The 60948-nt window shown below is 45.7% G+C and overlaps 1 protein-coding gene and 1 long non-coding RNA gene across 3 annotated transcripts; both read left to right on the top strand.

The window, feature by feature from the left end:
• Positions 1-1492: 1492 nt before the first annotated feature.
• Positions 1493-5707, top strand: LOC135888809 (uncharacterized). Its single transcript, XR_010561900.1, has 2 exons — positions 1493-1581; positions 5393-5707. It is a non-coding gene; the product is annotated as an uncharacterized LOC135888809 (long non-coding RNA).
• Positions 5708-18890: 13183 nt separating this feature from the next.
• Positions 18891-51650, top strand: PDPR (pyruvate dehydrogenase phosphatase regulatory subunit). Of its 2 annotated transcripts, XM_065416593.1 has the most exons (16): positions 18891-18967; positions 23049-23130; positions 23230-23393; positions 24750-24871; positions 25977-26094; positions 26954-27103; positions 32916-33108; positions 35351-35475; positions 39951-40106; positions 40207-40340; positions 40789-40937; positions 42390-42502; positions 42938-43032; positions 44986-45075; positions 46007-46189; positions 51246-51650. In XM_065416593.1, the coding sequence occupies exons 1-16, from the start codon at positions 18907-18909 to the stop codon at positions 51648-51650; spliced, it is 2340 nt and encodes a 779-aa protein (XP_065272665.1). In that variant the 5' UTR covers positions 18891-18906. The 2 variants fall into 2 exon arrangements, with proteins under 2 accessions (XP_065272665.1, XP_065272666.1); XM_065416594.1 differs by lacking the exons at positions 24750-24871; positions 25977-26094.
• The last annotated feature ends 9298 nt before the right edge of the window (positions 51651-60948 follow it).

The following is a 60948-nucleotide window of genomic DNA, read 5'->3' as shown; positions in this document are numbered from 1 at the left end:
CTGACCCAGCCCTGAGCCCCTCATCCCTGGCACCAACCCAGACCCTGTACCCCCAGCCGGAGCCCTCACCCTCTCGAACCCCAATCCTCTGCCCCAGCCCTGAGCCCCCTCCCGCACTCCAAACCCCTTGGCCCCACCCCACCACATGAATTTTGTTATGTGCACCAATATGGAGGTGATGTGTCACGCATCGCTTCCATATTGGTGTACATAACAATATTAATTCCGCATATGGGTGGGAAAAAATAGAGGGAACACTGGTTGGGGGTAAACTGAAGAAAGCGAGAAATGTTCTAAAACTGGTAAGCTCCAGTGTGTGGATCATACACTGTCTAGTCCCAGTGCTATCAGGCTGAGCAATGCTAACTATACAGCAAGGAGCCTCCAGCAGCGTCCATGATAAAACAAGCATCATTATGAAGCAACTGTACAGCCTCTAAGCCGAAGCTGTCTGGATTCTAGTACATGCAGGATGTGCCTCTCCAGTCAAATAAAGGACAAACATATCACTTCATTCTCAAACTTCATGTATTGCCATTTAATTTCAGAAGCCAGTTCAAAAATTTCTCTACAGTCCTTCATGGACTTTGACTTTCTCTATTTCCTTCTCTGCACCCTCCACTCACGTTGGCATCTTCTCTGTCTCATCACATGATCTTGCCACTGTTGGTGCAAGAGCCTTTTCTCTGCAGCTCCTGTCACCTGGAACAGACGTCCTGTTATATGTCAAAACTTGATCTTGTTTTCTTCCTTATTACTGAGCTAAGCCAAATTCAGAAGAGAGAAACTCTGGGTCTCATTATAAGTCTCCTGATCTGTCTAGTTCCTTTCAGTAGCAAGGCTGTTCTTTGAGAACTCTCAAAGTCTGCACAGGCTGTTTTCCTACTTATTCATCCATCAGCATTTAAAGATTGCAAGTTGTCAGTATAGAGGCTTTCAGATACCTTATCGCACATCATATATTCCATTGTCCCAGTCACCACCCTCCTCCTTACCCCTGAGTTCCCAAGAACAGCTTTGCACACATGTTCTGTGACGGGGTTCTCAAACGGGGGGTCAGAACCCCTCAGGGGGTCACGAGGTCGCGAGCTGTCAGCCTCCACCCCAAACCCCGCTTTGCCTTCAGCATTTATAATGGTGTTAAATATATTTTAAAAGTGTTTTTAATTTATAAGGGGGGGTCGCACTCAAGAGGCTTGCTATGTGAAAGGGGTCACCAGTACAAAAGTTTGAGAACCACTGTTCTATGATAAGTGGTAATAATAATCTCTGTTGCTTTTTCCTTCCTTTCAGTGAGCTAGCATCTTAACGTGTTTAGGTGGTGTCTCGAGAAAGCTGACTAACACCCGTTGGGATGTTTCTTCGGTTACTGTCAGATGTCCGGTGGCGGACAGCCAGCCCAAGATGGAGAAGCCCGTCCAGCTCCCGGCACATGACCACATCTGCGGCAGAGCCTCCCCCCATTTCTCTGCCAGCTCAGGCACAGGTGGTAATCTGTGGTGGTGGAATTGTGGGCACATCCGTTGCATACCACCTCTCCAAGCTAGGATGGAAGGATATAGTCTTACTGGAACAGGGCAGGTAAGAGTTTGATTTTCTCTTTATTAAAGCATACTGAATCCAAAACCTCAGAACTATATGGGACTTGTGTACCCACAGTATCTTTCTTTGTGTGATCTTTCCATCATCTTACTTTCTCCCAGCATCACAGCTGCTAATACTGCACATCAATGATGAGACCTAAGTCAAACCATTGGCTTTGCCTTTCTTCACAGGCCCCCAGGGAATTCCATATTGTGAGCTCTACTCTACCCAGTGGAACTTTATAGGCCATTCTTAAAAGCCTAAATGCCTCACGTAGGGCAAGAAAAGTAACAACTTTAGTTTTCAAACTATACTTGAGTCTTCTCTTTCTCTTCCACACTAAACTTTCTCACTGCCATCATGATGATCTTGCTGGCCTCCCAGTTTATTTAAGATCTCTCACTCCAACTTCTGAACAAACTCCAACATAAACAAAGGAGCTGCTCCTTTGTTTGTCTACACGGATAAAAAAACCTGCGGCTGGTTCGGGTCAGCTGGTTCGGGCGGTGGGGCTGAAAAATTGCTGTGTAGGTTTTCAGGCTTTGGGACCCTGTGAGAGTGGAGGGTCCTAGAGCTTGGGTTCCAGCCCAAGCCTGAACGTCTACACAGCAATTTTTAGCCCTGCAGCCTGATCCCTGTGAGCTCAAGTCAGCTGACCTGGGCTAACTGCAGCCATACTGTGGGGCTTTTATCCCTCTGTAGACATATCCTGAGTTTATGATCCTTCATTTACTATATTAAATTCCCAGAGTCGTCTTGCCAAACCTTCAGCAATCTGTACTTAAGGCAGAGTCTAGGGTGGGGTCTAGATGATGAATTATTGAGTTGGGAGAGGACGTTAAATTTATTTGTGTGCGTATGTAAAGGACGCTAGGATGTAGACTCAGGCCTGCCTGCACAAATTTGCACCGTTTAGATAAACCTGTGCAAACCTCTGTGTGGATGCTATAAGCCATTTCTAACTGCATCTAGGATTGTCCACAAAGGGACTTAACTAAACAAGTAGATTTGTGCAAGTGTATGTGTAGACAGACCCCTAATATCCTCAATCCTGTAGCAGGGGGTCGGCAAACTGTTTGACCCGAGGGCCACATTGGGGTTGCAAAACTGTATGGAGGGCCAGGTAGGGAAGGCTGTGCCTCCCCAAACAGCCTGGCCCCCGCCCCCTATCTGACCCCTCCGACTTCCCGCCCCCTGACTGCCCCCCTCAGAACCCTGACCCATCCAACCCCCCCTGCTCCTTGTCCCCTAACCACCCCCTCTCAGGACCCCCCACCCCTAACCGCCCCTGGAACCCCACCCTCTATCCAACCCCCTTGCTCCCAGTCCCCTGACTGCTCTGACACCTATCCACACCCCCGCCCCTTGACAGGCCCCGTGGGACCCCACACCTATCCAACCCCCCCGTTCCCCGTCCCCTATCCACACCCCCACCCCCTGACAGGCCTCCCCGGGACTCCCATGCTTATCAACCCCCTCCCCCGTCTCCTGACCGCCCCCCAGAACCTCCGCCCCATCCAACTGCTCCCTGTTCCCTGACTGCCCCCTTGAACCCCCCGCCCCTTATTCAACCCCCTGGCCCCCTTACCAAGCCGCTCAGAGCAGCATGTCTGGAAGCCACGCCACCCGGCTGGAGCCAAACACGCTGCCGCGCTGCTCGGCTGGAGCACGCAACCCCGCCACCCAGAGCGCGGCCCGCATGGATGCGGGGGAGGGGGGACAGCAGGGGAGGGGCCAGGGTCTAGCGTCCCCGGCCGGGAGCTCAGGGGCCGGGCAGGACGGTCCCTCGGGCCATAGTTTGCCCACTTCTGCTGTAGTAGTTTTGGCCCATAGTTTTATGCATGTGAATAGTCCCACTGAGGTCAGCCTGCTGTCATGAGTAAAGTTACATAAACATCATCATAGAATCATAGAACTGGAAGGGACCTTGAGAGGTCATCTAGTCCAGTCCCCTGCACTCATGGCAGGACTAAGTATTATCTACATACACATTAACTGTTTGTAGACTAAAGCCCTGAGTTCATTCTGTCTGTGTTCCCTGATAAGTGGAGGAACCTAGACTTGCTAAGGTTACTGATGGGCAGAGTTAAGCCCTTGTGACATTTTAAAATAAAATAAACAATTTTGCAGTTTCATTTCAGTTGATTTTGTGTCTGCAAGGCCCAGCTTTTCTATGACTTTCATTAATGTGATAGTTTTGCATCAAAACACATGGAATTCCCCCTCCCCCCCAAGTTTGTGCTTGTGTTTAATGCAAGATTTAATCGTCATACAAATTAAATGTTGATGATCTTTCTCATAACGAGGCCATCTGAATGAAAATAGGTCTATGTGACACTCAAATGATCCTGAAAAATAAAGGAAAGAAATCCAGAAAATTTTGCATGTTCTTCATGAAATTGGACCATGTTCACAAAATCCTCACAATGTAATTTGAAAACCTCAATCTGGATACTTTCCACAGTCCTAGTGATTGTTGTCAGATGCTACCGGTAGGGTGCTCTGCTTTCTCCAGTGCTGATATCACTCGGCTGCGTGCGTGTGTTCCCTCTGTGTGCTGTCCCAGCTCTGCGCAGATAGCTGACACAGCAAACCCGACGAGAACCCCCAATAACCACAGAGTCTAGTAAGATGCAAAGTCACGTCGACTAGGTTTATTGCGACCTTGGACACAATTGCAGTTCCCCGTAGATTACTTAGTCTACCGGGCATACTACTAATAGGTGCCTCTTGGCAATGGACCCGGCTCAGTTAGTGGTGGGACTTTCCACTCCCCCCTTGGCCGGACAAAGATATCCACTCAGGGATGCATTCTTATACACAGATACAAACAAGTTACACATCACTCCTGACGTATTGAGGTGCAACCCCTCTACGCAGCAAGGTACAACCCCTCTACGTAGTAAGGTGCTGCCTCTCACCTTGTACATGTTGGTTCGAACAAAACAACACTATCCATCATATTCCCCTTTTGGCCCTGTCATTGGGATGGGTCAGCCTGTTCCTTGTGTGTGGAATGTACAAGTATGCGAATGTTCTGATATCTGGTGTCCAGTACCTTTTAGGTATGTCTCTTTTTGCAGCATCAGCCCTTTCCTTGCCAGCTTCTGTGAGCAGGGCCTGCCTCTGGCTCACAGCTTAACTTTGCTTTATGTTAGCAAAGTCTTGACCATTACTTTAGTTCAGGCCTTAGGCCTCATACCAGGCCTCTGATACCAAGGTTTATATCTCAGGGCCTCCTCTTACTACAGTGATCACTTTTAATGTGTCACTGTAGCTGAGGCCCTGTCTGTACTACAGCTGTAACAGAATCAGGGGGCTGTTGCATCACAGGTAAAAGGTATAGTATAGACAGGACTTAGCCATAGTCCTATAACCTGGTTAGCATGATTCACTGTTGTGACGTTATGAGTGTAAAATAATATTTCAGTGAAAGGTGACAGGGCCAGAAAGAGTTAATTAACTCAGACTGACCTGACCCATGGGTGAACTGTAGAAACTGGTTAGGAAGATATGTAAATGAATAGAGCTTTAAAATGCAAGTCTGCATTGTTAGAGGTAAAAGGGTAGATGTTTGCTCAGGGCTTGTGATGTAAGCAAACAAGTTTTGTCTATTGCTATAGTTTTAAATTCAAAGATCAAAAAGGAAATATTAACATTTGTGATGGTACTTGAGTGAAATACTATTATTGTCTATATGTCTCTTTGAAGGTTGTGGTAACCTGTATCTAAACTGTTTAATGGATAAATTACCCTGTGCTAATTGCCAGAATGTTTGGAAGGAGAATTAAGCCTATTGTTTTCTCAGGCCGAAAGGCTGCTGGAAATGTATAAGAACCCTGGAACACGATCCTGCTGCATCTCAAATCTGCTTTGGGTTTCAAGAGGGGGAAACCTTAAGCCACAAGGATTGAGATCCCCAGTCACTGACTGGAGTCACCCTGAATATGGATATTGGACTATAACTTATGGACTATTTCTAAAAGGACTTTTGGCAACTACAAGCTCACCTCTGCTATGCATCTGAACCTCAAGAATTGAATTCAAGTCTGTCTGTGTATTGATCTTTTAACCAACACTCTCTCTTTTCTTTTTTAATAAATTTTAGCTTAGTTAATAAGAATTGGCTATAAGCGTGTATTTTGGGTAAGATCTAAGTTATAATTGAACCTGGGTATGTGGCTAATCCTTTGGGATTGGAAGAACCTTTTCTTTTATATGATGAGATAAGATTTTCAGTAATCATCATCATATCTGACAGGTGTGTCTGGACGGAGGCCTAAGGCTGGGTACTTTAGGGGAACTGCGTTGTTTGAACTTCTAAGTAACCAGTGAGGCACTACAGGAGCTGTTTTGTGCTGGCTTGGTAAACCTAAGCATTGGAGTTTGTCTGCCCCATTTTGTTTGCAGTTCACTCTAATTGAGTGACCTCAGCTGGCTCCCACGGGCAGCACCGTCACAACTGTCTAAGATTTTGGTCTGGTTAAAAGGGATTTAGGTCCCATCTACACAACACCTTTTTAATGCATTATAGTCTGGTTTTCTGTCTTGCAGTCAAGACCCCATTTACTCCACAGTAAATCCTAGATTCTGTGGCAAAATCCACTGATTCTGCTTCAGCTTCACTCTCCCCCACATTTCCATGGTGTCTAGATTTCTGTATTGACAACTCAGAATTGAATCATAGACATTTTCCCTGGGAAAGCAGGAGACTTTGGTAGCTGAGTAGGGGCTTCTGGAACAAGAGGAGGCCCATACTGCCATTTAGGATTATGTTGGAGACACCATTGTTACTTATTACAGCAGCACCTAGAAGCTGCAGCAAAGGATCCCTTTAAGACACCAAATTCCCTGCTCAAAGCTTGCCTATAGCTGCTTTCAAGAGAAATTAGCACTAGGCCCCCTTCAGCTTTGGGTCATTGATAAGAAGCTACTGCTAGGGCTTGTTGCACTACCAAGTTTTGTTGACAAAACTTATGTCGACACCCAAAAGTCGACAAAACAAAAATCGCCAAAGGGTGTTTACACTTGTTCCCTCTGTTGACAGATCATGTCCACAATGGGGACACCATCATCGACAGGGTGAGCAATGCACTGTGGGTATGTATCCCACAGTGCAGTGTTGTGGGAAGGAAGAGCTGATCGCTGCGCATCTTGGGATTCTCTCCGAGTTCTCCCACAGCCCCCTCTGCTGCCGAGAGCAGCATCCCGAGTAGCTCTGTGAGCTCTCCGTGCTGAGGAATGGCAAAGCAGCACAGCAGTCTGTCCCCCTCCGCCTGCTGCTGTGTTCCTAGTGCCGGGCAGAACAGGAGCAGTCCAATGATTTGCTCTTTGTTTCCCAAACGGAGCAGCACGCAGATACTTCCCGGAGCTTTGAAAGGGGAGGGCACATACCTGCAGGGTAGCAGAGATCAAAACACTGAGCAGAGCAATCAGCGCAGGCATTGTGGGATACTGGCAGAAGCCAATTCTGTCGACAAAACAATCAACAGTGTCTACACTGGCTCTTTGTTGACAATAAAGGGAGGGGAAAAGACAAAAGTCTCTTGTAGGGGTGGAAGTTTTTTGTTGCCAAAACTGGGCGTTTTTCATGACAAAAGTCCCATTGTAGTGTGTATGCTCTTGCTGTTTTGTCGACAAAAAGCAGTTTTTGGCAACAAAACTTGGTAGTTTAGACAAGGCCCTAGACTCCTTTCAGTCCTTAAATATCCATTCAATCCTTAAATTACTTGAGTCACACAGAGAGGGCCTTGTATTGTTTGTCATTGCATTTCTGATCACAACAGTGGCTGTGAAGCTAATACTTAGTCCTGCCTGGAGATGACTAGATCACCTCTCAAGGTCCCTTCCAGTCCTATGAGTCTAGCGGTATGAAGTCCACGGCACTTACCCATCGTGCTGTGTGCACTGCTGGCCTGAGCTCTGAGCAGGTCCCCTGCCTGCCTTCCTTTGCAGGGAATTAACCTCTTTCCTACTCCCTTTTCAGTGGGGCATGTACACTTCATCATAGGTCCCTGGTGAGCTAGTTGCTATACAAGCCCAGTCCATGTGCATACTGAGAAAAAGCATTGTGTTAGAAAATCAGTTAACTGAGACATTTTAATTAGCATGACATTAAACATAGTTGTGCCTTTCGTGTTAGGGTGACCTGACATCCCTCTATTAGGGGCTTTGTCTTGTATATGCAACTATTCCTCCCCCTAAATAGTGTCCCGCTTTTTTACACTTGCTATCTGGTCACCCTATTTAGTGTACACAAGAATAGCTGTGTTTTAAAAACGTCAGCTGGATATTGTTTACGAAGGTTATAGCATAGACAGGCCTTAACCAGCTTACTGAGGTGTAACTTTCTTATGGCAGATAGATATGCTAGACAATAGTGAGCTCTGCGAAGGTCTGTGCGGCAAAGTGCAAGCTGGCATAATGGCAGGACAAATGGATGAATGGTTCTGGGAATTCTGGCAAAGTGAGAGCAGTGTGCTTAATCTAGTTGTCATTTCTGTACGTGTTCAGAGCATTTCAAAGGGGAGGATTCTTGTGGCACCACAGCAGCCCCTTGCCCAGTAATATAGATGTACAGTAGTTAGTAAGAACATATAAAAGTATTTGTCCACAGCCTTTTGTAATTGCTGCAGAGACTCTGCAAGGATGAAGGGGCAAAGGGGCTACGTCCGGCCCAGGGAGAGTCCAAGGAAGTCACATTTTGGAGAACAAGTCAAAAAGCGAAAGGGGCTAAGTGAGCACAGAGAGGTTTTTAAAAAGTGCCTCAGCTGAACGTTTTTCATATTGTCAGACTGTCTAAAGTGATGTTGTCATGAATTCTCATACATTTCAAAAGGTGAGCTCAGTCCCTTCAGGAATCACACCTGCCTGAGTCCTCTTGCTGATGTTTATGGTTTTATAGCCAGATTTTTGTATTTTAAAGTGTTTTTCTCTCACTTGTTGCTGTGTGAAAGCCCTATACAAACAGGCAGAACTGATTATAGAGGGGAAACAGTGAAACTGATACTACACAGAGTGCTGTTTAATATGCAATGTAAACAAGTAGGAAAAATAGAAATACTTTTTTTCTTTAATTTGTTTAATTACAGTCATTTTAGGCATCACTTTTGACAGTGGGTACGTAAAAAGTGAGGGTTTTTTATCTTCATGGTGCTCCTATAATAGTACTCAAATCATAACATCTTTCATCTTATGAACTTTATGTAAATTTTACACATGGGGAAACCTGAGGCAGAGCTAGCCTAGGCCTTGTTAAGGATCTTCAAATCCTAGCCTAGACATGTTAACCTACACATTTTAAAAGTATAGTGTAGTCCAGGCAGTGTGTCTTGACTATATTAGACTTTTTAAGCGGTTGTTTGCTAACAGCACACCTTAAACCCCAGCCTACATGAGACCTAAGTGACTTTCCCAGGGTCAGACAGTAAGCCAGTGGCAGGGCTGGTATTAGAACCCAGGTCTTCTGATTCACATCATTTTGCTCTATTCACTCCACCATGGTGCCTCATCGTGGTGTTATTTAACTGTTCCCTAGTAGGCTCTGTGTTGACATCTTGTTGGGATGAATGAAGTGAGGGGGCAGAGCATGCTTGGCAGCTGCTGCTGACTGCTGATTGGACACTTTGTTTTGGAAGATGAGTGAACACAGTAGCAGTGCAGCAGTTTGCATGGGATGCTTTTTCTTTTCAAAGGAAGAAAAATATGGACTCAACCCATTTTTTTAAACAATAACTTGGATTCTGAGGAACACAGCAAACATTGCTAAAAAGACCCTGAAATGATGGAATTCAAGCAATTTTCCCCACAGTTAAAATTTTCCACCTGTCCTGCTGATGAGTTTTCCCATAGTATTTTTCCTGGAAACAGAGGGCAGTGTTTTTAGCACTCTAAACTTTTTTGTATTCTCTCTTAATTTGCATGCAAAGTTTCATTGTTCACACATTGACAGGATTAGTTGTTGCAGCCTGTGGGCCATTAAATGCTCCAAAGCATCTGTTGTGTAGCTCAGGTTTTGAGCTTAACATGTGACAGAAATCTGAATTAGCTGTGAAACATATCTTGGTTGTACCTAGAGGAGGTTTAAAGTTTTATTGCCACAATAAACAATAGATGTCTGAATCTCTGTGCATAACCAGTTGCTTCTCTACAGTGATTCTCTATAGGGCGCTGAGGTTATAGAATCATAGAATATTAGGTTTGGAAGAGACCTCAGGAGGTCATCTAATCCAACTCCCTGCTCAAGGCAGGACCAACACCAACTAAATCATCCCAGCCAAGGCTTTGTCAAGCCGGGCCTTAAAAACCTCCAAGGATGGAGATTCCACCACCTCCCTAGGCAACCCATTCCAGTGATTCAGCACCCTCCTAGCGAAATAGTGTTTCCTAATATCCAACCTAGATCTCCCCCACTGCAACTTGAGACCATTGCTCCTTGTTCTGTCATCTGCCACCACTGAGAACAGCCGAGGTCCATCCTCTTTGGAACCCCCCTTCAGGTAGTTGAAGGCTGCTATCAAATCCCCCCTCACTCTTCTCTTCTGCAGACTAAACAAGCCCAGTTCCCTTAGCCTCTCCTCGTAAATCATGTGCCCCAGCCCCCTGATCATTTTTGTTGACCTCCGCTGGACTCTCTCCAATTTGTCCACATTCTTTCTGTGGTGGGGGGCCCAAAACTGGATGCAAATCTCCAGATGTGGCCTCACCAGTGCCAAATAGAGGGGAATAATCACTTCCCTCGATCGGCTGTCAATGCTCCTACTAATGCAGCCCAATATGCCGTTAGCCTTCTTGCAAACAAGGGCACACTGTTGACTCATACCCAGCTTCTCATCCACTATAGTCCCCAGGTCCTTTTCTGCAGAACTGCTGCTTAGCCAGTCGGTCCCCAGCCTGTAGCAGTGCATGGGATTCTTCCGTCCTAAGTGCAGGACTCTGCACTTGTCCTTGTTGAACCTCATCAGATTTCTTTTGGCCCAATCCTTCAATTTGTCTAGGTCACTCAGGACCCTATCCCTACCCTCCAGGTTATTCATGTCTTTCTGATTATGAATTCCTGTCTCAAAACCAAATGTGTGGGATTATAGGACTTGAAATGTCTGCAATAGATGCCCATACCAGATAACTTGGTGTTTTTTAAAGTCATCTTCACTAGCAAGACATTTGTACTGCAGAGGGCAGGAGATAGCTTGAGATTACTGTTCTATCGGAAGGCTGTTGGATTAAAGGTAGATATCCTGAGTAGGGTAGATGTGCCCACTGCTCTGCTCGTTAAACTGCTGGATTTTAGCAGAAGTTTCCAAAAAGTATTCAAAATAGAATGAAAATGTTTTGCTTACTCAGCTGTGCATTTTTTTTAATGAGACCATGCTGGTATCGCTGTGTGAATGGAGACAGAATACACCAGATGGACATGTAGTTTTACAAGATGTGTACATGACACTGGAGCAGACAGTAATTTCCTTGAATATGGTCCCTCTCCTGCTTGGTGTGTTTCACCAGTTGCCTTTATTGGAATCATTAGTCATTTTGAATTAGTTTCTAGGATTGTAATGTCACCTTCTTCTTCGAGTGCGGTCCCTGTAGGTGCTCCACTCCAGGTGATGGTGCGTCGCGGTGCCGTTGAGCGGAGATCTTCGGTAGCAGTGCCTGGTCAGGACGCACACACTCAGCTGCTGTCTCACGGTGTCGTTAGGGTCTGCCTGAGCGTGCGCGTCCCGCACCCACCTCAGTTCCTTCTCAACCATCCTCGGCTGAAGACGGGACTCGGGGCAGTGTTCATCTCTTCCCTGGTTACTCTAGGAAATAAGTAGAGAAAAATAGAAGTAGTTAGCTAGCCATTTCCCGGTTCTCCCTTTCCTTTAGCACAGTTCGTCATTTAAAAAAAAAAATGTCCCCTCAAGTTAGTCTCTTGTTGAGACTTCCTCCGCCGCTTATAATTCCATTATGGTGGGGTTGCCAGGCTTTCAGACATGTGGCTCCTGCAAGGAGTCTATGCCGCGGTCCGGTGGGCACTCACTCTGCGTTAAATGCCTCGGCGACACACACGTCCCTGCGAAGTGTCTCCACTGTACCAACTTAAAAACTAGAGCTCGCCGGGACAGAGACTTGCAGCTAAAAATGCTCCTCATGGAGAAAGCTCTGCAGCCGCCTATGGAGAAGGGCAGTAAACTCTCTCCCTTACGCTCCCCTGCCAAATCAGAACCGACCGGGAGCATGGCTTCACCCTCTCATGTGAAGAGGCAGGAAGCCCTAATGTCTCCTCTCAGAGACACTCAAAAGGGTAAAGGATCTCACACAAGGTCTTTACCCTTGGTGCTGACAGCACCCAGAGCAGGCAACTCTGATCACCCCAGCACCTCACGCGGGGCGCAAAAGCAGGGACCCGACTTCCTGCAGCGGGAAGCTCTCCTCCGCACCAGTCTCACTGACACCGACAATGGACCTGGTGCCGGCAGCGCATTCCACCCTGGTGCCGACAAGAACGTCGGCACCAAGCCTGTCTGCCACCCCCGGAGCAGATTCAGACCCCCTGCGGGGCTCTCACAGATGTCTTGCAGCTCCTACAAAACCGAAACAAAAATCACTCCATGCTGCCGCTCACACTTCATACTCTGCAGCACACCAGCCTAGGGATCAACAACAATTCCTGCATCAGCAGGCTATCTCTCTGGCTCCTGAGCCCGACTCTCTGCTCCTCAACATGGAGCCCTCACTGTTTGAACAGCAGCTCTCGCCACCTGACCTGGCTACTTTCACAGATAGTGAGAACGACACACAGCACCAGGCAGAGTTCTCCCCGCCTGAGTCTCCCCCTCCACTGGAGCCATACACACCCCAAGACATGGCGCATCACAAGAATCAGCCTCACTTTCCCTACTTTGTCCCCCAGTGGCCAGGACCCAACCTTTCCTGCCCGGTGCCCTGGCCTCAGTGGTACCCGTGGTCAGCTCCTGCCACCGCTCCTCCTTGCGCTCCTTCTAACAGACCGCAAGCTCGTCCTACGCCTATATCCTCAGCTCCATCAACATCTAGAGCTCCTGAACCCCTTCCTGAAGAGGTGGGCTATGAACCCTTCCCGGATTTACTGGCTCCTGCCTCACCATCAGCCTCAGAGGACACCCTCATGCCTCCACCTCCACAAAACGTGGATGACTTTAAGCAATTCCAGGAACTTTTCAAGAGAGTGGCACTCAGCCAGGACATCCCTTTGGAAGAAGTCCAGGAGACACAACATAGACTCCTCAAAATCCTCCAACCCTCTGCACTCTCAAAGATCTACCCATAAACGAAGCCCTCTTAGATCCAGCTGATACTCTCTGGCAGACCCCTGCCTCCATCCCACCAACATGCAAGAAAGCTGAACGTAAATACTACGTGCCCGCGAAGGATGTCGATTTTCCCACCCACAACCCAATTCTCTTGTGGTGGATGCAGCGACGCAGAGAACAAACAGCCACACTACCGGCCCACTCTGCAGGACAAGGACCTCAAACGCCTTGACCTCCTGGGCCACAAGGTTTATACCTCTTCTACTCTACAATTTAGAATTGCAAAGTATTGCGCCCTCCTCGCAAGCTATGACTATGACAACTACAACAAGCTCTTTGATTTTACCTCCAATATACCGGAGGACAGGAGAGCGGACTTCAAGTCAGCCTTGTCAAAGGTCAATTGGTGTCTAGGATGGCACTACAAACGTCCATGGACATGGTAGATACAGCAGCCCGCGCCACTGCAGTGGTGATGCGCCAGTCTTCCTGGCTGGCTGCATTCGGTATCCCCAAGAATTTGCAGACCAAAGTGGAAGATCTTCCCTTTGAAAAAGAGAAACTCTTTTCCAAAAAAAACAGATGAAGTCCTTCACACTATGAAAGACTCTAGAACCACTTTGCGCACATTGGGCATATACCCATCCATCCCTAGGAGACAACAATATCAACCTTATCAGAGGCCCCGTGCACAACAATATCACCGACCCCAGTCCAGACCATATGACACTGGGAGAATCCGCAACAGACCTCCTAGGCGCCGGCAAAACAAGGCGCAACCAACTACTTCCCACCCATCGGGTAACAAACAGTAATTTTGAAGTGCTGCTCGGGGGTCTGCGCGGCCACCCCTTGACTCCGCCACTTATTTGCCCATTTGGCTACTGCCTCCAGGCTTTCCACCATGTCTGGCAACAGATCACACAGGATCGTTGGGTCCTGGAAATAGTTCAGTCAGGTTACTCCATCCCTTTCCTATCTTCCCTGCCCACCCTTCCCCCTTCCCCGTCCCTCTTCTGAGATCCTTCTCACGAGCACCTTCTCTGCGTGGAGGTGGCTCATCTTCTCCACCTGGGTGCAGTGGAACATGTACCAACGCAACATCCGGGAAAGGGTTTTACTCCCACTACTTTCTGACCCAAAAGAAAGTCAGGGAGTGAAGACCTATATTAGACCTATGCTGACTGAACAAGTTTGTACGTGTACAAAAATTCAAGATGGTCACATTGGGCACAATAATACCCACGCTGGAACAAGGGGACTGGTTCACAGCCCTCGACCTACAAGACACCTATTTCCATATATCCGTTCATCCAGCACACAGACGCTTCCTGCGATTCACACTCGGACATGCCCACTTTCCATACAGGGTACTTCCATTCGGTCTCTCCACAGCACTACGGGTATTCTCCAAGACCCTAGCTGTAGTTGTAGCCCACCTCCGCAAACACGGGATTATACTTTTCCCCTACTTAGATGACTGCCTTATCAAAGCCAGCTCTTACAACGAGATGTTAAAAGCGACAAACTTTACCATCTCTCTTTTCCACAGCCTAGGCTTGCAAATAAATTTCCAAAAATCCACCCTGATACTTACACAGCAGATAGAGTTCATAGGAGCTCACCTGGATTCGATTAGAACCAGAGCCTCGTTTCCACACAACAGATTCCTCACTATTATGCATCTCATACGCACGATCTCTGTTCGCCCCAGAATACAGGCACGGATCTGCCTACAGCTTCTTGGTCACATGGCAGCTACCACTTTCATGGTCAAATACGCCAGGCTGCACATGAGATGCCTTCAGGGCTGGCTCAATTCCAACGACAAACCCAGCAGACACAGTTTCTGCATAACACTGACTCCGCCACTGAACATATTGGCTTCCCTACATTGGTGGACAAAACCAGAGAACCTATGCATGGGTGTTCCCTTCCATCCACACCCCCCAGTACTCATGCTCACCACGGACACTTCTCTGATAGGTTGGGGAGCGGACCTAAGTGACCACAAGGTACAGGGCCGCTGGTCCCCCTCAGAGACGTGTCTGCACATCAGTCTTCTAGAACTCAGAGCCATCAGGTACGCTTGCCTTCACTTTCTTCCCACCATAAAGAACAAGTCCATCCGAGTTCTGATGGACAATATAGCATATATGTTTTACAACAGGCAGGGAGGAGCACGATCTCATTCCCTATACACAGAAGCCATCTGACTATGGAATTGATGCATACAACATCACATAGAAATCACCGCTTCCTACCTGCCTGGGTGTCACAACGCTATCGCCGACACACTTAGCAGACATTTCTCCGAGGAACACGAATGGGAATTACATCCCACGATACTCCGACAGCTCTTCTCCCACTGGGGCACTCCGTCGATAGACCTGTGTGCCACTCCTCAAAACCCCAAATGCCGTCTATTTTGCTCCAGAGCAAGACTCAGACACACATCTCTAAGGGACGTGTTCCTCATTCCTTGGAACAACTCCCTCATGTACGCTTTTCCACTGATTCCACTGATTCACAGGGTTCTACGCAAGATCACAGAGGACAAGGCCCGGGTCATACTTATTGCCCCAGCTTGGCCCAGACAAAAATGGTATCCTTACTTGCTATGCATGTCCATCCATCCTCCAAGGACTGTCCCCGACAGGCCAGATCTGCTCTCCCAGAACTGCGGTCAGCTTCTCCATTCGCAGCTCCGGAAACTCCATCTGACGGTGTGGTTCCTTCATGGTTTCAATCCCACAAATTAGCCCCAATACATCCTCCTGCACAGTAGAAGGGACTCCACTTGTAAGACTTACCTGCAAAAGTGGAAAAGCTTTTCCATCTGGTGCTTCCACAGACGCCTGACACCCCGAACTGCAACCCTCCCTGATATCTTAGACTATCTTTTCGAACTAAAACAGGACGGGCTTTTGCTCAGTTCTATCAGAGTACACCTCGCGGCCCTTACCACCTTCCATGACACTCTAAATGGCTATTCACTTTTCGCCCACCCCACCATTAAACGCTTCCTCACGGGCCTGCAAAATCTCTACCCTGAGATTCATACACCAGTAGCCTCCTGGAGTCTCAACCTAGTCCTCCGCGCTCTTATGAAACCTCCTTTCGAGCCCCTGGCTACCTCATTCCTGCTCCACATGTCCATGAAAGTGGCTTTCTTGGTTGCCATAACGTCAACGAGAAGGGTTGGTGAAATAAGTGCCCTGATGGCCTACCCTCCCTACACCATTTTCTCTAAAAACAAGGTTAACTCCGACCCCACCCCAAATTCCTCCCCAAGGTGGTGGCTCCCTTCCATCTTAACCAGCCAATACACTTGCCTGTATTCCATCCCAAGCCTCACACGACTCCACAGGAAGCAGCGTTACATACCCTTGACGTCCGACAGGCTCTTGCATTCTATCTTGACAGAACTAAACCATTTCGTAAATCCCCATGGCTATTTGTTTCTACTACTGAGAGATCAAAGGGTGAGGCTATCTCTAAGCAAAGACTCTCCAAGTGGATCTCGGACTGCATCAGATCCTGCTATCAGACCCAGAAGGTTCAACCACCAGAGAATATTAGAACTCATTCTACTAGAGCAATGTCAACATCCATTGCCTTCCTCCACAATGTACCCATTACAGACATATGCAAGGCGGCCATGTGGACATCTGACCACACATTTGCCAAACATCATGCTATCACATGGGATACCACGGCAGACACCATAGTCGGCCATATGGTACTGTCTACCATTATCCCTCACGCATATCCAAAGTCCCACCAACCATAGTGGGTACAGCTTCACATTCACCTGGAGTGGAGCACCCACAGGGACAGCACTTGAAGAAGAGAAAGTTACTCACCTTGTAGTAACTGAGGTTCTTCGAGATGTGTGTCCTTGTGGGTGCTCCACTACCCACCCTCCTCCCCTCTACTTTGGAGTACTAATCAGACAACTCTACGGTAGAGAAGGAACTGAGTGGGGTGCGGGATGCGCGTGCTCAGGCAGACCTTAACGCCGCCACGAGACAGCAGCTGAGCGCGTGCATCCCGACCAGGCACTGCTACCGAAGATCTCCGATCAATGGTGCTGTGACGCACCGACACCTGGAGTGGAGCACCCCCGGGACAGATATCTCAAAGAACCTCAGTTACTGCAAGGTGAATAACTTTCTCATGTGCATAGCTCAGATGAGCAGTTTGAGCTCTGTATAGCATAGTAAACTATACACTGTGCTATGGGCTGCTCTGTCGTCGTGAGGACACCCCTCAAATTCAGTCAGCTCTGTGGTGCTTTCCTTTGCGTCTTTGACTTGGGAATGTGCTTTCGCTGGTTGAAGACTATTTGCTTATGCTGTAGGGAGTGGTGTCAGTTCTGTTTTATAGGTTCTTTGCATGTGTAGGTCATGGTTAAGGCTACGATTTAGTCATGGGTATTTTTAGTAAAAGTGATGGATAGGTCATGGGCAATAAACAAAAATTAACGGCCCGTGACCTGTCCATGACTTATACTAAAAATACCTGCATTTAAATGGGGGGGGGGGGCGCTGTGTGTGTGGGGATGCTGCTGCAGGGGGGGGGGGCGCCTGGGGCCAGCGGCTCCAGCTGCTGAGGGCCACAGATTGCAGCTGCTCTGGCCGACCGGGGACTGCGGCTGCTCCAGCCGGCTGGGGATTGCTGCCCAGGGCTGCTCCAGTAGCTGGCCCACTGCTTGGGCGGCAGTGGGGTCAACCACACTGGCCCCTGCAGAAGTCACAGAGGTCGCGGAAAGTCACGGAATCCATGACTTCCGTGTCCTCCATAACAGACACGGAGCCCTAATCGTGGTAAAAGCACCCTTCAGTGTCCAGCTTTGAATGCAGTCTCACTGTACTATGCCTCATTGGACAGCAGTCTTCCTGCCACCTGTGTTTCTTGCTGGGGTGCAAGTATAGGGTGCATCTTATCAACAAGCAGCTAAAAATACACTCTGGAGCTGGAATGCCCAGTGGGGTTTTGTTTGGAGCAGGGGTTGGAGGCATCTGGACATGGGATCTGCCCAGTCAATGGAGTACTCCAAATGGAGACGGCTTTTAACTAACAGGGTTTATTACTCTAACATCAGCTCAAGTTACCAGGAATTCATGCCTACCTCAGTTCTGGGCTGTTCTTTCTCCCCCTTTCCTCCTTCCCATATCTTACTGTGATTTCACCTTCTTGTAGCTACACACACAAGCAGCAAACTCTGGCCGCCAATAAGAGGGGCTGCAATGCCCAGGGCCGGCTCTAGCTTTTTTGCCGCCCCAAGCAAAAAAAAAAAAAAAAAACGGCCGCTGCAGGGAGCGCGTGGAGGGCGGTCAAGGTGGCTCGCAGGGGGGTGAAGGGCGGGGCCTGCCCGCTCCCTCCGCCCGCTCTCAGCCGGGCGAGAGGGGCTCCCCCCTCCGGCCTTGGGGTGCCTCTCCCGGCTGGGCAGGCAGAGCCCCCGGGGGCTGCAGGAGGTGCTGGCTCAGCCGCTCCTTTAAAGGCGGCTCAGCCGGGCCAGGCTCAGAGTGGCGCGGGAGGCGGAGGCCGGTGCAGGTGGCAGGGAGTGGCGCGTCCTGGGGAGCCCAGCGGCATGGTAAGCGGCGGGGATCGCTAGTTCCTGCCCCCCCGGGCCAGGGTCCGTGCCCCTGCAGGGCTGGGCTGGGCTGGGACTGGCGGAGCGCAGGGAGCCGGCCGGGGGATCTGGAGCTGCGGACTGGGCTGCCAAAGCAAAAAAAAAAAAAAAAAAAAAAAGAACCAGGGCAGGGCGGCCAGAATGTGCTGCCCCAAGATTGGCCGGAATGCCACCCCTTACAATGTGCCACCCCAGGCGCGTGCTTTCTCGTCTGGTGCCTGGAGCTGGCCCTGGCAATGCCTAGTGCATCTGAGAGATTCTTGTCCTGAGGCTGTCCCTGACCCAGAGGCTCTGGCATGATAGTATTTTGTATGAGGCCCCTGCTGTATTTTCTCCTGCAGGCTGGCTGCTGGCTCCACTCGATTCTGTGCTGGCATCGTGAGCACAGTCAGGCACTTGTCCATAGAGCTGAAGATGGCTGACTATTCAAACAAGCTGTATCAGCAGTTAGAACAAGAGACAGGAATCAAAACAGGTAAGAAAAGGAACCTCTGGCTCAGTTCCCTGCAAAGTGGATTCACATGAACTCCACTGCTTTCTGGGACTTGGAATGAGAGTAACACTAGCATGTATAATTGCTGGTTTCTAAGCACTGAATGGGGCTTTAGCCCTCTCAGCTTGGAAACACTCCCATGGCATCCTCACGTTTGGATTGCCTGCTGCAGTCATTTAGAACACAACACTTGTTACAGGTAAGGGCAGAATTGTTGAAAGAAAACTGCCCCCATTATGCTCAAATCAGTAACATAAAAGTTAATCAAGTAAGAGTTAACTAGAATTAACCATGAAGCTTATACAGATGTATTCATTTTTGTATCTCCAGCCTGGGCAGCAATATTAGCATAAAGTACTTGTTTATATTGCATGCACACCTGCATATTAAAGAGGGAGCAGAGGATGAGAGCCCAGTAGCAGCAACTCCACACCTGTTTCCAACCAGCTTTAATAATAGCATGCGAGAAACTCACAGATCCACAGGGTGAGTTTGCCTCAAGCCTTTAAAGAGTCTGTCAGGGAGCATACCCCTCTTAGTGCTAGTCCCTAGGCCTCCACTTTTTGCAAGGGATACCCTGGAGCTCCATTACTTTGAGGCTGGGCCCTGGCTTCAGCACTACTGTTTCTCACCGTGGCTCCTTCAGTAAGTCCAAAAGAACCTGAACTCCTGTTGGAGGGAGACTTTACCCCTTTGGGAGCTATGCAGCCAATAGATGTTTGCAGCAACACAGGGCAGCCTTTTCAGTACAGGACAGCTTTTATTAGTCAACTAGCATACAATATTTTAGGATCCTGAAATTACAATGGAAAAGCAAAGCTTACATGCACGGCTGGACAGCCTGCCTCTTTCACCCAGAATGTCCAAGATTCAATCTCTCTCACTGCACAGGGCAGCAGTATCTTTATAACAGTTTTCTGACACCTCAGTTCTTTGTTTCCAGCCCTAGTCACCCTGTTTGCACATGATCTGCCCCCCTTGGCTCCCAGTCATTAAAAGTTAATGTCCAGTCCATGGTCTTCTATTGTATCTCCAAGGGAAGCCAATGATATGTTGGCAATTCTTGATAATTCATTGATACCAATCCTGACATGCTTATGTGACCTACATACATCTCTTAGCTCCCTGTCCTAGAGAAGATGACAACCCCTTGAGTCATAGTAGATCACAATATAAAAGTGAATGGGGAAACAGTCATACGTTTTTCATAAAAATACAGAAATTTCCCACATTCTCTACAACTACATAAATAGAACATACTTCACTTTTCAAAGTCATGCACTCAAAAGTTAGGATGTGCCAGAATTAAGTTTCCTTCACAACTTTAATTCAGTCCCCTTGTATGTATGTGTTATGAAACAGTATGCCTCATACAATGCACAGAACGGATGGTGTTCTCTTAACAACAGCTGTTCATTGTATGGCACCATGTCTTATTTACTGCATGTTGTTTTGAAGGCAGAACTGTTAATTTCCTTATTGGCTTTCCATGATGCTCGTCACTACAGTACCTGAGTCCTTCACAAACATTAATGAATTTATGTTTACAATACTCCTGTGAGATTAGGGGGGTGTTAGTCCCCTTTTACAGATAGGGTCTAATATATACACTAATTTTGGGTGCCCAATTTGAGACATCTAGGATCAACAGATTGGACATCGGAATTTCAAGTCGGGCATGCAGAAAATAAACACGCATTTAGTGAGCACTATGAAAAGTTTAAGTGACTTGCCTAGTATTGCATAGGAACTCAGTTACAGAAACGGGTAGAATCCAGTTCTTCAGGCAAGCATTCAGCTGCCTGAGCCATGAAATCATCATTTCTCTTCCCACAATCCTCTGACTCCTTCACCACTCCACTATCGTGATTCACCCCCAGAGCAAGTACCGCTTGTGCACTGAATGAGTCAGGGGTCCTATGGGAAATATATTATGTGATCATGTAATGAAAGATTATCTTGATGCATATGTATACACAGGGGGCCAAATTAAGGTTTCAGGGGATCCTTAATTCTAGCATTTCCTGAGTTCTGAGTGCTTGACTTTTAACATAGTTTGTATGTATTTTCCTAGGTTTTAAAATATGCAAACTGGAAAAACAGAAATTCCATCATGTGGCATCATATTGAAACCCACATGGGTCATCAGCAGGGTCAAACCTTTAGATCCACCATATGAGTTAAACCACACAACTAATGAAGTAACTGATAGCAGTAATAGGTTGTCACACTCTGTGGACCAGCACTAGAGGGGATGGGACACTGCCAGTGGGTTTCACAAATAGAGGAATGCTGAGACTTGGGGAGCTGAGGTGCCATTCTGGGATCTGAAGGGGAATGTGATCTAGTGGGTACAGAGCTTTTTGCCTGCTGTCCCCAAACCTGACCCCTTCTGCCAAGCCCCCTCCAACCTTTCCCTGTCCCAGACTCTCTCCCTTCCCCCAATTCCCAGCTCCTTGCCCAACCAATCCCAGTCTCCCCTCCACCCTGCTCCTCATCTGTTCCGTCTGTCCACCCCCAGCCTCTGGTGACACACACCCATGTTCCCCATTACCATTGGGTCTCAGTCCCAGTGTCCTTCCTTGGGCTTCTTGTCCAATCTCTTTGTCACCGCCCCCATCTTCTTGTCCCAGTTTCCTTACCCAGCTAGTCTTAGTTCTTCCCCTTAACTCCATCTCCTCATCAGATCTGGCTCTCTTCCTCCCTCTCCCCCATACCTCTGATTCAAATCCCAATCTCCTTGCCCAGCCAGTCCCAATATCCCCACTGCCTTCTCCCAAGATCATCTGATCTCAGTCGCCCACTTCCCGGCTCCCAGTCTCTGCTCAGCCAGTCCTAGTCTCCTCCCAAACACCAATTCCCAGTCCCAATTTCTTTCTCCCTGTCCTCCAGCTACTTGTCCCAATCTACTCTTCCTGGCATTCCCTTCCCAGATCTTGTTCCCTCTGCATTTGAATTGGGCATCCTCCTCCTCCACACTGCCTGGACTGAACAGAGGCAGGACTGAGAGCACAGCAAAATCAGGCTCCCTGCTCTCAGTTCCAGTGACCAGCCCTGATCCAGTCTGCAGTAGCACAGAGCTGCAGCTTCAGGGAAAGACCTGCTTAGCCCCAGACCAGAGCATGCGCAGGGTGGGCACAATCTTTGGGGATTTAGATGTGAAACTCTAGCAAGTCTCTACTGTGCATGTGTGAACTGTGATTTTTCAAAGGCATAGCTTGGTTAAATTTGGTTGATTTTCACAGGGACGGTAAAAGGTACATCCCTGACACAAAGGCCACCCCCTTGCCAAATTTCAGGTCCCTGCTCCAAAGTTGAGGGAATTTTAGCTTTTTAAAAGAAAAGGTTGCCAAATTTTTTAACATGGGCAATGCAACAAATTTTTTCCTAGCCTCATTCTCAGAATGGCTGAATCATTTAGGCTGAAATTTCAAAATTAGCCAAAAAAAAAAAAAAAAAAAAAAATCAGTTTGAGGCAGACAACTGACATGGAAGATTTCAGCCCACACAGTTAACATTTGGCAGAATTATAAGCAACAGAAAACAGGGTCTTACAGTGGATTGTGTCAGGCAACCTTAATAGTCAGCATTACCAGCCCTGCCTATAATTAAGGTTAATATTTAAAGGGTCATATTCTCCATTAAAGCCAATGGAGTTACCTTGGTGCCAAAAGGTTTACATTCATTTATTACATGTTAAAGTTTTTTCTTCAGCTTATTAAGCAGTTATTAGAGCACATGGGGCAATGGTCTGAATTCCTAGTTCTAGCCTCTTACCCTGCCAGTTTCTCCTTTACTGGGCAGGAGTGTGTGGAATATAATCTATGAGAGTATTTATGAACCTGAGTAACTTTTAGTATAAAGGAGGATTAAAATAATTTTAGTAGTCTAAATTAAACTGTGCCTTCTAAAACAATTGTAGGTTACTAGCTAATCAGTGTATGAATGTGGGAAGCTGGGCTTTCTCGGCTGCTGTGTATTGGAAGCAATGATTCTGCTGGAAATACAAGGGCTTGGAGAACCTGCCCAACTCTGACTTGACTTTGGTTGGTCATTGTTCTAGGTTACGTGAAGACAGGCTCTATCTCACTGGCTCAGACGCAGGATCGACTGATCTCCCTGAAACGCATTGCGTCAAGGCTCAGGTACATATAAGAGAGAAATTGTACCTGATCTTAAATTTTACCTGTGCTTGCCTTTCCTGAGAGGCTAATGACAAGCATCCTCTGTGTGTTCTGTGGCAGTGTAATGGGGATACCTTGTGAAATCATGGCTCCAAAACAAGTGGCACAACTACACCCACTAATCAACATTCATGACCTGGTGGGTGCCATGTATGTGCCAGAGGACGCAGTCGTATCATCTGTCGATGTGAGTCTTGCTCTGGCAAATGCTGCCTCTCGAAATGGTATGAATATTTTTAATCTATAACATGCCAGCTCCCTTGTGTGATGTTTGCCTTGTTGTTATAAAGGAAAATGACCCTGTGATAGGGATGGTATCAGATTTGGAATTCATCTTATTCTGTTTTGATGACCAAAGTCTGCTAATTTCTTTAAAGGAAATATGCTTTAAATCCATTTTTCTCCACCCTAAAGTCAGGTCAGATCTTGTTTGGGTACCGCATCTTTAGAGATATTTCGTATAAGGAATCACACACCACAGGCTGCTGTAGTGATTATTTATATACAACCCTACAAGTCTACACAATGCTTTCTACGTATAGTAAACCCAGATGGGAGCTTAGTCTAAAGGCACAAGTGGATTCATACCAGTCTGGACCGTTTCATTATATATGAGCCCAGAGGAGTGTGCGATCAGAAGCTGGAATACTTAACTAGACAGGTGGATTTTTGGGGATTTGGAGGTGCGCCTGGCATATGCCAGTTGGAAGCTTGTTCAGTGAGATTGGGGTGGTCTGAAAGAAGGGACAAAGTCATGATTTAGCAAAGAAGATGGGAGTGGAACTTGGTCAGATTGGAGGAAGCTTATGAGGTGTACGAGGGTGAAGCTCTGAAGCCAAGGTGGAGGCTGTACGGCAGCAGCATGTCCTTTGTGTGTAGCAAGGCGTGAGGCCAACAGCCAATTGCCTCCAATGCTCTGGAAGTGCTATTCTTATCATTTAGCATCTCCTAGTATTGTACTTATGACTTCATATCATTGTCTTTGATTGAGAAAAATATGTTGATAGTCTCACTAAGTGCCACCCGGTCGGGTGTCTCAGAACTTCATTGGCTGGAACTTCTGTTTGCCAGTTGAATTTCTGAGTCCTGCTTATTTTCAGTGTCATTCACTAACGGGGGCAAAAATGACCGTGTTCCCTTGAAATAGCCATTAGCTTTTGTATCTGTGCCACCATCCAAACTTAAGACTCCAGCATTTATAAATAAAGTTTATAGGGTCTTTACTCTGGCTTAGAGTTCCTCGTTCACACTTCCTTCCTCCTTAAATGCCATCTGTGCTCCCTATTTGTTTACTCCAGTATAAATCCCACACTAAAAAGGCTGTAACTCCAGCTCACTGCATTGCAGGATCTGTCCTGCTTCATTGTACACAAGCCATAAAGGTTTTCTACATAAAACATTTTGTATGCAAGCCCTTCTCCTGTTTTCCCTATGAGAAGATTTCATCTAGAAATAGGAAATGCCTGTGTCTGAAATGGAGGAGAGGCTGTTAATTTGGCTTTGGGATTAGTAGCCTGATTTTTAATCCTAGCAGTAAGGCCTGTGGTATCCTGACTCCTTTCTCTGACCTCTCTATGCAGGTGTCCAGATCCATGAGCGGACAAGCATCAGCCATGTCATGGTCCAAAAGGGTTGCGTGACTGGAGTGGAGACTGACAGAGGACAGATTGAATGCCAGTATTTTGTCAACTGTGCTGGGCAGGTTAGATTTGATGGGAATTTCCCCCTCTGTGTCCTCTTGTAAGGACTCCAGTGTATTCGGTAGCTGTAATAGCAGAGGAGGAGATCATTCAGTACCAGCTAAAAGCGCATGTCACGTTTCTTCAGAATGAACGAACACTTGTCAACCTCAAAAATAGGAAAATATTGGTTACATCCCCAAATAGCTGTGTTTACACCCTCTCTCTCCATACTATCTCTGTCCTAATTAGAGCAGTCCTAATTAGCAGTGCTAAGTTTCTGCCACCCATGTATTTGCTTTTAATAGTATTTTTACTTTATAAAGAAGTGTATATGTTCTGTATTTTCTCTGCAGTTTCATACATTATTATAATGTTAACGTTCACTTTGGCCTGGTCTGCGGCGGTACATCAAAGGCATGCTATTCAGTGCCCCAGAATGGTAGTTCTATCTAAGAGGAGACTAGTGCATGCTGTTTGCTTGGCACTATAATCTAAGTGGCAACCTGCTGAGAGGCATTCTGCAATGTGGCAATACACACCTGCCAAATCTCACTCAATGGGAGGGGCACATCTTTCTGAGGTGAAGGACTTTGCTGTGGCTCTTAATGAGACTATTGAATCTCCATAATTTTTCTGGAAATCTCCCTCATTCTAACGTCACAGCTTGTCAGCCTTGAAGATATATTTGCCAGTTAATGTTTCTCAGCCTGCAACTGGCCATCTTGGTAACATGGAACCCCAGCAGACCAGGAGGCCATTAGAAGAATCATTGTCTATTATGTTTTCTTTGGAAGCCAAACCAGTAGTGATTTCACAGTATAAATTGTTTTGTTCTGTTTTATATCATGATAGCACCTAGAAGCTTCAATCATGGACTAGGCCCCCATTGTGCTAGTTGCTGTTCAAACACAACAAAAAGATGTTCCCTTCCCCAAAGAGTTTATAATCTAAGTAGAGAGGGGAAAAAAGTAAATAATTCCTTCTGTCTAAGGCAATATTACAGCAGCATAGACATTGATTTGCTCTCTGGTGCTGTAGCAAAAACACTCAGATGAAGACAAAATATGCATGGGACTCAGCTTTCTCCCATTCACTTCCACCCTAACTAAGCCTTTCTGGTTTCAGTGGGCCTACGAGCTGGGTCTCTCCAGTGAGGAGCCTGTCAGTATCCCACTGCATGGCTGTGAGCACTTTTACCTCTTGACACGTCCCTTGAAGAAGCCACTAGAGAGCAACACACCAAGTGAGGACTCTTCCACTCTGATTTATTTTGCTGGTGAACTATCTCTGTCCTTGCAAAGGCAAGGCTGGCTGGAGAGGCAGAGCTGATGGGTGCAGACATTTTCCATAGTCCTGAACTCTGCCAGGAATGTGCCTTGCGTTCAGGCTCACTTGTTCTGAGTGTTCTCTTTCAGAGTTGAGGTGGGGAATAGCTGTCTATTTACTCAAACATAAACTCTTGCCACAAAAGATGAGTTCTTTTGGGTTTGCCAGCTCAGATAGCAGAGATTGTGGCTCGGGAATGATTTTGACTCTTGCTTTGAAAGTAGTTGATGCATCCATCAGAGATACAACCATGCACCACATGCTCTGGAAGGATGGTGCTAACCTTGCTATTATGTTCTCCTTGGAGGCTGCTGTGCCCATATGGGCCATGTATTTCTCTCTTTCAGTTGAAGTTAAGGCTTTACAATGGCATTGGCATGTCATTGAGCAGTAGGGGGCAACCACAGCACTTGGGATAACAACCCTTCCCTCCCCACATGCCTGGCATTTGGCTCCCTTGAAGGAGAGCGCACACATGGATACCAGGGCTGGGAAGTGGAAAATGTGACATACACACACACCCCCACCCCTTGTCTCTGTCATTCTCTAGCAAGCATTTCCGCAACTAGTAAGTAATGGTTATGCTCCTCTGGGAACCCAGTTCTCTGACCAGAGGGCCTCATTCACTCTCTAGTGAATTCTCTTCACTGACTGATTTGTGAGTCATTTTTGTATTCCCAGCCTCTCTGTGTGGGGAGCACGGTCTATCTTGATATAAGTTGTAATTTGTCCTGCACTTCCCAATCCTTCCATACGCTCTCATGTTTCCTCTGCAGCTATCGTGGACCCAGACGGCAGGATCTATATCCGCAGTTGGCAAGGTGGCATCCTCTCAGGGGGCTTTGAGAAGAACCCCAAGCCCATTTTTACTGAGGGCCGGAACCAGCTGGAGATTCAGAATCTGCATGAGGACTGGGATCACTTTGGTATGCTAATCAGACAGGGTTTACAGCAGGGTGTATTTGATTTAAATCACTAGTCAGGAAGACTCAATTTAATAATGGGTTTCTACATAAAAGTGCATTCTTGTTGGTTATTATAACCTTAATACATATTCTTCACAACTCAGAGATAGATGTAGGTTTCATTTTTAGAAGGTACACACTATACATTTTTAAAGTGGTTTACTTTTCAGATTAGTTTTACAGCTATATCAGAAAATGAATGATTGTTTGGTTATTTCATTTACTAAAGGTAATTGAAGCAGATATTTATGAAGTCATTGGGAGGTGAACTATCTCCAATTCAACAGGTTAATCATTAATATTTGGAGGATTTTCTTGCCATGCTGTATTAGGACGAGAATGTCACCAGACAGACATTTAAATTGTTTTATTTAACTAAAACAACAACGTAATGTATTTTGGATGTTTTTCTTCTATAGCAAACATATAATATTTTAACAAAACAAGCATATGAATTTTTTAAATTTAGTTAAACATTCAAGTTTTTTAAAATCAGGTTTGTTTTTGTTAAAATTGTTTTTAATTGAAATAGTTAAATGAAATATTTAAAAAAAAAAAAACCACAAAAATTAAATCGACTATGTCAGCCAGGTCAACGTGAGAAACTTAAAATATTGGCTTCTGCAGCTAACTCAGTTGTCTTCTCCTTCATTTTCCTGTTTGTTGATAATCTGGAAAAGAAAAACAAGCTTTCCTGCTTTTTCAGGTCCCAAACGATTTCTCAATTTGGAATGAATTAGTCCAAAGGAAGAAAATATTCTTTCTACACCGGCAGAAGAAGCTACTGCTGTTAAAAGTGAGATTATCACTTCAACAGTCTCTGAATCCAAGTGCTTAAGTGACTTCCACCAGTTCACTGGTGTGACTTTCCTTAAACCATCACCAGCAAACATATATTTCTTGAATGGTTCACCCTTAGCTCTGAAGTTTATTATACACCTCTACCTCAATATAACGCTGTTCTCGGGAGCCAAAAAATCTTACCGCATTATAGGTGAAACCGCATTATATCAAACGTGTTTTGATCCGCTGGAGTGCGCAGCCCCGCCCCCCCCGAGCACTGCTTTACCGCGTTATATCCGAATTCGTGTTATATCAGGTCGCGTTATATCGGGGTAGAGTTGTAGTTGGCATTATGGAGGGATGATTGCTGGATGTCCATGTCATAGCCAACTCTTCTTCAGCAGTTAAGATTTGACCCTGGTTCTGAGTATTGAGAATATTTGCAAGAAAATTAGCTGGCGATAGTGCTTGTCCCATTCATTTTTTTTAATGCTTGTAATTTAACTCTGTCATTGCATATTTCTCTTTTTAAGATCTCACTCAGTTCCTTCCAGATTTCAGTGTCAGCAATAAAACTATTTCCCTGCATTTTGTTCAAGGCTACAGAAATAGGCTTCAGGGTACTCCGCATGTGTTCAACATTTCTCTTAAGCCCAATGTTGAGAACTTTGGCTGTGACAGTGCCATCAGTTTTTTCACGATTTTTGTTCACAAACTGACATCAGATTAGGCCAGTTCTTGATATAGTGCTCAAAACAGTCCACTACTGAGTTCCATCACACGTCTTGTGGGAACATAAGAACGGCCGTACTGGGTCAGACCAAAGGTCCATCTAGCCCAGTATCCTGTCTACCGACAGTGGCCAATGCCAGGTGCCCCAGAGGGAGTGAACCTAACAGGTAATGATCAAGTGATCTCTCTCCTGCCATCCATCTCCACCCTCTGACAAACAGAGGCTAGGGACATCATTCCTTACCCATCCTGGCTAATAGCCATTAATGGACTTAACCTCCATGAATTTATCCAGTTCTATTTTAAATGCTGTTAGTCCTAGCCTTCACAACCTCCTCAGGCAAGGAGTTCCACAAGTTGACTGTGCGCTGTGTGAAGAAGAACTTCCTTTTATTTGTTTTAAACCTGCTTGGTTCCTCCCACTTTTTTCAGAGCAGCAATTGCAAAGTGTATTTTGTTACGGAAGTATTTTGCAATTTCAACAACATTAGCCTATATTTCTGGAACACTGAAGTCTTTGGCTAGGAGGTGCATCAAATGAGCACTGCAACCGTATGTTATTAGCTTGGGACTCTCTTCACTCTCTTCTAAATAATTTCTTCTCATCTTGGATACATTTGCAGCATTGTCTGTGACCAAGCTGCGTACTAGACATTTGAATTTTTTTTCACAGTTTGTTATAGCTTTTACTGCTACTTCTTGTAAGTATTCTGTTGTTTGTGCATTTCCTGATGAATCAATTGTTTCTGTAAGGAAGACATTCCCTTCTTCTGTTGTCATACAAGCACATACAACAGGATCATTGTGGACATTGCTCCACCCATCAAGACTCAGGTTAACAATTTCACCCTCTAGACCTTTTGCACACTGCTCAATTTCTTTTTCATACACTTTATCCAGCAATTTGCCGGTGACATCTGCTTTGTTGGGTGGACTGTATCCTGGTCTTAATGACTGAACCATGTTAATGAAGTGTGGGTTCTGAATCATACGGAAAGGAGAGTTTGTTGCATAAACAAACCGGGTAATTTTTTCATCTATTACCTCTTTTTGTAAACTGCTAGTTCTCATCATAAACTTATCTATGGTTGTTTCTGGATGATGGAGATTTTGTTTCTTTTTACTGTGGCTATGACACATGCATGATGTGACTGAAACACTATCATTGGCAGATAACTCTGAAACAATAGAAAATGATGGTGATCTTGAAGGTGGATAGTCTTCAGAATCCTGTATGTTGAGGATGGATTCTACTAAACAAAATAAGTCAATGCAGTTATTTAATTATTATTACCATACTGCTCATTTAGTATTACTCATTGCATTCACTGACACTCACTACTACTTTAAAGATGAAATTGTAAAAGGAAGTTCTGCTTATTTCAGCTATTTATTTTTTATCACAACTGCATCTAAAATGATAGTACCATAGAGTAACAATTATATTTTTTGCTCAATCATGAGAATTCAAGAATAGTCCAGAAGGAAGACAGGCAGTCCTTAAGAAAGAAGTATGAAATAAAAAAGTTTACCAACCTGAAGATCCTGCATGTTCAGACTTGTTCCTTTCATCATCATCTTCAACACAGCTTCCTCCTGAGAAGATACATTTCTCATGATGTTGTTTTATTCGGGCAACCAGGCCTTGCATTTCTTTGTTGCACTGTTTGCATTTTGCACGCATCCCTGTCTTACCCACAGGTAGAGGTACTTCATTAAAATATTCCCAAACTGGGTCTCTTTTAGGGCCTGCTGCCATTATAGGTTTTCCCTTCTAGTGAGAGAATGGATGGTAGATCTCAAATCACTGAAGGTTGCACTCAGAAAGACCTCAAGACTTCTGGAATATACTGCTCAAACAGTTTTACTTTTGTTTCTACTGACTGTCCCTCCCTTTTCACATTTATCTCCAGACTTCTTTTCCTTGTCCAGATTTATTCTGCCCCCAACAATCTTGTGCTCATTGAACTTTTTGAAACTTTGCACTTTTAGAGGGAGGTAAAGGACTGACTCTGTGTACACAAATTTGCAGAGGGACAATAGGGTTGAGGTCTGTTATTTCGCACCTCTATATATTTATTTATTTTTAAAACATTTTTGCTGTTAAGAAGCATGTTATCTCTGGAGACACAAATCCACAGTTTGAGAACTGCAAAACTAAGCATCTCTGATGGTATCTTCTAGACTGAGCACTGAGTCCCATTGGGTAGATAGAAAGATTAACTTAAATAATCTATACAGAAGCCCCTGGAACTCCATAAAATTGGGTCCCTAATCCATGAACTATTGGAACTCATTTACAAAACTTTTCTTAAACATTACATGAATATATTGTCTCATACTATAGAATTAAAATTTATAATCCCTATTCCATGATGAGATAGTTTTAATTAAGATACATTATAGCTCAAAGTTACCTTTAGGTAGGTTTTTCCATCAAAAAGCATATAATCAAAAATATCCGATTGAAATTAAAAAAAATCCTTTTTTTTTTTTTAAAATCCATTGATTTTATCCACCCTGGTTTACCGACCTTACATGGGCAGGGTTCGCATAGCAGCACAACAGAGAGCTTAACGGGAAGGCAGTGCTGCCTACAAGGGAAACCGTGCCATGGATTTGCTAGAACTTTATCTGTGCTTTCTTAAGGGGCGGGGGAGGTTGGGCACTTTAATAAGTGGGTTCAGCTGTCAATTTGTGGGGCAATTAGTGTGAGAATCCCACTCCCATCAATTGCAGTTGCCTCCTATGTGCATTGCTGGAAATCCCCATTAGCCTTCAGCATGTCAGTTCACATGCTTTAGTTTGAACCAAGTATAGTGCAGAAGAGCACAGTGCAAACCTCCCCAATGCATTTGATCTTAAAGCTGCAGCACCACCTGCTACTCCACTTATAGGCTCCCTGTTCAGCACTAGTAACCTGCCATGCACTCCTGATACTCCAATCCTGCATCTCGTTTGAATAGGGACTGCCAGGTGCACCTAATTTGATGATACCTTTTATGTGGACGAAGTATAGCATGGCTGCTCCCGGATTCCTCCCTCCTGGTGGGGTGGGGTGTTGGATTGTTTTTCCCCAGATGTACTGGCTTGCATTTTCCCAAGTTGAATCTCATTTTTATTTTCTGTCCATAATTTTAACTAGAGGGTTGCAACTCTGTCTTCTCCCTTCTCTGCTGAACTGTTAAATCTTCTACTGGTTTTACTGACCCTACCTCAGGGCCTCCTCCACATGAGCCTAACTTGCTCCTGTGGAGTTCTTCCTTTGTTGCATCTTGTCTTAGCATGCTTTCCTTCACTGCTTCCCTTCCCCAGGGACTCTGGCAGCTTTTCCTAGGGATCTCCTTGTACTTTGTAGGCCTTAGCTTAGGGCTGCTCCCACAGGAGCTTATGCCACTCCCCGTGGGTTCTACATGTCAGAGAGTCCTGCCATCTCTGCAGTCACAGTCTCCATCTCTTCCCCCCAAAGAATTCTTCACTGTGTTGTCTTTTCCTAACTCTTTCACAGCTGGGATCACTAATTATTGTTCAGTTGCCATATCACAGTCACTTGGGTGGAGTGGGGCTTGCTTGCTGCTGGGTCACAAGCAAGGCGGAGCCTGGGTTGCCTTAAAGGGTCCACCAGCCTTTGACAGCGCTGTTCTAGATACCTTATAAGACCAGACCTGATACCGGCTGCTCTGAGACCCCGCTAGTGAAATTCATAACCCCATACTCATGCTGCAATCCCCATGTGCTTGGGGAGTGGGCATAAAAGCTTTCTTTCTCTTCAGACATTTTTAAGGGAACGTGAAACTTGACCATTTTAGTGCTTGCATCTGCTGAATTTTGAGCAAAGGAAGGTGAGATGCTGAATTTTGAGCAGAGGAAGGTATGTAAAATACCTTGCGGAGGGAAACCCTGAACCAAAAAAAATTGAAATGAGATAATTTGCTTTATGGGGATAGCCAGTTCTTCATACCCTCAAAAGGGATCTCTTTCAGGGTTGATCCATTTTAATTAGCCTGGGAAGGCAGGGTCTGCTAGGTTTCCTGCCCTTCTGCTGATCTACACCTGTGGTACTTTACAGCAAATATCCAGGTTGTCCCATGGATGCACTGAGACATGGAAGATACTGCTGTTTGTCTGTCTTGGTGTAAATGGACTGGTTTGTGTGTCTGGTTTGGGGATGGAGGAGGAGTGGTTGAAGTGCCTGTAGACTAAAGGCTGTGGTTTATCAGGATTAAATTGTCTTGTCTTGTTTTGTTTTGGTGACTAGAGCCACTGCTGAGTTCTCTTCTGCGGAGGATGCCAGGGTTGGAGGCTCTGGAGATCATGCAGTTAGTGAACTGCCCAGAATCCTTCACTCCAGATATGCGGTGCATCATGGGAGAGTCACCCACGGTACAGGGCTACTTTGTCCTGGCTGGAATGAACTCCGCTGGCACCTCTTTTGGTGGAGGAGCAGGCAGGTAAGCGGCTCACCAGCAATGTTCCCTCTAATTTTTTATATCTACGTGTGGAATGAATTATGTTATGTGCACCAGTATGGAAGAGACGTGTGGCAGGGCTGGGGCCGAGGGGTTCGGAGTGTGTGTGGGGGCTCAGGGCTGTGGCAGAGGGTTTGGGTGTGGGGGTGAGGGCTCCAGCTGGGGGGTGTGGGCTATGGGGTGGGTCTGGGGATGAGGAGATTGGGGTGCAGGCTGCCCCTAGGCTGGGGCTGGAGGCCTCCTCTCAGCCCTCTCCCCACCGGCAGCAGCTCCGGGGCTGGGGCCAGAGGCCTCCCCCCAGCCCTCTCCCTGCCAGTGGCAGCCCCCGGGGAGAGGCGCTTCTGATCACTGGCAGCCCTGCACGCCCCCAACTTCTTCCCCTCCCTGCCTACCTCTCTCCTCTCCCCAGCCCCTATGGCTGTGGGCCTGCGCAGCCCTTTATAGCCTGCTGTGCAGCCACACAGCTTAGAGGGAACTCAGCTCACCAGTATAGTGCAAGAGACACAGTGGGGTTTTGTGTACCACAGGACGATATGCAGAATTTGATCATGTAAAACTGTCAGTCAATTTATGGGAGCCTGAGCTTAGTCAAGAAAGCAGCCTGGGTTATGAAAGAACACTGCGTTAGAGAGGGTGAAGAGCATATTGCATTTTCTCAGATTTCCTTCTCTGTGGGGGTTTCCGACTCATCAGGTTATTGGCTTTCCCTACGCATCTTTTTAGGCTCCACATGTCAAGGACCAGCAGCTTGCTGAAGACTGATGAGGCTCCTTGCAGGGCCCACCAGTCCTGTTCCTTTTCCTAGCTGGCAGAAATAAATGCTGAGCACAGCACAGCTCATCTTGTCCCCTGCGCACAGGCTGGGTGCGTTGCCTCTGTGGTGCTGCCACATGAGGGGGGAAATTCCTAAATCCTAGACCTGTAGGCCAGCCTCTCTGAGTTAATTTTCACTAAAAATGCAGGCGATAAAGTACTTTGTACTATAAATACTAATGTGAGTTAAATGTCGGTGAAAGGTGCTGGGTTCACAGCCCCGGAGACTCATTTATACATTCCCCAAACAAACGTCCCCCACACTTCCTTCTGCCAGCGTCCTAGGGTTGTGATGACTCCCTGGTAGATTAGACTTTCATACAAATACAGGAACTTTGACAGATTTGTACAGATCACATCCAGGAAAAAAGGCTTCATTTAAAATGGCTGCTGCCCCTCGCCCTGGTTTGCCCTCACCCACTCTCTCCTATAGTGGCTCCATCTTGGCACCCTGATCTGGCCCAGAATCCTCTGCCTCCACCCATTGCCTTCCATTAGCCAGGATCCTTCCTATCATCCCAGCCCCAGAGTGACCTGTTTTCCCCCCTTCTTCTGTGATGGCTATTGGTATCCAGATTTAGTACCCATTTGGTTCTGGTAACCATTAGTTGTCAGATGATTCACACAGAAAAGGGAATCCTCCATTTTTCTCTGTCATAATAAGGTCCATAGCACCATTACAGGAAGATCTGCAGCCTATTTGAAGCTTTTGGGTCAGAACCAGACCTGTCCATTTGTCGGTTCAAGCTGTCTGTCTTGACATTGCATTAACATAGCTTTCTCCGTAGATTTTCTGATGACCCCTTTGCTATTGTCTCTGCCAGCCAAATGTGTTGAACTGTTCTGCTTTAGTTTGGGCTGCTCTCTTCCTTTTAGCTTTCTGTCATTCTGACTTGACAGGGGTCTGGAGTACACCCTCCAGGCCTACCTTAGTCATTGCCGGAGGTGTAGCCAAATGTAACCTCCACCTTCACAGGCACCTTCTGCTGAGGAGTGAGCCTGAACCAGGTACTGGAAATGACAAAGCAGTTGGCTTCTTAACCCCAGATTAAGCATACTTCAACACTCCCTGCTTTGTGTATCCTAAGGATTTAGCATAATGCCAGCCATGCTAGCAGTCTGATGCTCTGTAGTTTCACTTGCAGTGTCCTCAGCTTCCTTTGCTCTGTGCAGTAAATTTCATTGTAGTGGGAAGTTAATAATTCCATTATCTGGTGGCTGGTTTTGTTTTAGATTGAAATCTCCCAGCTCCCATTGGTGTCTGTATTATTGTAATCTTATTCAAAGCCTCTGCCGATTGCAAGAAATCATGGTGCCCAAATTGCCATTACTCCTTGACTTAAGAGCTAGACTCTTGCTCATAGTGCTTCAATTAACATCCAAATCCTCCTTGGTTTCTGCCTACAACCAGGTACTTGGCTGAGTGGATGGTAAATGGTTGCCCATCAGAAAATGTTTGGCCACTGGACCTGAAGCGCTTTGGTGCCCTTCAGAGCAGTCGCACCTTCCTCCGTCACCGTGTCATGGAAGTAATGCGTAAGTAACCTCCCAGTGTACTCACTATTCTAGACTAGACAGGTTCTTATCACCTTCGTACCCTGCCAGTGGTGCATTGAGCCACATGACTAACATCTGTCAAGTGTTGTTCTCTTATCCTCTCCCGAGGGGGAGAAATGTTTTTCAGTGGAGTGTCTTGTTTTGATAGGGTTTTAGGTTTGTAAATATATATATATATTTTCATGTTGCACTGTATTTATGTTAGAGAAGGCAAGGTCGAAGAAATGCACCTTACCTTTGGAGTGGAAGGTAGTGAGGTTTGTGATGACTCTGTCTAGCATTCACAGAGGTGTGTAGGACTCTGTCGTCTCTGCTGCACCTTTTCTCCTCCCAGCATTGAACTGCAGTCATTCTGAGAGCCACTTTCTCCCTTCAGGCCCTCCAGATGGCCGTGCAGCCTTTGCCCAATAGGAGAGAGCACCTGGCTTCCTCATAGGTTGTTAGTAGCACTCTGCTAATCTGTTCCAGAGAGATGCTCCTATATTGGTGCTACAGACACCTTTGTACTTGTCTGCTCACCCAACACCCTTTGGACCATGTGTTTTTTATCCTGGTTAACATATCTTCTGCATGGGAGTCCTGTGCATTGCTGGCTAGGACTCGAATAGAATAAAGGCAGTGCAGAATGGTGGATTATCTGTAACTTGAAGTCTTTAAATCAAGATTTAGAATTTATGGGTCTATTACAGGAGTGGGTGGGAGAAGTTCTGTAGCCTGCGATGTGCAGGAGGTTAGACTAGATGATCCTGATGGTCCCTTCTGGCCATAAAGTCTGAGTCTATGAAAGTTTCCACCTAAAAGCATTGTGTTGTCCCAAGCATCCTGATATTTTATGTGTCAGTATAATGTGAAAATGCAAATGTCCCAATTTAGGAATATTGAGTCTAATGATCTTTTATCAGTTGCGAAGGTTTTATAGACATGCTCCACTGTCAAGGGCAAAATGGTTCAGCATGCTGCTGCTGCTGTCTGTATTTCCCCTCATGCCACAGTTTCTAATCAGTTGAGGCCCATAATCTTGTATATTAAGTGCCTTGTAGGGTGAGGCCCATAATTATGTGTTTCTTCCTATCACTGGATAAAACTGAGCTTCAATGAAGAGTGGCTTTAGATGGGAAGAGTCCTGCCTCACTGTTTTTAAAGGTGGAGGTAAGGATGGAACAGAAGTGACAATCAAAAGAGTAACTAAAGGAATCAGAAGGCCTAAGCTAAAAATATGTACGTTAAGATCAGAGCAAAAGAATTGCAGGGTAAAACTCTTGGCTCACTTATGTCCAAAAAACTTTCCCCCATGTTTAGAATACCTTTCTTTCTCCTGTAGAATCACAGCAGATTCCAAATTTGGCACTCACTCACATCAGTGTACATCCTGAGAAACACCACTGAGTTACTGTAGCTATTCTGGGTAAATTAACACCATGTTCAGCCCCTGGTCTTGTCACATTTTGTATTCTAATAGAAATATCCCTCTCTTCTCTTCCCACCCGCTTCCCTCAGGACACTGGTCCAATACCATATAAGGGTGGTAAAAATGCCAGTCATGATGCAGAGAGGACAGATGTATTCAATTAAATATTGAATTAAATTAAATATTTCTGCTCTGTGTTTGGAAAGAAGCAGGATGTTGTATTCGTATCTTACCATGATAAGGAAATACCTTCTGTTCCATCAGTAACTAGGGAAGATGTCAAATAGCAGCTACTAAAGTTTAACATATTTAAATCAGCAGGACTGGATAACTTGCACATAGGAGTAGTAAAGAATTGGCTGAGCAGCTCTCTGAACTATTAATATTAATTTTTAACAAATCTTGGGACACTGGGTAAGTCCCAGAGAAGTGGAATAAAGCTAATGTTGTACCAGAATTTTAAAATAAGGGTAAATGAGATGACTTGGGTAACTATAGGCTGGACATCCTGACATCATTCCCAGTTAAAATCATGGAAAAGCTGATATGGGATGCAATCAGTAAAAGATTAAAGGATGGTAGCATAATGAATGCCAGTCAGCATGGTTCTATGGAAAATAGATCTTGTCAAACTAACTTGATATCCTGTTTTGATGAGATTACAAATTGGATTAATAAAGTTAACTGAGTTGACATAAAATATGGAGACTTCTGTAAGGTATTTAATTTAGTCCCACATGACATTGATTTTGTGTATCATCACTGGTAAAAGTTGCAATGACACAAAAATTGGTGGAGTGGTAAATAATGAGGGGGTCATTTATACAGACTGATGAGGATTGCTTGGTATATTCAGCTCATCTGAACATGGTGCATTTTAATGCAGCCAAATACAAGGTCATACTTCTAGGAATAAACACATTTACAAGATGAGTGACAATGTCCTGACTCTGAAAAAGATGTAGAGGTAATGGTAGATAACCAATTGAACATGAGCTCCCAGTGTGATGCTGTAGCGAAGAGGGTGAATGTAATCTTGTATTTATAAGCAGGGAATATCAAATAGGAGTAGGGAGGTTGTATTACCTCTGTTTACAGCATTAGTGAGGCCATTCCTGGAATACGTAGTCCAGTTCTGATGCCCACACTTCAAGAAGGATGTTAAAAAATTGGAAAGGGTTCAGAATAGAGCAACAAGAATGCTTTGAGGTCTGGAAAGAGACTTATGAGGTTATGGCAAGAGACTTAAGAAGCTCAACCTATTTAGTTTATCCAAAAGTTGGTTAAGAGGTGACTTGATCACCGTCTGTAAGGGCCTAAATGGGAAAGACATTTCTGACAGTAGAATGCTCTTTAATTAAGCAGGACAAGGCCATGGTTGGAAGCTGAAGCTAGACAAACACAGACTAGAAACAAGATGCAAACTTTTGGCAGTGAGGATAATTAGTCATTGGGACAACTTACACGGAGATGTGGTGGATTCTCCATCACTTGCAATCTTTAAATCTAGACTGGATGTCTTTCTAAAAGATATGCTGTAGCTCACTTAGAAGTTATGGGCTTGATGCAGAAATTACTGGGAGAGGTTCTATGGCCTGTGTTATGCAAGAGATCAGACTAGATGATCACAGTGGTTCCTTCTGCTGTTTAAAATCTATGACACATGTACCCAGCTGCTATGGCATAGGATTTGGGGGCACGCTGGTGAGAGAAGGCTAGATATGGCTCCAGATATATATAATCCAGCCACCCATTGGTATAAGTGGAGTAAGGCTGCTCCATAATCTAGAACTATAGAATCATAGAATCATAGAATATCAGGGTTGGAAGGGACCTCAGGAGGTCATCTAGTCCAACCCCCTGCTCAAAGCAGGACCAATTCCCAACTAAATCATCCCAGCCAGGGCTTTGTCAAGCCGGGCCTTAAAAAGCTCCAAGGAAGGAGATTCCACCACCTCCCTAGGTAAAGCATTCCAGTGCTTCACCACCCTCCTAGTGAAATAGTGTTTCCTAATATCCAACCTAGACCTCCCCCACTGCAACTTGAGACCATTGCTCCTTGTTCTGTCATCTGCCACCACTGAGAACAGCCGAGCTCCATCCTCTTTGGAACCCCCCCTCAGGTAGTTGAAAGCAGCTATCAAATCCCCCCTCATTCTTCTCTTCTGGAGACTAAACAATCCCAGTTCCCTCAGTCTCTCCTCATAAGTCATGTGCTCCAGACCCCTAATCATTTTTGTTGCCCTCCGCTGGACTCTTTCCAATATTTCCACATCCTTCTTGTAGTGTGGGGCCCAAAACTGGACACAGTACTCCAGATGAGGCCTCACCAATGTCGCATAAAGGGGAACAATCACGTCCCTCGATCTGCTGGCAATGCCCCTACTTATACAGCCCAAAATGCCATTAGCCTTCTTGGCAACAAGAGCACACTGTTGACTCATATCCAGCTTCTCATCCACTGTGACCCCTAAGTCCTTTTCTGCAGAACTGCTACCTAGCCATTCGGTCCCTAGTCTGTAGCAGTGCATAGGATTCTTCCGTCCTAAGTGCAGGACTCTGCACTTGTCCTTGTTGAACCTCATCAGGTTTCTTTTGGCCCAATCCTCCAATTTGTCTAGGTCCCTCTGTATGTTCTCTTATAACCAGCAAACAACCTAGAAATAAAGTTAGTCTTGCACTCAGCAATTTTATGAACCCTTTTCCTGCTGCTCCTCATCTCAGCTTCTGTACTGCATCAAACTCACCAGTGTCCTTTGAAGAGCTGACATTTGAATGACAGCACTTCAGAAGTAGCATACTTGCTATAACGGGACAGCTTTGAAAAGTTAAGTTTGGTACCATAAGCAGCAGCAAAACAGCTAAATACCAGAATTCTTTCTTCAGCTATGATTTTGCTAGCTTATATACTCTCTAGAAGTACTGCAGAATGGGTACACTTTAACTGTTAGAAAGGAATACTTGTGAGGAAGGGCAGTCTTTATGAGGAAGCTGGGCTGAAGTGTCAGCAACTTAGCTGATATTTGGCCACCCTTGACCATTACAGCCCTGATCTATGATCTGAAGGTTCCCCGTTGGGATTTCCAGACTGGGAGGCAGTTGCGTACTTCCCCTCTCTATGATCGCCTGGATGCCCAGGGAGCCAGATGGATGGAGAAGCATGGATTCGAGAGACCCAAGTACTTTGTCCCACCAGGGAAAGGTGAGATCATATTCTCCTCAGCATAGAGCATTCCTGTTGATTTAATGTGCATCATTGCAGTCAGCTTATGAATTGTTCTCTTGATTCTTGCCTTCCATAGATCTACTGGCATTGGATCAGAGCAAGACCTTCTACAAACCAGATTGGTTTGACATTGTGGGGTCAGAGGTCAAGTGCTGTAAGGAGGCTGTGTGTGTAATTGACATGTCATCTTTTACCAAGTTTGAAATAAGCGTAAGTACCTATGGGGTGACAAAGGGACAGACTGGCAAATGCTGTTTCTTGTGGGCTGTTCGCTGCTTTCTTAAAAGGCTGTATGCCCCATCGAGGATAGATATAGGAGGAAGAACTGTATGATCAATTTCTGCTTTTACCACAGGCCTGTAACATTCATAACATTGTATGATTAGTATTTATTTGTACTACCCTTTGTGGCTTAATTTAGAGTATTTGTGACATGATTAATTAGAATTAATAGACTTAGCTTTCTGAAAATTCTTGGATACTCTTGTGTTATGTGAAAAGCCTTGGCCATCTGTGTAATTACTGTTATGAATTGAGAGGCTTTTGGTGGGATGAATCGTGGGTGCTATATAAAACAGCCTCCATGAATTTGCATTGCCCTGCAGCTCGTTGCTCAGCCAACTGGCCTGATCCTCTCTTTCCATCTCAATCCCTGCAGTCCACAGGGGATCAGGCACTGGAGGTTCTGCAGTATCTCTTCTCGAATGACCTGGATGTGCCAGTCGGGCACATTGTGCACACAGGCATGCTCAATGAAGAAGGAGGGTATGAGAATGACTGCAGCATTGCACGATTAAACAAGCGCAGGTAAGTCTGCACAGCAGCATCCTTATTTAAATCAATCCCTCTGTGTTCTTGGCGTTAATCTCAGTTTCCGTAGTACCTCTTATTGCAGATAAGTCAGCGTCTTCATTTTCTTTCCCTTTTAATAGTCCTTTGCTGCAGTGAAGTCTGATTTCTCCACCCCCACAGAGTCTAATTTCCTAACCCAGTAGAACGACTGTTTGTAACAAGGCAACGTGGGGGAAAACTGTCTTTTCTCTGTTGGTGCAGTAATAAGCTTATGTTTTTAAAAGGACGTGTCCAGTCTGTTTAGAGTCTGAAATATTAAGCTTCTCAAAGGGAAGGTAAATTCTATTCAGCAATCCTTTGACGTTGTCGTTAATGTTTTCCTAATTATTTAAAATACAAGACAGAATGCACACACGCTGGATTCTAGGCAGCCCTGCCAGAACAACTGCGCTGAACCCTCACCTCCTCTCTCCTTGATTATTTATTCCATATATGTTGTAGTACGACTTCCCCAATCATCAGCTCTCCAGACTGTAGCCTATGCAAACTTCTGTTGCCTGCCCTCACCCCATAGATGTTCAGTGTAGCATGAACACATGGCCCAGTGCTTGGTGAGTTCCACTGATTTCTCATTCATTTCAGGATCTAGTCCAAAGCTTCCCTCAATTTTAAAACTGTCCCACTGCATAATCTCCCTATTGTTTGCTTGAGAACCTTCTCCTTTGCAGCTCTTGCTATCTGGAACAGTTTCTTTTTATCTCATCATTGCATCAGTTCTCCATGTGTTTTCATATACCAGGTGAAAGCATTTGTGTGACCCTCGTAGTTTTCCCTCCTATTATTCATTTCTTCAGCTGTTTTATCTAACTCAGTAAAGCACTTTGGGATTCACTTTGTATGAAAGACATTAACCCAAATAAAGGTGTATTAGGTCTTCAGAGATATGAATATAAATAACATTCATTTTACTGTATCAAATTGAGGTCTGTTTCCTTGGAAACTGATACCAGTAACCCCCCAAGGTGTACCAACAGGCAGCTTTTCACTCATTTCTCTTGAAACAGAAAATTACACAGGGAGTAGAACCACTTATTGGTTATTGGAGTAGCTAGAATCTTGGTGGCTGCAAAGAGGTGTGAATAGTTAATTCTTTGCACTGTGATCATGACATTTGAGATGCCCCATGTTCTTTAACAATTGGCACTGTCTCTAGGTTCTTGTGCCTCTATTCCCTAAATAAATCACCAGCACTCTTAACACTCCTACGCTGGGATTTCCCATTGTGAGAGTGACTTTATACATGGTTTTAGCAAAGCAATTTGCCTCTGTTCTTGTTTGCTCAGGGGATTACTGCCTGGCTCCAGAGTTCAGAGAAGTGAGTTTTGGTGTTGCATCTCAGAGACAGAACAAAATAGGTTCACCTTGTGGCCATCCAGTCACTGTCCTGCTTTTAATTTTCTATTCTAGTTTCTTCATGATTTCTCCTACTGACCAGCAAGTCCACTGCTGGGCCTGGCTCAAAAAGCATATGCCTAATGACAGTAACTTGCTCTTGGAGGATGTGACCTGGAAGTATACCGGTAAGACATGCCTGGAGGCAGAGGTGAAATTGCCCTGACATTCTGCATGCCTTTTTTTTTTTTTACTATCACTGCACACTAATCAGTTGTGTAATCTGTCCACCACGACGCTCAGGTCTTTTTCCTGAATGGTTACATAGAACCCAGTAATGTGTCTGAGTAGTTCAAACTATTCCTTCCAATATGCATAAGCTTGGACGTCACTTCCACTTCCTCACAGGCTTCCAAGACAGCAGCTAGCTGACCCCTGGAAGATCTTTTTCCATTTCTAGTTTCTGTGAATCTCTATAAATCTTGTGATTGTTGCCCATAGCAACAATTGATACAGAAATCAGAGACTGGAAAAAAGTAAGGTAAGCATGCGGACAGATGGAACCTTCCCCTTCATCCATCTGATTGCTCAGTAGTAGAAAACCTTTTCCTTTCTCCATCTAGCTCTCAATCTGATTGGCCCTCGTGCAGTGGACGTGCTGTCAGAATTATCCTATGTCCCGATGACTCCAGAACACTTCCCCTCTCTCTTTTGCAAGGTGGGTGACTTGCATTTACAGATGAGAGTACAAATACTTAGAATTACTGAGATAACTGAACTAGGTACTTAGCACAACTCATTGTGGATATTTTTATTATCTCCCTTTAAAATCTACTTACTGACTATACAGCAGAACTTCTTTGAAATGGACTTTATTCTGTGTAGCTGTAGTTCTAACTGATATCTCAGTTTCAGAGTGGTAGCCGTGTTAGTCTGTATCAGCAAAAAGAATGAGGAGTACTTGTGGCACCTTAGAGACTAACAAATTTATTTGAGCATAAGCTTTTGTGGGCTACAGCCCACTTCATCGGATGCATGCACTGGAAAATATAGTAGGAAGATAGATATACACAGAGAACATGAAAAAATGGGTGTTGCCATACCAGTTAAGGTGGGCTATTATCAGCAGGAGAAAAAAAACTTTTGTAGTGATAATCAGGATGGCCCATTTCCAACAGTTGACAAGAAAGTGTGAGTAACAGTAGGGAAAAAATTAGCATGGGGAAATAGCTTTTACTTTGTGTAATGACCCATCTACTCCCAGACTTTATTCAAGCCTAATTTAGTGGTATCCAGTTTGCAAATTAATTCCAATTCTGCAGTTTCTCATTGGAGTCTGTTTTTGAAGTTTTTTTGTTGGAGAGTTGCAACTTTGAGGTCTGTAATTGAGTGACCAGGGAGGTTGAAGTGTTCTCTGACTGGTTTTTGAATGTTATAATTCTTGACGTCTGATTTGTGTCCATTTATTTTTTTGAGTAGAGACTGTCCGGTTTGGCCAATGTACATGGCAGAGGGGCATTGCTGGCACATGATGGCATATATCACATTGGTAGATGTGCAGGTGAACGAGCTTCTGATAGTGTGACTGATGTGGATAGGTCCTATGATGGTGTCCCTTGAATAGATATGTGGACAGAGTTGGTGTCAGTGGTGTCTCGAAGATAGCTAGGAGTGCTGGTAGCGTAGGGCCTGAGGTGAGAGTCTACATAGTCAGACAATCCTGCTGTCAGGGTGGCAATGCCTGAGATGATGGGGCATCCAGGATTTCCAGGTTTATGGCTCTTGGGTAGCAGATAGAATACCCCTGGTCGGAGTTCTAGGGGTGTGTGTGTGCAGATTTGTTCCTGTGCTTTTTCAGGGAGTTTCTTCAGCAAATGGTATAGTTTCTTTTGGTAACCCTCAGTGGGATCAGAGGGTAATGGCCTGTAACACCACATTCTAACAGAGACAGTCCATTGTTTGTTCTCTGATACAGCTGACTGGAGAGCACCCATGGACAAAGCAGTTTTTCCACTAAACCTGGCCCCTAATAACCTCAAAATGAATTATGCCTCTTCCTTCCCACCACAGGATGCACTCTCTTGTCCTCTGAGGAAACTCTTCTTAAAATAAGAGGTGGATGTCCACAGCTCTGCCAGTATTTATGATTGGTATGAATGTGGGCATCTTTCTCATATGGCTTGTGAGTGAAGGATTAGAAATGCAACTCTTCCCATAAAAAGCAACAAAGAGTGAATTCACCCATGAAAGCTTATGCTCCAATACATCTGTTAGTCTATAAGGTGCCACAGGACTCTTTGTTGCTTTTTACAGTTCCAGACTAACATGGCTACCCCTCTGAAACTCTTCCCATGTGTGTATTTGCAGATCCTATCTCCCAGCAACATCTTTGGCATTAGTGTTTATGGCTCTCCTAGTGAGATATATGTTAGTGCAAGTAGCAAATGCCCCGAAAACCATCAACCTCAGGAAATAAGAACTGATCAAATCTCCTTGTTTGAATTAAACTTCACTTTTGAAGTGAGCTAAGATGAGGAAGGGGAAAAGGTTTAGCCCATGGGGTTTGCAGTGTGTGTGGGGGGGGGAGCGGGGGTGTTCCTCTTTCTGGATCTTAGATTCCATGGTCCAGTCTGAACTTTGCTTTTCTCTCTTTAACTCCCCCTTTCTGCAGGAAATGAGCGTGGGGTATGCTAATGGGATCCGTGTGATGAGCATGACACACACAGGAGAACCTGGATTCATGCTATACATCCCTATAGAGGTATAGTGGTTTATAAGCCTTAACCAGTCAGTTTAGTCCTTAAGTCTTTACTCAGTAACACTTCCATCTTAACCATACAAAGATGAATAGGCTTCTTTCCTGCTTGGGTGGGTATAGTTAACTTTGACCCTTGTGGCATGGAGAATGGCATTTTGTAATCTGAAGTATACAAGTGCCTTTGCTAGAACCTCTGGATTCTGGAAGTGAAATTAATGCTGCCTTACATTCAGTCGAACGTGTTTGCTTGCTAGAGTCAGTACTTAGCCATGTGTATAAAAGGTAGGTTTACCAGGCCGGACTATTTTCTGCCCTTGGCGTCCAAATCATACTGCTGTAGTTCTTGTAGTGCATGTAAAAGATCAAATACTGTTATGTAGTCATGGGCACTCAGTGCAAGGTCTGGGTTTTATGAAACTGGGGGACAGAAGGAGGTGGGGGTAGGGAAACTACAGCATATTAACCCAAGATTATGGGAGTCGAATATTAGTCAAAGCCAATTATGGGAAGAATGACCCATTCAATGGAAATAATAGCTGGCAAATTTAAGAACAAATAAATGAAATACTCCTTCCTACAGTTTGTAGTCAGGCTGTGGAAGTCACTGATGTATAGAATTAATGTCCCATACTGTGGCTGGCTTTTAAAGGATGGGTACATAATTATTTGCCCCTTATTTGTAGTAATACTAACTCAAACAGGGTAGTCAAATCTGTCTTTACTGTGTGAGCTGATCTCTGAAAGGGACAGGAAGGAGTTTCCCTGCTTTGTGCAGCATTACACAATTGGGCAGGTACCTTGTGCAGTCTTTCCTGTGAAGCATTGCTCCGGAGACAGGGTACTGAAGTCTGCCTCTTGGTGTGGCAGATTGTCCCTTTATCTTTTCTGATGCTGTGTGTGCTGGTAATCCTGATGTGTTAATTCTTCCCTGCAGTATGCTCTGCATGTGTACAATGAGTTGATGAGCGTGGGACAGAAGTACGGGATCCGGAATGCTGGCTATTATGCACTTCGCAGCTTACGCATTGAAAAGTTCTTTGCGTTCTGGGGCCAGGATCTGGACACTTTCACCACCCCCTTGGAATGTGGACGTGAGTTCCGGGTGAAACTGGACAAGGTACTGTGTCTGAGGCTGAACCAGCTCCCTCAGCAGTGTTTGCGTGAGAACAGGCAGGATACATGGGATTGAAACAAAGAAGGCAAAGCAGTACTGCCCTGAAAAGAGAGTGCTCTCTAACGGGATAGGTTCCAACACAAATATTTTCATGGGGAAGTGGAGAACTTGTGTGTGAAAATATTTTGTCTGTATTAATGACTGATTCTGTTGCATCTTGAAAAGATGCTAGAAACCACACGAATGCTGTACCCTCCAGCCTCTAGGGCAGTAATCTCAACTGCTTGTGAGTGAAGAATTAGAAATGCAACTCTTCTCACATCTGCTGTGTTTGTAGATCTTATCTCCCAGCAACCCCTTTGGCACTAGTGTTTATGGCTTTGTGCCTAGTGTGAACCTTTTACCTGGATAGGGACAATGGGTGTGGAGAGCACTCAGCTGCTTGCAGGATTCAGCCTATTGTTTCGCTTTCTCCTACCAGTCCCCCTGCCCAGTTTCATTGATGGTGCCAGCACATCCCATGGAACAAGATTTGAGGTCAGTTCAACAGCATAGGGAAGCCCAAGAGCACCAAACCCTGTTTTTTGCAGGGATCATCCATAAAAAATTGCTCTTATGGCAAGGGGTAGGTTGAGATCGGAGTGATATTTTGGGTGCTGGTGATGATCCTTATCTGTTATAACCACTCTCTGGATGCTAAAACTTGGGGTCTCAGTTGCATGAGAGGTAGCAGAATGCCTGGTTTTGTCCTGTTTGCGGGGGTGAGAACCCTCTTGGTAAAGTAGTGACTCCAGGAACTTGATCCAATTGATCTGGAGTTGTAAGGTTTGACTTGTCTTTTCGTTCTGGGCTCCCTTTTGTCACTATATCAGTAGTACGTACCCCACTCAAACCATGTGACCAGGAGGGCAGCTAGCATCCCCAGAGAGTGGCATAATGCTCCACAACCAGAGTGAAGAGAAGGAGTGCACCTCCTTCTTCGAGAGATGTCCCTGTGGGTGCTCCACTCCAGCTGTTGGTGCGCCCCTGTGCCTTGGCTCAGAGATTTTGACAGCTGTATTCATACCAGTTGCGCACGTGCAGAGCCTGCCCCATGCGCTGAGCGTGCCTCAATAGTACGCATGCGCGACCAGTCTCCCCAGTTCCTTCTCTACCGTCCCCGGCCTGAGATGGTGCTCAGCAGACTCATCAGAGAACTTTCTCTCACCTTGTTTAAAATAATTTCCTTCTTAGTTTAGCTTTCCAGTTAGTTAGATACAACTTCCCCTACCTCCTTTCTCTACCAACCCCCCCCCCCCCATATCCCTTTTCTTTTTTCCTGTCAGCTGCAGCCGCTTCCTATGTGCCTGGCTCCCCAGGCTTTAAGCGCTGCTCCACCTGCCGTGATGCCATTCCCATCTCCGACGGTCACTCCCAAAGTATAAAATGCTTGGGGGAATCCCACATCCCCCCAAAATGTGCCCACTGCTGTAAACTTAAATCCAGGGCACGTAAGGACAGGGAGCTGAGATTTAAACTGTTCCTTATGCAGAAGTCCTTCGGACCAGCCTCGGACCCAGGCGCTGACTCCTCTGCACACGGCTGCCCCCCTGCCCCAAAGAAGGAGAAAAAATCCTCCAAGAAGCGGCAGCCTCTCTCCCCTGTAAGGGACGCACCAAGAGCCAAAAGTTCACCGGGCAGGTCTACAACCTCTCTCCGGCGTTTCCGCGACTCAGCAGTTTTGATGCGCCGGGCTCCTCCAGCGCTGCGTAAAACCTGCCTGCGGCTGCGGCATTAGCACAAAACCCCGGTGCCGGGGCTTCAGGCTTCCAGCTGCCTGCCTCTCATATGGCACCGTTCGGCACCGCGAAAGATGCGTTGCCAACACGTATTAGCCTGCCTGACCCTCCGCAGGCTGCTCTCGCTATACCGGTACCGTCACCCTCCGAACTTGCGGGTAGTGATACAAGGCTCAGGACACCAGTGTAGATGAACCCTCCTGCACAGCAAATACCTCTCACACAGCCCTCACCACACAGAGGCGCTGCGGCACTGCAATTTACTCACTCAAAGGACCTGCAGGGGTCACCTATCCTGCAGTCACCCCTACTTGACACCTGCTTCTCTCTGGACATTCACGCAAGTCCAGACAGCTTTCTCCTGCTAATTCCCACTTCTCCAGTGATGCGGAATCTGTGCTGCAGGGAGACTTTTCACCCTATCATATCTTCCATTCACAGACCCCAATCAATATGGGTCATAAAAAACTACCTTGTCCTACCCCCAGGATCCTGCCTCCGGTATGCAAACCCATGGATGGCACTACCCATGTCCTTTCCAGCTCAATGGCAATATTGGGCTCCATGGGCACCTTATACTTGGGATCACACTTGATATGCCACCAGAGGTAGGGGCAAGACCTGCTTGGTACCACCAGTAGACGCATCTGCCACTGAGTCACAACATCAGGCTGACCTATCTCCAAAAGTGGAAGCGATTCACACAATGGTGCTCGACCAAACAAACTCTTCCCACTTCCGCACCCCTTCCGCTAATACTTGACTACCTCTTAGACCTTAAGCAATCTGGCCTTTCTTTCAGCTCCATCAAGGTCCACTTAGCTGCTATTACAACCTTTCACCACAAGATCAATGATACCTCTGTTTTTGCTCATCCAGTCACCAAGCGTTTTCTCAAAGGGCTCCAATCCCTATACCCGGACATTAAACCTCCTACGCCACCATGGGACCTCCATTTAGTATTAACGTGCTTCACTCAACAACTTTTGAGCCACTAGCCACGTGCTCTCTTTTATACCTCTCCATGAAAACAGCATTTTTAGTGTCAATCGCCTCCGCCAGACGCGCAGGAGAGATAACAGCTCTCATGGTGGACCCACCATACACAATATTTTTTAAGGACAAAGTTACCCTCTGACTACACCCCAAATTTCTTCCAAAAGTGCATTTATCCTTTCACATCAATGACCCTATATAGACACTACCAACCTTCTTCCCTAAACTGCATGCAAATTCCTTCGAATCCACGATGCATACACTGGATGTATGCAGGGCTCTGTCCCTTTATTTGGATAGAACCAAACCTTTTAGGAACTCTTCCAGACTCTTTGTCTCCCTTGCGGAGTGCTCCAAAGGGACACCTATTTCTACCCAGAAACTTTCCAACTGGATCTCGAATTGTATCCGACTGTGCTATCAAATAAAGGATGCAGCTCCTCCAGCCGGCATCAGAACTCACTCCACTAGATCTGTAGCTACCTCCGTGGCTTTTCTACGCAAAGTTCTTCTGGTTGACATCTGTAAAGCAGCCACTTGGACTTCTGAACATACCTTTGTCAAGTATTATGCCCTTACTCAAGGCCCTCTCACTGACACACGGTTGGGCAGAGCTGTATTATCTACCGTATTCCTACCAGATCTGAAGTCCCTACCTCCTTGAGATGCACTGCTTTTCAGTCACCTGGAGTGGAGCACCCACAGGGACATCTCTTGAAGAAGAAGAGGAGGTTACTCACCTGTGCAGTAATTGACGTTCTTTGAGATGAGAGTCGCTGTGGGTGCTCCACTGCCCACCCTCCTCCCCTCTACTTCAGAGTTGGGGTAGCCTCCGTTGTAGAGAAGGAACTGAGGAGACCGGTCGCACATGCATACTATTGAGGCACGCTCGGTGCGTGGGGCAGGCTCTGCGCAAGTGGGACTGGTACAAGTACAGCTGTCAAAATCTCTGAGCGAAGGCGCAGGGGTGGAGCACCCACAGGGACACTCCTCTCAAAGAACTTCAGTTACTGCAGAGGTGAGTAACTTCCTCTTCCCTGTATCTACTTTCAGCCTTGCTTGCTTTGGGGTGCAGATCTGGCCACCTGCTTCCTGCAGTGCAATATAGTGACTGGAGTAGGGATCTGAGAGTCAGGAGACCTGGTTTCTGTTCCTGATTCTGCCACTTGCTACATGTGACTTCAGGCAAGTCTCTGAACCGCTGTGCCCTGTTTACTTATCTGTAAAGTAGGGATAATAACTCTGTCTAGCTTTGTGAAACAGCCTGCAGTCCCCTGATTGTAAGTTAAAGGCTTGAGTGATTCTAGAATAGCTGTTCCTGATTAACTCCATTTAGAAGAGGATTAAGCTAATTTTGAATAAGGCACTCTTATTCTGGAATAAGAACGTCCAAACAGTGAGTTAATCAGGAATGTTTATTCTGCTTTAAATTCACACCCTACCTTAATCCAAATTAATTTCACAGTATAGCCAAACCGTAAATTGCTATCATCGAACTCTAAAAGGATTATCCATGCTAATCCAGAAAGTGGAGAATGATTGCTTTGTTCATAGTTTCCAACAAAGTGAGGAGAGAAACAAAATATAACAAAATCGCACCCTTTTAAAAAGACACCCAAAAAATGAAAAGCTGCAGCTGAACTAAGGGAAAACAAGGGATTGAAAGAGAAAGTAATAAACAGAGGGCCAGCAGTAGCCATTCTAAAACACCTCGAGGTGGAGAGAACTGGAAAGCAGCAGTCCTCCATTTTTTCCCATAACATTAGCATTGGACCACATGTTAATAGAAGATTGCATACCTTCCTGGTGCTGACTGTGTGCACTCTGTCCTCGCCTACCTGTGACCAGATCACATCTTTGCGGCAACTACAGTAATTGTTTACATTGAATGTAATTCTAAGAAAATACAGTGGGTGTTCATTCTGCTTTTAGCGGTATTACCAGTTCGAACAATTTATACATAATAAAATGGGGGAGACTGCTGGAATCAGTAGTACTGGTAAACCTGGAATGAATTTAACTGCACCTCCTATGTTTTTGTATTTTTTTATGCCTGTTTAATGCAGTTCAGCAGCTGAAAACGAGGGAAGGCAAAACACGTGAGTGACTCGCCAGCTCCTGTTTCTTTGCAGCTGGGAAGGGACCAGTTTCAGTGCGTAGTGTTTCCATGCTGCATGGCCCTAGGCTGACGTTGTATCACTAAGCAGCTGTCGCTTAAAATCCAGCAGCTGAGTCGGGCACAGATCACGTGCCCTTCATCAGCTGGCCTTTCCTTCTCTCTCCAGGGGACTGATTTCATTGGCCGGGATGCACTGATGCAGCAGAAGCAGGACGGTGTGTGCAAGCGCTTCACCATGTTCATCCTGGAGGATCATGACACAGACCTTCATCTCTGGCCCTGGTGGGGGGAGCCCATTTACCGCAACGGCCACTACGTGGGCAAGACCACCAGCAGCGCTTACAGCTACACCCTGGATCGCCATGTCTGCTTGGGCTTTGTGCAGAACTTTGATGAGGAAACCAGGGAGGCGTTGGTGGTGACACCCGACTTCATTAACCGGGGCGAGTATGAGATTGACATTGCTGGGCAGCGCTTCCAGGCTAAGGCCAAGCTCTACCCCTTCAGCTCCCTCTTCACACAGCGTCGCCGCAAGGATGAGATGGAATTGAGTGGCTACCATGGGAAGTAGAACCACCTGGCCCCACCCCTTCTCCATAACTGGAGTTTCTGTCACCATCCTCCTCTCCTTCCCCACAATCTCCCTCATTCTTCAACCCATACGGTTCCACTTCCTCTTCCCCCTGCTCTTTCCATTTTTAAACCTTTTGGGTGTGTGACATTTTGTACATTATAGAACTAATTTTTCAAACCCTTCCACCCCCTCACTCAGTCTCTCTCTCTCTCGCCCTCTTACACCTTCCCATGCCATGTTCCCACACCTCACTCCCCCCGTGGCAGCAGCATGGTGTTGAGTGTACGACCGACAGCCCATATGGGAGCAAGCACCTTCAGAAACCCTAGGCTGTACCCCAATGGCTGTTGAGAGGGGTGCAAGTGAAGTCTTGAGGACTGTACCCCTCCCATCCCACTGCTGCTTACGGCCTAGAATAGTAGGTGTTTGCTGGCCTGTAGCTCTGTTTTCCTGTCCTCTGGCTAAACCCTTTGGTGTAACCTCACCTGCTGGTTGCAGTGGAGAGGCCAGACCTACCATAGGGTGCACACAGGGCCAACTTAGGAGGTTCCTTCTTGCCAGCCAGTTCCTCTGAGGTCCTCCAGTCCACAGTTCAGAGGGGTCAGTGCATTGATGCACAGAGCAATAGAACCATCAGCTACCTCACTGGCACCACACAAGACGTAACAACAACATTGTGTGACCAGTGGCAAACAGGCAGGTTTTGGTGGGTTCCAGGCCATCACCGCCCTCCTCTTTTTCCTTTTCAGGGAGTGAGTTTAAGAGGCTTGATCATGAGGCTGTGCAAGTGACAAAATAGCGCTGATAAGTTTCCTCTTCTGTGTTGGGTCACTGAAAGGGAATGACTTTCTCTGAGTAAGTGAAGATCAACATGTGCACTTCACTCCTACAAAGGGACAGAACTTTGTATTTTTATTCTCAGTGAAAATGTCTATCTCCAACAAGGACTCTTGGCTGCTTTTGTTTCAGCTGCACAGTGGATTCTCCTTCTTTCTCCTTTGTTTTGCTTTGTGTGTTTGAGCAAGCACACTTGTCTGGCTTACACACCAAGCATTAGAGTTGGATGTGAGGATTGTGTTAGTTTGGGAAACTAGAGCAGAGGAAGGGATGGAGTCTTTCATTTTCAGCCAGCAGCCTTGGAGCAACATGCTGCTGACCACTTGGAGATTAGAGTTGAGGTCCCAAGTTTGGTTCCTTGAACCTATGGTGCTCTGAGTGCTGCAGAGGCAAAACACTATGCTCCTGGTAAGGGTGGCAATGTCTCTCAGCTATGCCTGCTGGCCCATAGCATGTTTCCTGCCCTTCTCATCAGATCTGTTGCATTTCTGTCTTCCCCATCACAATACTACCTCAGTTGAAGGTAGCTGATTCACTATGCAGGGCCCTGCGGTTAGAAGAGAAAGTGTGTAAGGATCTTTGAATTTCCTTGCCTCAGGAAAATCTCTCTGCACAGTCGTCATGCAGAAACTCACAGACACTCCAGACTACAGAGCGGGGATCCACTCACTCTAAAGCTGACAGCTCTTCACTGATGACAAATAGTTACGGTGGAATGGGAAAGAAAGTGAATGAAGAACGCTAAATTGTATCCTGTGGATTTGTCTCTTAAATTCTTCCTCCTCCCATTGTCAGCTAGATCACAGTAGTGCATTTTCTCTTCCCTTATTTTAAAATTATCCATTAAAACATCTCCAGTAACAACACCCTCTCCTCTCCCCCCCCCCCCCCCCACACTTCTGGTTCCCCCGCTCTGTGGTTCTCAGCAGCCCTTCCACCGAAGCCAGCATCTTTCTGACTAGCAAGGAGCACCATTTGACATTGATGTCTGTGGTCACTGAGCTGGCTGAATTGTTTGTCTTTGAGCCAGGAGCCAGAACTTTACCTTGCTGCGTCACTTGCTTTTCCTGTCTTTGGGTGAGCATCAGTAACGTTCCATTTGAGCACAGCGCTACTCAAGACCTGGCTTGGATTCCTGTCTTTTGAAGATTTTCTCCTTTCCTGGCTTCCATCAAGTCTTTGTCCTGCTATTGTAGAAGTGGTAATGTCCCAGAACTTCCCTCCCATACACTGGAAGCTGGCTTTTTGACTGCTGCTGCTGGGGGTAGTAAGAGCAGGTGAGGTGGGAGACTGACATATTTTAATTGTAAAGAACTGGTTGCCAGAGGAGGCTTCCCAAATGGTAAAGAGCTGTACAGCTTTCACAGCTTTTGGGAGTGGAGCACTGGGAATGGCATGGACTAGAGAAGAAATTGGGGACTCAAATGACAGCACTTCTTGGCAGGGTCTCTGTTGGCAGGCAGGAGGTGGAGTCTGCATTGTGGTAGGACATGGATGCACTTGCTGTGGATGGCTGTTTTCTTCCTGTAGCGGCCCACTGTGCTGAGCATGGCTTCCTTTGTAAATGGCAGTTAATACTATTCTAAAAGAATAATAATAATGTCTCCTCCTTCAGCATCCCAAAGTGACTTTCAAGCTCTTATGCACATGAGTAACTTCCCTCATGGCTTGAAATGCAGCCACTTTTGGGGTGGAATGTTGCAGCCATTTGACAGGACACAGAAGCAGTACTGGGCATAATAGTTTGGTTGTGGAGGGAATATAGTACCTGGTTAATACTGTTTAGCTAAAATTACTCTAGCAGTGTTATCACCTGAATTGGAATTTGGCCAGCGTACCAGGGCTAGCACCCCAGTTTTAACTAAATGTGCCATAAGGTGTTTCATGACAAAGTGGACAGGGTCTTCGTTTTACAGCCACTCCATAACATTTACATCCCCCATGCTGGGGCATTTGTTCAGTACTGAGTCAGAAGAATGCCACCTAGTAAATCCACCAATACAATTTTCCGCAGCACATGTGGTTCTCCTTGGAGGTCTCCTACAAAGTACTGATCAGTCCTGACCTGTCTTGCGTTATCTGGCCCATTGCTGTGTCTTTGTTATATAGAGTACTGGCTGATAACCCACAGAAAGGGGTTATTACTTAGTACCTGGCAAGGTTAAGGAAAACTTCTCAGCCTCCCCTTACTATATAGCACCAAGGCACTTCTGCAGTGGAATGCATCAGTCACTTTACACAGTCAGTGCTACTTAACAGTTTAGGAGGGAAAGTGAAAAATATTTTATACCACAATGGAGAATTCTGGGTAGACTGAGTATAACTATCTGAGTTTGAATTGGACCAGGACACCCTTCACTGTCTTAGGAGGAGTGTTATAGTGTGGAACTTTTAATGACCACAGCTGGTCAGGAGCACACAAAAAGCCACTATCTATTAGTCTCACAGCAATAAGGAATCACTGAAGAAGAGCATTTTTTTTTATATGGCTTCCCCACCCCAAAGTGGTCCATACCTAGGAAGATAAACTTGTCTGCGTAGCATGGGTGACTTTTGCCCTTTGCCCTTTTGCAGAGTTAATAGCTCCCTTTCTGTCCAGGTCTATTTAACCCTGAAGTACCCACATATGAGGGTGAAGATTTTGTAATGGTGCCACACAGGTATGGTGTAATTCCATCCGCGTCTGTCTCTTCCTGCTGGGATGGTTAAGTGTTACAATGGTACCATTTTGAAATGAGACAGTTTGGCAATTGGCTGTCTCCCAGTTCAGACGCACCCACTCTGGCCTTACCTGTTACCAGTCCTTTCTCTGACTTTGGCTTAGCCTCTGTGCCTGTGCTCTTTGAAGTCTAGCCTTTTCCTTGGTAGATTCTTTTTTTTCCTTTGTGCTGCTGACGAATAATTTGACTTTGGCAGCTTGAGTGCTTGCCAGCAGACAGTCACATAATGGATTGTGAAATACCGTACTAGGCACCAGGGTCTTGCAAGGAGCTTCTACCTTTTCCAGAATGCTTTCATACCCTGAAAGGGAAACTGCAGTGTAAAGATTCTACCTATTGTATCGAATTACAAAGAATAAAGTGCGTAAGGGAGAAAAAAATAACACGTTGGAAGCTGCCATCTTGGCTTTGATGCAAAGTAAGCCTGAAAACAACCCCTCATTAAAAAACAATGGGAATCTGAGCTTCAGAAATGTTGTAACACGCAGTTCTCGTGCTGCCTGATGAAGTCGGCATTTTCAGTCCTCCTTGACACCACAAGACTGGAAAAATAGAAGGGTCCCTTCTTCATACTCATTCTCCCCCCTCCGCCCCCAATAACACATACACCTGTGGATCACACTTCTGGAGACACGTCCATCCCTAGATTTCTGGGGCTGTCCCTTGGTGCTCTGCAGAGCTGGCTGCTCTTTCAGGATTCCCTTTGGGAACCCTCTTCACCCCAGGACCCCATCCTCTCTCTCTTCTCTATCACTCTCCTCTTGGCTGATCTCCTCGGCTATACATGGTCTCTTGCATCACTTCTGTGCTGATGACTCTCAATCTACCTCTGCCCAGTACCTCCTCCAGGATGTCTAGCCATCTCCTCAAACGTAACATGGCTAAGTCTGCTCTTCACCTCTCCTCTTCCGTCTCCCTTCCCCCCTTTTCACATCACACTCTCCTCCCACCCACCCCAGCTCACAGCCTTTACTATCTTTGACTCCTCTGTTTCCTGCTGTTCTCTCATCCAAGTTCTCACCAAGTCCAGTTGCTTTTCCCTTCACACATCTTCATCCCCCCGCCAAAATCCTGGTTCATGCCTTGTTCTGTGACTACTGTAAGCTCCTCCTCCTTTTCAGTCTATCCACAGTGCTTCCTTTCCTACACTCCAACCAAGTCCACCCCAAATCCCTTTATTGGTCTTTCTGCATCAAGTTCAAACTCCTCAGCTTCAAGATGCTACACAACTCTGCCCCTACCTGCATCCCACCCCGCCCTCTGCCCTCTCTTTGTTTAATCCTCCCTTTGTCTTCTCCCAGTCCTTCCTTCATGCTGCTTCTCATGCTGCCCACACCCTACATGTCTGCAGTGACTTCCCTTTGTCAGTGGCACACAGCATCCCTCTGCATTCAGATCCCTGCTTTCACTCCAGCTATCTCAGCTGGTTTTCCACCCACCATCTGTTTTTTATTTACCGTACTCTGTTCTCAGATGTAAAATTCTGATCTTCCAAGATTCAGTCTCAACATGTCACCCTTGTCCATTCCTCCCTCCCCAACCTGTTGTGATTTCCAGAGTTCATTTTAATAGTTGGTGAGGTCTCTCGGTCAAGGGAGCATGTCTGTTTTCTGTGAGGCTCCATGCAGATGTACTGTGCTAGATGCCCACTGAATAATAGTGATGAATGCAGACATTCACTTTCCACCAGAAACTACTCTCCATTGCCTCTCCTTTTACTAGAAGGAGTCAAGCCAAATCAGAGGTTGTGATGGAACTGCTTGTGTATGCAGAGCTTGGAGTACCGGTCTCATTAAAAGGCAAATTCATGCAAGCAGTGCCTAATTCTAAAGAGGTAACATCAACATCTGTACGCCCAGTATTGGACCTACCCTTTTGTCATTCATAAATTTTCCAAACGCGCGTTTGTTTTGTTCTTTAAAAATGTTCAGAAGCCCTACAAAAACAAACCAATATCTAGGGGTGAAAAAGGAAAGTTCCTTCCAAATGCAAGAGTTTTGCTTATTTTTAAAACAAAGGCTTATATCCTGGTGGGTACAGAAAAATATTCATAATTTTTCAGATTTCGGTCATCCCAGGTTATTTTTGTAATTTTTATCATAGTGCCTATGGAGGCAAACATTTTGGTTAAGTTTGGGAAGGAATTTCAGTTCTACTCACCTCTCTTCAGTCATCACACGCGTGCATGTCTGTCTCGCACGCTCTCTCTCGGTTTGTAAGGGGAGAAAACCTAATGCTATTTAAGGCAAATTAATTCAGCTGTTTAGGTTAAGGAAATCAATTAAAGCTTATTTTTTACACTTAAAGAAAAAGAATAAACTTGCTCAAACAATTGAACATTAAAAACGTGATATGCTCATAGTCCTCAATGAGCACAATCCATGTTGAGTTTGAGGAAGGAATACTTAACAAGTCTAAATGTCTTAATGCTTTATGTTCGATGTTTGTGCACAGGCAGTGCATACTGCTTCATTTGTTACTGCAGGTACTGTACTTGCAGAGCAGGCACAAATGCCAGCAGGGGCTGTTGAGTAAATGCTGAAGGCACTGGAAGTTACCAGAGTGCATTTGTTCCTCTTCCTTTGCTGCAGAGGTGGAATTTGCACAAAAGTGCTGTGGGAATTAAATCAGTAGGGAAACACCTATCAGATGCACGGTTTCCATTTCTGAGCAAATGTCAGTAGGTAACACTTTTTCAAGAGTGGAATTGTGCAATTAAGGGGGACAGAAAAACACCAGTGTAACTGTCATTAAGGTCCTTTGTTTAAAGAAAAAAGCCTCCACTGGCGTAAAATGTGCTTCATGGCAGGGCCCCATTGCTTTCTGGCTTTTAGAAAACAAAATGAAATCCTCCATCTGAATGTTGCATTACTGTAGGCTTTAGTGTTTACACACCAAGCCAGGGCATTCAGGAGTTAAGGCTTTCAGAGCAACGTGAACTTCACCATGTTGCTCTTTTGTCCATTCTCTTTGTTTATGCAGGTAACTTCTGGATTTCTTGACTCCTGTATATTTAAATACTTCACTTTATTACATTACTAACGTGTAGGCTTGCATTGGAGTTGCAATATAAAGCGTGCAATATTTATATATTGCTGGTATAACAATTACTGTCTAAGATGATTCACCTACGAAGGTATGTGCATCAAGGGAGACCATGAAGGTTACCGAGAGAAAGGTATGCATGGTTGTATATGAACAGCTTCCTGACCAAATGACAACAAACAGCTGATCTTGCCAAGTGTATGTTTGATACCCACCTCTGTTACAAATACAGTGGTTATCCAGGAGCTGCCCCACATGCTTATGGCACAGTTCTGTTTTGTAGCATAGAAGGGACAGTCCAGGCTCTTGCACCTCTTAGGGACATGGTCAAGATCCCTTCTATGCTACAAAATCTTTTAAGTGTGTTGGGAGCCAGCTGGATACCCTTGACTGGACCTAGCTCTGATTCTGTTCCACTGGTATGGTTGCATTTACACCTTTTACTGAGTGTGATTCTACTGTGTTAGGGTCATGTGTCGATACAGATTCATCTCTCTGGGGTCTAAAACTGGCCGTCTTGGCTGCTGTTATGGCTACAGAGAAAGTTGAATAGAGGTCTGGTCACGTGATCATCTGAGAGAGTAATGATGCAAGCGCTACGTGAGGGAGGCAAACTTACTCCTGACACTGAGGATCGATCTCTATAGACTAGCTCCCAGGCATGCAGTTTTCTCACAGTTCCATAGCATTCGATAGTGATGTTTCGCTGGCACCTCTCCCTCCAGAACATGGTGTCTGCTGTCAGATCTGCTAATGGATTGGCCCAAATAACGGTCTGAGTGAAATGTTTTAAAACTCCCTTCATGGGGTCTCTTGGGTTTAGTTATTGCCTGGATCATCATTTATATAAGCAGCCTGCTTCCTTTTTGCCTGATCCTTACCCCAGGCTCTGGATAACATTCTGTTACAGCTGCTTGGACTTGGCAGCCCACACTGTTACTGATGCACTGTTTTTCCGGGGAACTGAGCTGTACAGTGCAAGCACTTCTGCTTTCCCTGCTTAACTCCAGAGTTGCACCTTGTACAGCACAAAACATGACAGTTCTTTCCTGAACAGAGACTGCCACCCTCGGAACTGCACACAGAATTAGGCATACCTTCTTTGGATGACTCTTATTTTCATTCTCAGTGGCACCTTAAATTTGTTTGTCCATCAGAATGTGATCCCTTCATAACCATCTGCGCTCCCCTGTCCTCCCCCCCCCCCAAGAACCAAGTTTATAGGGCTAGGTGAACTTTTTAATTAAAGTTTTTTTAAAATATGCCATCATTTCTCTAGCAGAACAAGAATTGGAGATTTGAAGCTGTGAAAACATTTATAGTCTCACTATTTTCTAGTGCCTTACGCTTATGAATGTTGTGTAATGGATGCATCTGATGCAGGAGAGAGCCACAATCAACTATGTTAACATGATTCCTCAGCCATTACAAACCACCACCTCTCCCCTTCCAAAGAGAATGTGTTTCAGCAGATGGATACAAATGGATCATTTCTAGGAGTACAAATTATGCTTTTAATTGCTTTGAACTCTTGGGATGTAGAAAATCTCAATGTTGTTACTGTAAGATATTGTACTATATTGTCTGCCTTTGTGGAGAGCAGCAGCCTCACCTCTCTTACAGCATTTAGAATGAGAACATATTTATGGAGACACAGAAACCCCTTTAATAATTGGAGCCAGTTCTGGGAGACCTAAATGGCTGTTCCCAAGTGCACAAGAAAAGGTGGGCTTGCTGTTCTCCGCCAATGCCATGTTATTACCTACTTTGTATGCTGTATTTATATCATGCTGTGTTTCAATTAATAATTTCCATCCTTGTTGGTTTACAGGTTACTAGGTTTGTATATTAATAAAGAGACATTTTAACTACTCTTGCCACAGAATTCCAGGGGCCATTCTTTGCATATAAGAGCCTAGTTATGTTCTTTACTCTGGTTCCTGACCACTCTCCCCATTAATATTTACGCAGGTGTGTGTAGCCAGAATGAGGGAGCATTTGGCATCATTCACTCTGGGGAACAGGGGAAACCATACCAGCTAATGGGTATGTCTCAACTAGAGATGTAAGTCGACCTATATTAGGTCAACTTACAGCCAACACAGTAATTACTGCGGAGGTGCATGTTCACACTATCCTCCTTGGACTGGCGGTGCATGTCCTTACCAGGAGCGCTTCCAGCGACTTAAGAGGGGCAGTGTGTGGTGCTGAGAGCCCAGTCTCAGCTCTGCTGGCAGCTCCCTACTGTGAGCCCGAGTGTCTCCCCACCCCAGATTTCGTACCTGAGGTCTGCTTGCAGTGCATGCCCTAGCTCCGGGCATTGCTCTTAACTGCACCATAGCATGAGTGTAGAATGTAGTGAGTTCTGCAGAGGAGAGGTGCTGCTCCCAGCCTGTGTCCTGGGAGCAGGGAGTCAATAATTTATTTATAAAACAGAGGTAGGGTGGTAGAAAGGGCTGGTAATTAAATTAAATTAAGGATCTGGAAGTTGTTAGATGAGCCTGAAAGCATTGCTAGGCACTCCAGTTCCTAGATCTGTAAAACAGGAATCCCTCTGCACAGGGGTGGTGAAGAGAGACCGCAGGGAATGAGCAGTTTTTATCAGTATAGAAGAAATATAGTGAGGTTAGATTCAGAAAACAGGGAGTTGTTGCCTGCAATCTGGCTAAATGTGTTTTCATGCCCGGGGGATG

The sequence above is a fragment of the Emys orbicularis genome, chromosome 14 (genome assembly GCF_028017835.1).
Source record: "Emys orbicularis isolate rEmyOrb1 chromosome 14, rEmyOrb1.hap1, whole genome shotgun sequence".
NCBI classification, from domain to species: domain Eukaryota; kingdom Metazoa; phylum Chordata; order Testudines; family Emydidae; genus Emys; species Emys orbicularis.
This window is presented reverse-complemented; position numbering and strand designations above follow the sequence as displayed.

What these genes read in the sequence shown, in the direction of transcription:
- PDPR (XM_065416593.1), top strand. Translation starts at nt 18,907, where the DNA reads ATGGCTGACTATTCAAACAAGCTGTATCAGCAGTTAGAACAAGAGACA. An exon ending in CGCATTGCGTCAAGGCTCAG is followed by an intron (nt 23,131 to 23,229) that starts GTACATATAAGA and finishes GTTCTGTGGCAG; the next exon opens with TGTAATGGGGATACCTTGTG. An exon ending in TTACCAAGTTTGAAATAAGC is followed by an intron (nt 40,341 to 40,788) that starts GTAAGTACCTAT and finishes CAATCCCTGCAG; the next exon opens with TCCACAGGGGATCAGGCACT.